Below are 72,089 nucleotides of genomic sequence, written 5' to 3' on the forward strand. Positions count from 1 at the left end.
TAGTGTATGTCTCCATTGTGTATACTCCAAAAACCACCCAACCTTTTGGATTAGTTAATTTTTTGCCTTCACTCAATATTTAAAATTTATTTAATCATGACATTTACATTATCCTCGATCTGCTTTTATAATTATCTAAATAAACCCATTCCAAGAAAGATAATAAGAATGATTGCAGGAGAAGATATTAATTTTATAATTGGTTTGTAAACATGTTGAAGTCCTCAATCAATTTGTCTTTGAAATCTTAAATAATTAAAGGTATTTGAATAATGAAAGCTAAGTAAGTGTGTTAATTTATTGGAACGGAGAAATATATTTGTTGGATTACAGTAGTCGCCAAACAGGTAGGGGTAAGAGAAAAGTATAAAATGGTTTGAGTTTTGGATTAGGTTTATATATATATATATATATATATTAATAAAAATAATTGCAAATATATGTAATGGGTTAATGTTGAATATAAAATAAATAAATTATGAAATTTTAATAGTAAGTTAAAAATATTAATTTATTTTGAGATTAAAAACATTAAATTATACTGATAAGATTTTAGTATAAATAATTATTTTAAAAATTGACAAAAATAAATAATAAAATTATTTTAAATGAAATTAAATATTTTAATTTTTAGATGAAGATTATATTATTTTCAAGACCATTTATTTGAATTTGGGTATTGAAAAATTATACTCACTACAATTTGAAATTAAGTTTACTACAATTACCAAATATATAATTTAGTGGTGAATTGACCAATGAAATAAGTTAAATGATCACAAATTGATATCATAGTTGAACATGCACATAGTTTGCAAAATTATTTTCATGAGAGATAAGATGGTTAATCTCAATTTTAAATTAGTGGGAAAATGTTATTGTGTGAAATTCTTAGAAATGTATTAACATAAAGGGAAAATGAGGATCGAGTGTTTATAGAGATACGTATATGTTGCTTAATAAATTAATTGCATTAACTACATGGTTGAGTTTAGACATTAGAAGAAGAAGTTGGAAAGAGCATTCAAATGGTATTTATACATGTTGCTTAATAAATTAATTACATTAACTACATGGTTGAGTTTAGACATTAGAAGAAGAAATCGGAAAGAGCATTCAAATGGTATTTATAGGGTGGAAGGCAATTAATAAGAATATGAATAAATTGCAATAATTTATATAACTATATATGTTTACATAGTTTCCTCTTTAATGTAGACTAGAAAGGATGCTAAACAATCTTTTTATAAGAGTAAATATTTGAATACAAGCTACCTCTCCCATCCAAAAAATGAATCTCCAAAATATCAAGTTTAAGTAATTAAAAGCTAAGCTTGAAGAGAGTCTCCAACTAGAATGGTGAGCACTAATTTTAGTTTGCATAATGAATCATGGAAGTGTGCATTCATCATGGATGGCCTAAACTCTCTCAATATGTACCCAATCTACTTCACCCACGTAAGTCCCTAAGATATCCAATCTATGAAATATAGTGGGATTTACAAAGAAGTCAAAGAGCTATAACTTAGATGGGATGCCTTGAAAATGAAGTTGGAAGTAGTTATTTTCTATGAAAACCAAAGAAGTCATCTCAACCAATTCAAGGAAGAGAAACAAAGAAATGGTCTCAACCAATTCCCCATTAAAGGAGAAATACAACCTCGACAATGTTAAAAAGCATAATGATAGTTTTACTAATCTTAAAAACCAATTAATAAAGATAAAAAAAAATGAGCCAAGGGATTACACTATGACTAAAGACATTGAAGAGGGAAAGCAATAAACCTACATCAACTTAAAACAAAAAGGTAATCAAATTAAGATGATGTAAAATTTTCGTGATAGCCAAATCAACTTAGAAAAAAAGATAGTCAAATTAAAATGATGTTAAAATCTTGATATTATCAATATTTCTCTTCTAAAAACTGAAAAATTATTAAGAAATTTTTCATTAAAAAATATAATAGAATACAAATTTTAAATAACTCCAAAATAACAATAAACATTAAATTATTTTCATATATATATTTTATTAATTTTTTAAAAACCTCTCGTCTTTATCTTTAAAATTATTCTTCTTTATATTTATAAATAAATATATACCATTTATAATATTAAAGTAAAATTCTTTTTTAAAATTATTCTTCTTTATATTTATAAATAAATATATACCATTTATAATATTAAAGTAAAATTCTTAAACTTAATTTTAAATTAGAATCCAAAAGCAAGTAAATCATTAAATTTATAAAAAAACCCTTTAATAAATTAAAAATATCCCCAAAACACATACATAATCATATTAACTTTAACCACATCCACAATTTGTTAATGAAATGAATGATGCGTTGCTCCTCGAATAAAGCGAAGCCACGGCCAAACACTTAATTGAAAATATACACAATTGAAGCAAAGCATATGCTAGGACAATGACCAATTGAGGAAATATTATATGGTGTGCACGTCAGAGGGGTCCATGGAAGCAAGAGAATCGTGAAGTATAATATATAAGGTACATGAATGGGAATAGGGACATGATGACAAATACATTATGACAAATTTAAGAAGCAGAACTCACCACCCACTTTGGTTACGTGTTTCATCCTTTCAAATTAGATTAGATGTGACACATTCTTTGCTATTGGACCATTGAGGTTCTCTTCCATTTCATTAAATCGAATTTACATCGTACTCCACCCATTGCAATATTTTATGTTGAGTATCATTGTATCTACCAAAGTGAACTGGATTGATAGATGGCTACAGAATTTGGGTAAGCCAGGCTGAGTATGATGGTCATAGCTATCATGAAGTTCATAGATAAATAGTGAAATTCTGTATATATAATTCCGGAGGAATTCATAAATTATTATGTTGGATATGCATTGTATTTTTTTAGGTAGATTTAATTTTTATTTTATGTTAAAGAAAATTTTATTGGTGGTGGTGATGATGATGATGTTTGAGTGGGATTGGGGTGGATCGTCCCTTGATCACGAGATGCAGTGGAGCAATGACTTTGGAGTGGAGTCTTCAATTTTTTTTTGGGTACATTGTGGGTCTACTTTGTGTTTTTCAATCAATAGTTTTTTTGACTCATTGTAAACTAATTTTAGATAAAAAATATATATGAGGCCTCCACTTAATGTTCATATGATATTAAAGAATACCTAGAGTTTCACTATATGTCCATAGATGCTCTCTAAACCTTTATGTTGTACCCCACTTCCAATATATCTTTCCAATAAAAAAATTCCATTTTTACTATATATTCCTTATTTTTACTAAATACCCTTTTTATACTTCCTAATACCTTTATACCCCTTAACCCCCCACCAAAAAACATAAAACATCCTATAATATATTAACTATTTTTCACAATTAAAAAAACCCCTTTATGAATGGATGCGATAAGATATTTGTTAACAAGGTGAAGCCCTAATCGAATTATAGTTGTAATTTCATCTAGGTTAACACATTTAGGTTTCAAGTATTGTATAATATTTGAAATATTATATTATGGATGGTGAAGTTATTAAAATGAGAGAGAGAGTTTTGTTTCTCATTTCGGGTGGTTTTCCTAATTAAGGATTTTTGGAGTAAATCATGTGTATAGTGTGTAAAAGTGTCATTGTTATTCTTGTGTTTAAATTATGTTAATATTATTTTTCTTGTATAAATTTATGAAATTATTCATATTATAATTGTTCTTTAAGTCCATATAAGAAGAGATATTATTTGAAATTATTGAGAGTCCATATCATGATGAAAGCCATTTTGAGAGTGAGAGGGATACATATCATTTATGAAAGCCATACAAGTACATATGTCGTAGTTGATATTTAACTTTTGAATGATTTTTTGTATGGTACCTATAGCAAATAATAGACAAAAAAAAAAGTATGTTGAGGGGAGGCTTGCATGAAAGACTAGCCAAAGGTATCATAGATATTGATGGTGCATGAGTTACAAGTACATGGGTCAATATTGCTAGAGAAAAGACATTTTCTTAGAAAATTTTCTAAAAAACTTTAGGAAAAGCTTTGTCTTCCTAACTTAAAAAACTCTTATTTCTTATATGTAGAAAGATGATGATAATTTCTTTAGATGATTGGATTAGTTAAAGACTTATATGTAACCAAGGAAATTTCTTATATATAGATTTTCAATTCTTATCATATGAACGATTCATAAAGAGCAATCATCAATCATCACAATAATGATACATGGAAAAATGATTAATGGAATAAAATTAAGGGCAACATCCCATAAAAGTTGAGTTATAATGGAAATAACCAAACAGAAAAAGGAGAATAGTGTACGCTGTAGTGAAGTTAATAAGAGTGATAGAGATAATACTACGGAGGAGAAGGATTAGATGTAGGAGAGGTAGTTAAATAAGGGTTAGAGAAGGTAAATGACATGCAAGCATCACTAATGGCAAGGGCATAAATTTGAAAACCATGAATATTGCATATTGAGGTTAAGCTGAATAAAACATAGTTAAGATGTAAATATAAAAATATAAAATCCTAAAATAAAAATACTTTATAATTCACCAAACAACTAAAAATACCATCCATATGGGAGTATCATATATCATAATCAACAAATTATTTGTAAATTCAAAATTGGTTTAAGTCAAATTTTTGAATACCAAATTATTTATTTCAATTTTTTTATTAAAAAAGCAAGTATGTGGGTGGAAACAACAATATGCAATATAAGCATTTGGAGAGAAAATTTATTGAAACACAAAACTAAATGTATCTAGAAATGTAAATGCTTTTTAACATATTTATTAAGCACAAAAAAGATTAAAAAAATAGATATAAGTATTTTGATGATTAAAAAAAATAAAATAAAATAAATTTATATTAATATGTGTTTATGTGTACACATATTAACCCATTCTTAATTAATAAAGAATTCATTATTGATATTGTAAATTGATTAGAAAATAACAGAAAATATATCAAACATATTTATGACCTTCATTAAAAATAAACATAAAAAATAATAATTAAAAATCATAACAAATCCAAAGAAAATCAAACTCAATGCCATGACCATGGAATAAAACTTTGTGAAACTTTGATGGAATAAATAAAGAATGTGTCCAACTTTGACATTTCTTAAACTGTTCCCTCTAATTGCTCCTTATTCTTTTTCCTTTTCTTGAAAATGGAAAGTTCTGTTTTTTCTTTAATCCGAGGATATCCTTTAGATAATCAAGCTTCCGTTGGCAGCGGCTTGTCCTTTGCAGTGGCCCGTGATTCTATTGAATGTGAGTTCCAATGCTTTCGCATGCGTTGGCTTCTAGCATTGATGTATATATGATATGTATTAGAGGAATTAATATATGATCTGTGTTACGGGAATTAATAATTAATAATTAGGTTGGTTTCTTATTTTTACACCGGTTATTTTAACAATTATTATTTTTAAGTGTTTTTATAATTTCAGAAATTTGATATTTGAATTTATTGATGTATTATTTTATAATTCGTATAATATTTGATATTACAAATCAATAATTAAATTATCTGAAAGCTAAACGTAAAATATATATCAAAATTTAAAAAACAACTTTTTATAAATAATGTTGTAACGTGCACGACAAGTAACCTGGGTATGGGAAACAAGCACATCATCCTCACCCAGGCATGACCCTCACTCATCACTATACAATTGATAAATCTTTGTCCACATGCATTGGAAGGCCCACTTTCCATCTAAACAAGGTGACAATATCCAACATCACGATGTTAACCTTGATGCTTTGCATGATGCTCTCTCTACTTTTTAAGATATAAGGGCCATCATAGTAGGAATTTCAAGTCAACTTTAATGGTTTCTACAATTTTAATATTAGTTTTTAATTATTTTAACACAAAATGTGGATGAACTAAGATATTTTTCATTGTATTTGATGGGCAAATAACTCTATCACAAATAATTTGACCATCATATTCCATACAAGTAGGGTTACCCAAGAACTCATTACTAAATACCTTGACTGTGATGAGGGGATGTTGTGATTGATAATTTACCATAAATATTCACCCATCATTAGTGGGTCTTGGCATTCATTGGTTCATTTCTTTTCTGCCATATTCATTTCCCTAAATGTGGATGTTGAAACATAAAAAGAGAAATAAGGAAATTGTGTTTTAGAGGCAGTGCTAGAGTTGGTGACACGAAGAGTCAGTGCGACAACAAGTGGGGAAAATTAATACAGCATGGTAATCATGAATTAAAGTAGTCTGGCGATGAGCATATGCATATGCCATTTTCTATCAAAGATAATAGTAGGTATTTTGATTTTTTTTTTTTTTTTAACTGTAACGGTTGTGATTTTTATTTATTGAAAAAGGATGGTGGGTCTTTGTCGAGGTGACCCCTATTACATGGATGATTTCCTTTTTTACAGCCTTTCAGCTATTACAATTTCACTCTTTTTGGAAGAGTCTTTCCCCATTTGCAGTTAAGCTCCCTTTCCTGAGAGTGCATCCAATGTTTGCCATCCGGTCCGCTTCGCTGTTGGAGTTTCTGAGTATGAGGTAGAGCTTGTATGAGTTGAAGTCTTGTAACACTCTCTTCAATCTATCCATAATTTTATTGAGGCCAACATTGTTGAAGAGTTCCCCTTTGATTAAGTTTTTAATTATGATTTCTGAGTCTCCGAATACTTGGAGATCTTTGATTCCTTTCTCCCTTGCTATTAGACAAGCGTTGAGTAGCCCAAGGATCTTAGCTTGATTATTGGTTTTCAGACCGAGTCCCCATGCAAATGAATCTCTTTCTGTCCCATCCGCTGAGTAGATGACCCCTCCAGCACCGGCTACTCCGGGGTTCCCTTTGGACGCCCCGTCAAAGAATATGGAAGTTAAATTTTGGGACCTCCACCATTTCTGGAAGATGTCATCTGGTTCTCTTATTTGCCAATCTGATTTAGCTTTCGGGGGATGCAGAAGATATTTTCGGGGGTGAGGTGCAAGAGCCAGCCACCTCTTTTCTTCCAGCGTGAGCAGAGGGTCATCTTTGTGGTAATGCTGTTGGGCCGTTTCCATGAGGAGAGACTTTTCTTTGGCTTCAACTTGAAGCGGGGATTGCTGTATGTCTTTGAATATCTGCTGGTTACGGGCCAGCCAAAGCTGCCAGCAAACGTATTTTGGTATCGCTATCCATACCTTGCGCCAGAAGGACTTGAGAGGGATGCGCTGAGGGTAGAAGGCATTCCATGTGGCAATGAAATCCGGGACAGAAATCTGAGGTGGTATGGAGATCTGGAAATCTTGCAGGATGAGTCCCCAAACCTCTTTGGCGAAGAGGCATTCCAGAAAAAGGTGCTGGGCAGTTTCACTGTTTCTTTTGCATAGATCACATCTATGAGGCCCTTCGATCTTCCTCTTTACGAGATTATCTCCAGTTAAAAGCTTGTTGTGCGCTAAAGTCCAGTAGAAAAAATTGATTTTTGGGAGTGCCAGCGGCTCCCAAACCTGTTTCCAAAAAGTGGGCGGATGCTTACTGTTCTTCGAACCTTGGAGCGCTCTATAGCCTTCAGCTGAAGTGTATTTGCCTGTCCGCCCCCATCCCCAACTGTCCCTCGTGGTTCTGTTGATCGGCGTAGCCTCTTCGAGGAGCTCCTCCAGAAGGTTTTGTTGGTCAATTAAATGCGCAGGTGCTCCGTGGAAGTTCCAGCCTGCCCATTCATCGCGTCTGTCCCAGTTTGACAAGTCGAAAACGTTGTTTATGTCTGCTCTTTCTAACCATGCCCTGAGCTCTGCGATTTCCTCATTCTCAGCTAAAGGTTCACGCCCCATTATGCGGTCTTTCCACAAGTGTGTGCGCTTGCCATTTCCGATGATTCTGTACAAGTGTTGCTTGAAAAAATTGCTGCTTTTGCAGCAGAGTCTCCAGACCTGTGTACATGGAATTGAGCTGTCAAGATGCATTATCCTGAGAGCGGCGTTGTCTGTGTATTTTGACCGCAAAGTGATGCTAACGGGGTGAGAAGGGTCGTGGATCAATTTCCACAGAATCTTGCCTCCCAGTGCTGTGTTGACGAGGGAGGGATCGCAGATTTGCAATCCGCCCTCAGTGATCGGTCTCTTGACCAGGTCCCAGTTTACAAGGTGATTTTTTTTTTCGTTTCCTTTCCCTCCTTGCCATAAAAAATCCCTGAGAAGTAAAGCGGTCTGTTCCATTACATGTTTAGGAGCCAAGAGGAAAGCTGCTTGGTAAATCGGAAGAGCAGACAGCTGGGATTTGATGAGAATGGTTTTTCCACCTTTTGTTAACCAGTATCCTCCCAAAGCTTTGATTTTGGATTTGATTTTGCTGATGATATCAGTCCAGAGAGACCTCTTGTTCATGCCTGAGATTATTGGAAGTCCAAGATACTTGAACCTGTCCCATTGTGCATGCCCTTTGAATCCTAAGATCTTCGCGATACTATTGATCTCCTGCTGATCTGTATTCCAACTGAAGATTTCACTTTTGTTCTCATTGACTAGAGCACCAGATACCCTGCAATAACTTCTCAGGACATTGTCAAAGGCTTTCGCTATAATGGAGGAGGCGCCTCCCAGGAATAGGGAGTCATCCGCAAAGAGAGCATGATTCAGGGGGGCTGATCCATGGGAAGGCTTGAGGCCGGGGAGGGAGCCAGCATTTCTTTCAGATGATAGTCTTCTGCTAAGAGAGTCCGCCATGAGGATGTACAGAAAGGGAGAGAGGGGGCATCCTTGCCGGATGCCTCTTCGAGCTTGGAAAAAATTGGTAGGGCGTCCGTTGATAAGGGGGGAAATCCATGGGGAATCAATACAAGCTTTTATGAGCTGAATAAATTGCTGCGAGAAGCCAAAAGACTGCAATACTTTGTAAAGGAACAAACGATTAACTCTATCAAATGCGTTTGCCATATCAAGTTTGATCAACATACCTTTCTCCCCACGCTGCTTGCTTGAGTGGATGGTCTCCTGTACCTGTATGACATTGTCCAAGATGTTTCTGCCTTCCACAAATCCTCCTTGAGAGCTGGAGATCAATCTTTTGAGCATAGGCTTGATTCGATTGGCTAAGATCTTGGTTATTATTTTATAAGAAGCATTGCACAGCGAAATAGGCCTAAATCTTGCAAAAGAGTCAGGGTTGGATTCTTTAGGAATTAGGGCTAAATAGGTGGAGTTGGTTCCTCCTCCTATCTTAGCTTTTTTCATGAAGCCTCTTATCATTTTAAGGAGATCCACTTTTATGACTTCCCAGCAAGCTTTATAAAAATGGATTGTGAATCCATCTGGCCCAGGGGCCTTGTCAGCTTCCATGGACCAGATAACCTTGATGATCTCCTCCTCTGAGATGGGTCTGCAGAGAGCTATGTTGTCTTCAGCGTTGACTAGGAGAGGAATTTTGGTGAGGAAGTCTGCAGTTTCCTCATCGCTGCCTTGGGTTCCATCATTGTATAAGTTCCTGAAGTGATTTTCGGCAGCGTCTTTGACCTGATTGAATCCTTTGCAAACTTGGCCCTCCGTAGTTTTGATTTCAGCTATATAGTTGCGGGACAGCCTAGCTCTGTATTGTCGATGGAAGAATGAGGTGTTACGGTCCCCCGCCTTCAACCAAAGACTTCTTGATTTTAGCCTCCAATGTTCTTCTTCAGCACGAAAGGATTGGTATGTGGAACGTTGTGCTTTTACTTCCTTGTCTAGTAGTTCTGCTGTAATGACAGTATTTTCCATATTTATCTGCAGAGAGTGCAGCGTCTGGACTGCCTCTTTTCTTTGATTGGTTGGAGTGGGGTCTGGCTTTTTGATCCACTCCTTCAATGCTAGTTTTGTGGCCTTCAGCTTTTGTTCCCATATATAGCTGGTGGATCCTGTAACAGGTTTAGCCCAGGCAGCTTTCACTGTATCCATGAATCCCTCTTTTTCGAACCAAAGCGGACTGAAACGGAAGGGGATGGGCCCCAGATCTTCTTCATCCTCCAGAAGAAGCTGAATTGGCTTGTGGTCTGAGGTTAGTTTAGGCAAAATTTTTGATATGATGATTTTTTTGTTCATCATGAGGGTGCTTTGGACTAGGAATCTGTCCAGGCGGGCAGCTATGTGTTCCGACCCAGTTCGATTATTTGACCAAGTGTATCTCCCGCGAATTGGGTTGAAGTCAAGAAGGTCCCAGTTCTGGAGGAGCTCCTCCACAAATGCCAGCATGGGATCTCTGCTGCCTGATCCGCCCCTTTTCTCTTTTGGATTCAGCACTATGTTAAGGTCTCCTGCTAAAATAATATTGCTTGGGGAATGTTGCTCTAGGAAAGTTGAAAGAGAGTTCCAGCAATCTCTTTTCTCAGAATAGTTAACAGGGACATACATATTGAAAAGAGAGATGTTCAACTTACTAGCTTTATGCTTGAGTTCTGTATAGATCCAGTGCTGAGTTTCTTTAGAGTTTTGTAGCTGGAAAACGCTGTCTGACCAAAGAGTAGCAAGGCCTCCAGAGGTACCCCTGGCACTGATTGCCTTGCCTGTATTTTTATTCCACTTTGACTTACTGATGCCTAGAAGGGCTTGCCCTTCAATCTTGGTCTCTTGGAGCATGAGGATTTCTGAGGGTTCTGTTTTGAGTAGATCCTTGACTGCTTCTAGTTTAGAGGGGTTCCCCAGTCCTCTGCAGTTCCAAGAGACTAACTTCATTATTTACTGAAAGGAGGATTGAGGCCTCCCTTGGAAGGCCTCGGTCTGGTATTTCGACCGATGGACATTTCTATTGTGGCTTGGCTTCCTTGGGTTTTGAGTCTCTCTGCCTCTTCTTCTCTCATTTCTTTTCGGGATTTCCTTCCAACTCTTTTGAAGGGGCGCTCGTAGGTTTCATCCTCCGATGAACCTGAGCTTTCTACAGCTTTTTTCTTTGCCACTTCTGCGTATGAAGGGTTGGATGGGCTGCCTTGGGTTACTTCGGCTTGAACTGCTTTTTCTCCTTCTTTGCTTGGAGGGGTACTTTCTTCCTGTGCTCGATTTTCCTGCTCTGGGGCAACAGGATCGATCTGAGTGCTTGTTGTCTCTTTTGTTTTTGCTTCGCCTTCCTGAATAGGCTTAGAGCTGCTTGGGATTCCTGATGTGTTTCCTTTGCCAGTGCCTTTTTTTGGTAGGGTTGTTTTCTGAACTAGAGTCCATTGTTCCCCATTTTGTTTGTCTGGTTGCTCTTCTGCCCTTTTCTTACAGTGCTTGGCGAAATGTCCATGCCCGTGGCAGTGTCTGCATTTGAAGGGTAACTGTTCGTAGTCCAGCTCCTGGATATGCGTCCATCCGGCGACAGTGAGCTTGATTGCTTCCGGTAACCCCTCCTCTAGATCGACTTCCACACAAATGCGGGCACAAGAGTACTGATCTTTTCTTGCGGCTTTGTCTATGTATTTACCCAGCGCGTTTCCGATGTTCTCTAGGGATTTTTGGTTCCAGCAGTGGAGCGGCAGGTGGGGAAGTCTCACCCAGACCGGGACAGCTGATGGGACGTCTTGGGAGGGGTCAAAATCTGGGGACCATTTGTTCAAATACAGTCCCTGCGGTCCCATAAAATATGGGCCATTTCTGAAAATTAAACTTCTATCTTCTATGCTTTCAAAAACAAAGACGAAGTATCCTTTACCTACAAAGTAGCTTTTGACGCCTTCTTTGATCAGGGGGTTCCAGTTTCTTTGAGTCCAGTCTTCTACTGATTTAGGAGAGGGCCAGAGACCCGTGAACTGCCCAATAAGGCCTCTCTCTGCCAGATTTAGAGCTGCCTTGCACGTCTCTTCTTCAGAAAGGGCCACTGAAGGGATTTTTTCCATTTTCTTGATGAACTTCTGTTGAGTCGCCGATGGCGCTCGTTTCGGGGCTGCTTCGATCATTGCTTTAAAGGCTATCACCTCTGGAGGTGGAGTGGAGAGGCCCCCTGAAGAATCCATGGAGAGAGCGCCTCAGTGCTGTGCGCAGGGGCGCAATAGCCATGAGGGCGCACAGAGGAACACCCAGTAGCCAAGAGATGCGCTGCCCTTCTGCATTGCCAAGAGTCTAGAGGTCTGGATCGATTTGCGGCTTCAGTGAAGGTGAACCAGAGGCGGCTGGGGCTCCCGCGGCGCAGCGATTTTTTAAATACTTCGCAAATACGAACGAGAACGATGGATTAGGTATTTTGATTTTTAGATAATGAGAGGTTCCTTGCATTGTTTGAAATATGTCCTAACTGTTAGCTTACTTGATCCAAACTTGTAATATTAGATTAAAATAATCCCTAATGGTTACCTCTATCAATTTTTTGTAGTAGCTATAACAACCCTCCAAATTTTTGACTCTCTCAATTTGGAGCCCCCTCATTTTGAAGTCCTAAGAAAATGCTTGATAATGGTTATCCTTAACCTATCTATCATTAGGACTCTCCTAAGTCTTCCTAATCTACTAAATTATACTCAAATTGCCCTACCACAAAATCCTACGGTCAAACGCATTGTTGATTCACAATGTAAGCTTAAAGGTCACAAAATCGCTCTTGCAAATAGCTACCACAGATAACAATGAAAACTCGTCTACCTCCTAAGAATGCAATCTATAGTTGAGGTGAAGATTCACCAAAAATAAACTTACAACACTGTGAAACTAAGTTGTATTTATGTGGCTAAAGGCTAAATTATGAGGTAACTAGGACCCACCACATCGCCTTACTTCACACCATGTTTTCTTCTATGGTCGCACATTTATTGTGGCTACCGTTGCATGTGTGGTCGAAACTTATATATAAGGGTTTCCCCTCCAATTCATTTTACACCACATTTCCACTTTATAAATGTGATCACTGAGTGCAAGGAGCCTCCTCATACTACAACTTGTTCGTGCAATCAACCATCGCGATTGGCCTTTGGATACAAGGTAGTACTGCAAATTTTCCTTGCAATTTCCAATTGTGTCTTCATTAGAAAAATTTTGAGGTATAAAATGGGTCTCCTAAGGAATATTATAAAATAATAGGGGAAATAATAAAATAAGATTAGATTACATCCTCAAATTTTAGAGGGAAAAAAGAAAAAATTATTTTTTTCAACTCATATTTTCAACTTATCTCCCTATAGTTTCACTCAAGTTTCAAGTGGGAGAACTCATTGGGTGCATAATTTAATTCCTCGTCCAAGGAGTACTCATGTTGCATACTTTCGATGAATCCTTCTACATGAAAAATGAGAAATAAATGAAAAAATGTGATTGCAATCACATTTTCATGTATTTCTGATTTTTCGTGTAGCAGGGTCCATTAAAAGTATGCAACATGGGTACTCCTTGGATGATGAATTAAATTCTTCATCCAACTAGTGCTCCCATTTGAAATTTGAGTTAAAACGTATGGAGATAAGTTGAAAATACGAGTTGAAAAAATAATTTTTTTTCCTTAATCTTTTTACTTTTTTACTCCAAAAATGGTGAAACAAATTCCATGGTTTACATCATCATATTAAATCCTATTGGTTCCTATAAAGTTTTTTTTGGTTGTACATTTTTTTTTGAGACACATTTTTGTCCTCAAAATTTCTCTAATGATCTTTTTTGTTGCTTGGTTACCCCTGACTGTTCACCTTCCTGGCGGTTCCCCTTCTTGATCCATCTCTATATAGACCCATTCACTCAACCATTTCCAACTATCCCTTTTCACACTGACGTCACTCTCTGTTAACTCCTATAGCCTCCCCTTGCCTCATAGCACTTGATCGAACTATTTAACCCATTTTAACATTCATGTTTCCCCCTTGCTTTCAGTGTTCACGATTATTTCTCAACTCATACCATACACCACACGTCACCATCATAGGAGGTAGTACCGCCCCTCTCCTCCCTGATCTAGGATTGATTTGGAAAACCGTGATGCCTATTCACCACAAATTTCCACTGCAAGGCACATCAGAAACCTATCTAAAAACTAACTCTACAACTTGTGGTCTTAATCCATCTGCTTCTCATGGTTAAGACCATAGCAACCTGCCTTCCCAATTTATGACTAAAGCAAATTGCACTCTAGCCTCATAGCCTGTGGTCCAGTCTTAATTAGTATTTTATATTGGGATTTGCCTAACATTTATTGTTCACATGAATAATTTTGAAATGTTAGGTACTATTAACCTTGATTGTTTCACCATTTCATTGTCTTCAAGTGACATGGATCCAAATACTAGAAAGAAGCATAGGAAGGAGATCCAAGAGAGTAGTATTGAGGGATTGGTTGATATCCCTCTCAAAAAGGTACCCATATACACAAATACTACCTGCTATATAGATAAGACAATGAAGATGACAGGGGCTGAGATATATCGATCATTTTTCAGAAAGGAAAACAATGTGCCATAGGATGGAGAAGATCGCTAAGTGTATATTAATGTTAAGAAATCATGGCTTCACAAGGTTGTAACTCATCCGACTATCTTCCCATGTGCAGAATTAATCGATTGTGTTTTTTAGCATATGGATGAAAATGATACAATAGTCAGAAGTGATTAGGGCAAACCAATGGCAACTTACATAGCATCTGATATATTTGAATACTGAAAATTACCCAAGCATCACGTAATACTCAATATAATATGGTTTGTTGGCTTCAATAAACCAGAAAAGGATATCTTGAAGTCTTGGTGGCAGGAACCAAGCAAATTCGGGCAAAATGGTGGTGCCTACAAGACTAAATCACTCAATAAAGCTAATCAAATGTTGGTAGCCATGTATTGCAGGATGTATGGTAAAGAAAATGCAAGGAAATCTAAATAAATCAAGATTCACATGATGTATGCATGTGCCACAGATGGGACTATATTCAACTCGGAAAATTACCTAGCATTATTTATTCTATCAAACATCAAAATGGAAAAGAAAACATCCAAAGGATAGAAATCACAATTCTACATTGCATTATACTTTCTCGATTGCTTGTGTGCCATATGTGAGTTCCAAGGAATGGGATGGTGTTAGTTTTTGTATCTTGGATAATTTTTCTAGTCTCTACTGGTGTTTATCAGGGTAAGGAACATAGGAGTATAATTACCTCCAAGACCCAAAAAAAGTTTCCAAGGAAAAATTCTTAATTAGATTAATTAGATAGTTTATAATTATTTGTGTAAGTCTAACTTAGGAAAAGTGGTTAATTAAATCAAAATAATTAAGACAAAATCATTTTTCTCTAATGACTTCTAGAAAAGTCATGAGAAGGGGTAAATATGACATTAACTATTGATTGGAGTTAGATCTTGGTCATTGATTCATGAATGAGAGATTATAAGAGAAAATTTATGGGGCACTTGAAGATCACATTCTAGATACAAAATTGCAATGGTAGCAAGGGTGTAGTGATAGCATAGAGGACATCAACGATGGGCTTTCAAAAGAGAAATTGAGGAGAGGATTTTTGGAGAAATTATTCACATAGATTCCAAAATTCCAAGAGAAGGAAGGAAGCTGAATTATTCTGCAAGAGGGAGGTCGATTCATCTAACTTGCAAATATCTAGTTTACCCAGTGTGAGTTGTTGAAGCTACAATTCAATTTCTAGTTGTAGGAGACAGTTTCTAGAGGAGGTGTAAGTGGATTTAGTGTGTTGCTAGAGGTAGTATATTTTCCAGAAAAAAAAGAGAAGAAAATTCTAGAGGATGAATGAACTCCTAAGAAGGAAGTACACATTTCTCTTATGTTAGTGCGAGTTCCTAAAGGAGGTGAAAATTACATAGAGTGGGCCAAGTTGTTTTCCAAAAGAAAATTTTGTATTTCTAGTTCCATTTTTCCAATAGCAGTGGAGAAAAATACTTGCCATAGCTTTTTCAGTGAGAGGCAAGAAATGATTATAATTCTCAATTTGTTGAATATTTATTAGTAATAAAACCCTTATCTGCAGAATTGTTTTTCCCCACACTGGGTATTTCTAGGATCTATTGTCCAAAAATATCAGTGCCAACATTTTTATGTGTGTGCATTATTTTCTCAGTTCTTGTTATTATTTGTGAAAATTGCAGTAGCGATTATATTCATTATTTTTAATAATTAATTTTTGAAGACAAATAATCTGCATAACGCAGAAGAATAATTTCCAATAACTACAATTATGGCAATTTCACGTGGTATTAAAGAATATCTAAAGCACAAAGGTTTGCAAGACTAAATCAACGCAGGGCACATGAAGCGAAAGGTAGGTTTTGTAAAACAAAGATTGAACCTCTCCATATTCAGTTGGTTCTTTTTGTCCAATTTTTGAAGAGTTTCAAAGATGGCCTAAGTAGGTTTGAGAGATCAGGATAGGTTAGATGGAGCCTCTAATTTTGGCATCTGGAAAGAAAAAATTCTCTTGTTGTTGGAGGAGAATGGTCCCAAGGAGTATGCAACCAGTGTGATAGTCCTACCAACAAATCCAATACAACTCTAATGTACAAGAAGGAATATCCCAAAGCTAGGAGGATTATCCTTGATGGAGTCAAGGACCATATAGTTCCTCATATCATAGAGTTAGACACAACAAAGAAGATGTGGGACACGATTATGAACCTGAACCAAAATGATACCACAAACAGGAAGTTAATTGATGAGCCTCATAAATGGGTAATTATATGGGCTCATTTAACCTCCTAACCCAATCAAATTAACCATTCTCTTAGCTTATTGTATGATTTTCTTATTATGTTTATGCTTATAGAGTGAGTTGAGTTAGTTATTGTGCCATGACGTCTAACATGTATTCAATGCAGATTATTGATGAGTTTCAAGGTCAAAGTCAAGGATCCAATGGAAAAATGGCAGTAATAACTCGAAGTGGAAAAAGGAGAGGACTTGTAGAAGGGAATCCCCCTCATTTATTACTCCTCACTTCGAATTCCCCTTCATTCAGCTCGGAGTACAAGTAGTCGAACCATGCACTAGAAGGCAGCCGAGCAAGTGGAGGATGACTGATGATTATCTTGAGTTTTGGGAGCCAAGCCTCCCTAATTTTAAGGAAGCTTTTGGTAGCTTCATTTGTATAAATAGAGGGGCATAGGGCCTCACTAGGGTCGGATTTTTGTTGGATTTTTTCTTATGTAAACTCTGCTCCAACTTCAAGCTTATTATTTTGTGACAGTTTCATATAATCTTTTTATTGTTTTGATAATAAAGATGGGATCCTTTTTGAGCTAGCACTAAGTTACCTCAGAGGGCTAAAGCTATTGGGTTAGGGCCCAATCCAAGCAGCCAAGTTCCTATATACTTCTATTTGTATGTTTTATTTCAATTTGTAGATTAGGTTGCTGTTAGATGTATTTATTTTACGGTTAAGAATAGGTTGCTTTTGATGATCTAGTAGTTTGCTTCCATTTGTGTTTTCTGTAGCAGGTTAAACAGTGATCAACAAAGACTCAAAAGGCTAGCAACAATGCCTTGGCCTCTCTTCTTCCCTTTGGGACCATGATTTGAGGCAAAGACCCTCTTTCTGCCCCAAAAACACAGATTTTCCTCCTTCATAGGACTTCTAGTGTTTGTAGCTTTTTAGTAGGTTAATAGTCTAGCTTTGATTTGCTTTAGATCTTCTTCATCATGCTAACTTCCTAATTTTCAATAGTCTTCTTTCATGCTTTCCTTTCTTGCAGCATTTCTCCGCATTTCCTTTCATAGGTCATAGTTTAGACCATTTTTATGCAAAACTCTGTTTTTCCTAAATGCATTCATTTCACTTGTTGCTTGATTTCCTTGGTTGACTGTCAGTTTATATGCAGTAGATCTCTTCCAACAATAGTCCAGCTTATCAAAAATCACCCCCTCCATCTGATCCATGCCCTATTGGTCTCCTAAACCTCACCTCAATTTTGCCTTAGTTTCCTGCATTTTTCCTAGAACTTCTTCCTCTCTCCTTGAGCAAACCCAATCATATTTCTCTCTCCTGGTGATTCATGGTAGATCCTAGGCACCCTAACACCTCATTCCAACCTTCATCCACCTTTTCCACCCACTCTCACACCCTCAAAACAGTGAAAAATTCTCTTGGCCTCCTCTTGTAGGCCTCCTGTAGATTCCCTATTTTCCTCCTGTAGATTTCTTGTGTCCTCCTGTAGATTTTCCTGTAGGATTTCTTTCGAAGGCCGAGTGTGGGAAAATCCTCCAGAAGGCCCCTTGAGACCTCCTAAGACCCATCCACACCATCCTACATCTTCTCAAGTCCCAAGACCGCCCTTCAATGCCACCTATTCACTACCACACTCACACACAATGAATTACATGCATGTCAAACTCACATAAAAGTACATAAAAATCCAAAAATATGTTCTTTTCTTATTTACTTCTAGAAATAGCATAGTTAGATGTTGTTTACTTCCTTGAGTAGGAAATGGAATTCCTTTCATGGTTTTCATAGTGCTTTCTGCAAAAGTAGAATTAGTTGGTTAATTAGGGTTTACTAGGTTTACTTTACATTTCATTCTTTCTCCTTTCTGCAGTTAGAATAGCATCTGTAGAGTATTCTTTTTTTCCTTTCATCACATATAGAGCTTCTTCTAGAATCCATAGAAGTTGGCTTGAGCTGCTAGTGATCTTGCACCGGCTGACCAAGTGACAACCTACAGTGAGAACTAGTACTTGTGCATACAACACCGATGCTTCCATGTTTGTTACGAACTACCAGGTTGATAAGAGTAAAGTAGGCAGCCCAGGAGTTGCAACATTATTGCTACAATACTGGTCCTCACCACTTTTTGGCGCCGTTGCCAGGGAAGCATCAGAGGATTCTGTGATTACTGCTTTCTTCTATTTCCTATTTCAACATTATGCTAATAGTTCATTTAAGCAAAAGTAGAATAGTCATTTCTTTTCCTTTCAAGTTCTGCATTTCCTTGCTTTCCTTTTCAATTCTGCAAATTTCCATTTCAGCAAGTTAATTTTAGCTAATTGTGATTTGTTTTGTTCAAATCACAATTTCAGTTCCTGCAGGTATTATTAGTGTGGGGAAAAGAAAAAAACCAACCAAATTTTTTTCCTTTCATGCCTTGTAGGAATAGAGATAACTCAGGAAAATTTTTACCCAACGCCTCCACTGCTTCACATAGCCAACCTTCTCTGTTCTTTGGTGGTTGCGATCAAGAAGAACCCTTAGGTGAACATCAAGACATATTTGAAGAACCTATAGGGGAAGAAGAAGAAGAAAACATTCCTTTGGAGCCAATGGTTGAAAACAAAAATGCTAGGGGGAATGGAGAGAGAATAGAGGGTACCTTTCCCATTCGGAAGACTAATGGGGACACCAAAATGAAGAGTATAAGCCCTTCTGCCCTACCTCATTTCCATGGTCTGACTACAGAAGATCCTGACACCTTCTTGTTCGAGTTTTTTGTCATCCGTAGAAATTATGACTATGCAGAAGATGAGAAAAAGTTGAAACTGTTTTCTTCTACTCTCAAGGATGCAGCACTGTGCTGGTTCATGGGATTACCTGGCAATAGTATCACAACTTGGGCTCAGATGCAGCAAGCCTTTAACAACAAGTATTGGGACTATTGTAGGTCAAAAGATACGAAAGAAGAAATCTTCTGAATGACCATAGGAAGTGATGAGTTCCTGGAAGACTATGAAGAGAGGTTCCAGCTCAGTTACAAAAGGGCCGGGTCTACACTTGACCCTGAGTCTCCGAAGTTGGTCCTGCCCAAGGGAATACGAGAAGATCTTCTAGACACCCTTCATCTGCTGGCTGGGGGAGACATCTACCAACTACCCTATGAGGACATAAAGACTGTTTTTAGAAACCATTCTAGGGCAGCCAGAAAGAAAGGTAGGTGGAGTCAACCCATAGCCAGTACCTCTTCCTCCAACTCACCCATTAAAGGAGAAATTGGAAACATGCTAGAGAAGACTTCAAGAGTGAGATGTTGCAAACTCTTGCCATGCAAATGAACACCTTACATATCAAAAGAAAACAAGAGGAAGCATAGAGGGCTTGTCACACGGAATCAGTCAAGAGTGCGGACACAACCGACCTTCCTAGAAGTCTAAGACATTCTAATGACAAACAAAACAAACTGGAGCTATCCTTCTCTAAACATGCATTATGATATGAGAAATCAAGTGTTTCGTTCTTACCTTTGTCCAAACGTTGTTGTAGAAGTCCAAGCTTTGTTGATCTGGATGAGCTCCTCCTTTTCTCCAAAACCTGCAATCACCAACAGTCAAACAATTAAATAGCACCTGATTATAACATAAAACAAAGCATATTCAACATATAGACCAAGGAGTACATGAAATAACCCATAAACAACAAGTTATTGAGAAGAATGGACCAATTTGCATTAAAGGTAATCAAAAGGAACCATTACAACCTGAGCCTTGGTGTTGTGCAAGCTCCTTCCAGGGTCCACAAGAGTCTTCCTCTACTTTGACAAAGCTCACCCACTTCCAAATAGAACAAGCAAAGATGGCAATCTCTCCTCACAAGCTTCTAAATGGGAGTCCTAATTCCTGCAACATTTACCCTTAGAAAATGTATAGCTTCAACCTCCCCTCCTTCTGGCCCAATGCCTGTATTTATAGTGCTCAAGAGGAGGTTAATCAGGTCCACCATCAATGGGATAATCCCCTCTTTGGGTGGGATAGCTCCCTTATTGATGGGATAAGTTCCTCTTTGATAGGAGTGCATGAACCATCTGGAGGCGCCCAATACACGTCGAACAACCTTCTAGAATGCTCTAGAAATGACCACAAGTAACTTTTTAAAGATGAAACTTGCGCATTCTAACCTTTACAGGGGGACGCACCTGTCCCTTTACATACAAAGCATCTTTGGACACAGTTTTTGTGAACGTTGGGAGCGTCCCCGCAAGTAAGGTTGAGAGAACCTGCGTCCCCAGAGATAAATACATTTATACAAGACTTTCTCTCTTTTTGGAGTTTGACATGGAGAGCAGAGGCATAAGACTTGCCTAAGAGGGTATCATGACTGTTGATTGAGCCATACTAACTGTAAATAGTCATGGTGACATTTTTTAGTGTAACAGATTGCCCCCTAAAGTGCGAAGCCTGGAATAGATTAGGGTTTGTAATATCTAGGAAGGGTGAAGCGCTTTATCATTTCAAGGATTATCCCGTGGAGAGCCTGGTCAGAACCTGCAATTTTCAACACAAAATACATGTATAAGATTATATCATCACTGAGGTAGGCATTCCCATACTCAGATTAAAACTTTAACTAACAGACTAACTACTCTGATACAGGAATGATTTTGCAGTACATCACAATCATAGACTTTTGTAGACACAGTATGGACGCAGCCATCTGTTTATGATTAGTCTACTTAGATAATGAATACAAAACTCCTCGCAGCCTGGATGGTGGAACCTAGATCCAGGGTCTTCATTTCTACTTCCCAAATTGGTACGATTCTAGCCATGCGAATAAATGAGTTGATGTCGAACATGGTAGAAACCACTTGATTACCAGTCAATGATGTAAACTGTTAACAAGCGTGAGAGAGACCACCAGTAATGTCAATGGTTCTCAAAGTACCCAGTACAATCCATGAGATGTGAATGAATGAGTTGATGTCGAACATTTCACGGAATCCTTCGATCGAAAGTCAATGATGTAAACTGACGTCAAAGGCGAGAAACCTGCCATTGATGCATGCAGAATTCAAGGTACTGACGATTTCTAAGTCATCTCTCTAGATAATGTGCTGATGTCGATAGAAAGTGACCCGTTGCAGGCAAGCCCGCAACACGAAATCATTGTTCAAGTTGAAGAAATGTTGCTGTAAGGACTGACTCAGGGATGGTCAAATGGATGACAAGTATTTTGCAGATGAAAGTTTTGCTTGCAGACCTCTTGAACACATAACGACACGACAGATGGCTTGGTGACGAATAACTCAAAGTTAATCCCCGGAACCCGGTTAAAGACTTTCAAAGTGGTTTGATCAACTGTGAGGTGAAGAATTTCCCAACCCAGGTGAATGAAAAGTGTCGTGTTCAAGAGTGGTAATAAAGTTTCTTCTGAGACAAAAGGTAACAAATAGGCTCATTCTTCTCTCTTTTCCCCCACCATTTCTGGCAAGTACCTCTTTATTTTTAACAAGCTTGAGGAGGATAACATATGCTTGATTATAAGCTCATCCTTCGGATGAGTCCAACCTAGTTTTGATTCGAACCCTAGGAAGGAGTGGTTCGTTCCTGTTTGTAATTGAACAGGTCCTTTACTGTGAAATGTTTAACGAGCCCAGTATAGGAGAAACTCGGTGTTTTTCAATTTTAGAGAGTCTGAAAAACTTAAGAAGACTCCAAGTTGAACTTTTTCGTAGATTTGTGTCCCTCAAGCCCGAAAAAGTATAAAATAATACCTGGGGGAACCGCTTGATCTTGCGACCAAGGAGTACTTTCATAATTAGTGCCACTGACCTGAAAAGTAAAAAGCGATCAAGGACACGTCGTTTTATTTCCGTATCGAGTTTGAAACGACAAAAACCCGGCAATCTTTTCCTGATTTTACGGTCAGAAAAGAGCTATAAGGGGACCGTCTTTTAATTCCGTTTTAACGAGTGTAAAAGAAACGCTCGGCAATCTTTTCATATTTTAGGAGTCAGAAAAGGGCTTAAAAGATGACTCTGATATTTTGGTTCGTGAAAAATGACAATTTTCCCTCTAAATCCCTTTGTCCTGCACAAAAGCGACACATTACTCATACCTGTTTAAGATAGGCAAAAATACATCGAAAAATATCTTTCCATGGTGAAAAATGAACAAATTCATCCAAAAAACCTATAAAAAGACTTTTTACCATGTCATTTTTACCGTTTGACTGTTGAGGTTGAAAAAGGAGCTTTTGACAAGAAACTTCCCGTGGTCGCTGCGGAAAATCCGACCGTCAGAATCGAACGCCGTCTCTTCCAGGTATTTTACAACATCCTACTCTTCATTTCTATCCGATTAAAATTGTTTTTTAGGTTTTAGTTTTGTTTTTTGGGAGGGTTTAGGTTTCAAAATGCGCTCCTCGGTGGACGCAGGTGCCCTTCGGGTGACCTGCGTCCCCCGACTTTTTCCTATACAGGAAAATGGTCGGGGGACGCAGCCCACCTTCAGGCCAGCTGCGTCCCGACGCCCTGTGTTCCAAACGCGGGGTGCGTCCTCCGTGGAACGCGGAAATTGAAACCCCAATCCTCACAAATAACCATTCAAAATTCCCCAAATTAATTCTAATCATCATTTCTTGGTGTGTAGGGCACTCACCATGTTGGATTGGAGAGAAAGAGAGCACGAAGAGGTTGATGAAGCTGCAATAGAACACCAACCTTCCCTGGATGCCCTAAAAGCATGTGGGTTATACAAATACTGGGCCATACCGGGCATGAGGGCTCAGGTAAGATTCTTAGAATGGCTGGTTGAGAGATGGAACGTTCAAGAGCAATGCTTTTACATAGGAGGGCACCAGCTCGAGATAGAGCCCTCGGATGTATACTTTCTCACTGGCTTGCCAAACAGAGGCGAGCAACTCAATCTAGCCGGGACTAGGCCGGGTGGCCAATCCCTTGTTAGTCTCCGGGAAGATTGGTGCACACCTGGGGCACACCATTCGAAAGGCGTGGAGATCAAACACATCTCTCTGCGTGAACTCAAAGTTATTGCTTTCACGGTTACCAGAATTTGCGGCGCGGCCGCTTTGCACATTGCTTCTGGGTCCCAAATGCGGATGGCAATTGACTGTTACCAAGGCACCATTTTCAACTGGTGTGATGCTGTGTCGGCTAATGTGAAGAGCCAACTGACTAAGGCAAAGAACGAACGACTGAAAACTTTTGGATATGGGCCTTTAGTCGTGAGCTTTGCCTTAGAGAGAGTTCCGATGCTGATCCCTCAGCAACTCACTGTTGATATCTTGGGTCCTCAGGAGCCAAAGCTGGTACGATGGGTTGCGGTGATGGCCCGGCATCCTGACGAGGGCGCGACAGTTGTTCGATTTTCTGATAGTTACTTTCACTGGTTGGAGGACCAGGTTTTCTGGATCCAGGACTTTCCGTACGCCGGAGTAGATTTTCGACATGATCCGGACATGGTTCTTCCACAGGGAGAACAATGGGATGACAGAGGTACTTTATTTTTCACAAGTTTTCAAATTATGTATTTTTTTTTTTGTTTTTTATATATATCGTCTCAAAACTGACAGTAAAAATTTTCAAAATGCAGATGTTGGTCCACAGCGTCCAGCCAACCTCCGGCCTTTTGAGAGGAGACACCCAGTTGCACCGGTACCGGCCCCACAGGACGCGGCTGCAGAAGTACTAGCTGAGTTGGAGCATGATCTAGAGCGTCTGACGGCAGATATGCCTGAGACTACTATGGATGATATTCCTATCAGGCTTCAGCGCTTTGTAGTCGCGGTCCCTGGACCGTTTAGGAGATTTTTGCGCAAGGTAGCCCGTGCAGTGGTGTCGTATAGGGAGCACCACCAGTGATTGACTAGTCACTTTTGTAGACACATGTGACATTTTTGACTTTTTGTACTTATCATTTTTGCCGATCATAAGGTGTTTTTCAACCTATGATCGAAGACGATGTATATTTTTTGACACACTCCTATCTATATATATATCACTATTACCGGCTTATCTTGTTTAACATGTATGATGAAATGTTTTTAAATTTACTTGCATGATTATCGTAAATGTCTGTCCAACACTCGAGAAGCAATTGCATCTGCTAATGTATTTAAAGACCTTGGAATATGCTGATATTCAATGTAATCAAATTCACGTTCCAAGAGACGCACTCTCAAAAACAACCTTAATAACACAGGATTTCTAATGGCATAAACTCTATTAAGCTGTAATACAACAAGTTCAGAATCTAACCTCACTATCAAACGTCGAATTCCAAATGAAATAGATTCGGATAATAATTCAACCACTGCACTGTATTCTGCAATGTTATTCGTTGTTTGACCGAGGCTTACCCCATGCATAGAAACTAACTCGTCAGAGGGTGAATAGATAACCCAAGCTGCGGAAGAGATATTCCGTGTACTACGACAAGCACCATCAGCAAATCCAATGTATGTTTGGAGAGGCGTCGACATCTGTAATATCAAGAGTAAAACCAAGATAAGCCAGAATAACGACGAAAAACACACTCACTAAGCTAAGCACACTGACTAACTAACAATCATACTAGCTAGAAAGAAAACCTAACCTAACTAAAAATTCTCCATACCCACCATTTAAGCATAATACCTCTTTAGGTAAAGTCCATTTCTGGGTTTACCCAAAGAGTCCCCATCAAAATCTACCAGCTCATAAGCCCCTTTTGCTAGCTTTCGCTTTACAATATAGGGTCCATGCCACATAGGAACGAATTTTCCAGCACCTAGCTTATCGTTAGCTTGATCATATAAAAGCACTAGGTCTCCCTCCGAAAAACTTCGAGGGGTCACATTTCTATCATACTGAGCTTTCATTCGCTTCGCGTGAGTCTCGATTGCCAATGCAGCGTCACGTCGAGTCTCATCTAATTTAGCTAAGTACAATAAACGTTTCTCCTCTTCGGAAGTAGCTGGGAGTAATTCGACAGCCATTTGAAGTGATGGGATTTCACATTCAATGGGTAACACTGCTTCCAAGCCATAAACTAGCTGGAAAGGAGTGAACCCTGTTGAGGTTTTCACTGAGGTTCGGTATGCCCATAGCGCCGAAAATAACATGTTGTGCCAATTCGACCGATGAATACCAATGGTTCGTCGGATCATGATAACCAGAACTTTGTTGATAGACTCAACCAAACCGTTGGCTTGCGGATAATAAGGAGTAGAGCTGTCGTGGCGCAAACCAAGCTGGCTTGTAAGTTCAGTCATCATGGTGTTTCGAAAATGGCTCCCATGGTCAGTAATGATTGCTTGTGGGACACCAAACCTAGTTATTATATGATTGAATATGAAAACTGCAGCTGTTTTGCCGCTTGCGTCGAATGTAGGCATCGCCTCGGCCCATTTAGTGAAATAATCAACCGCGAGGATGATATACGCATGCCCCCCGGCCGAGTGAGGGTTACAAGTAATAAAGTCGATACCCCATTTGGCGAATGGACCAACGGCAATTATAGGGTGGAGAGGAGCAGGTGGTGCGCGCATCTTTCGATCAAACACTTGGCAGTTGTGGCACTTCCGGACTGCAATGATACAATCTTTAAACATAGATGGCCAGAAGTAACCAGCGCGCAACACCTTCTGAGCTGTGGCATACCCAGACATATGACCGCCACATGCTCCAGAGTGACAATCATTCAAAACTCTCTCAGCCTCTTCGTGAGTTAAACAACGTCGAAAAACTAAGTCTGCCCCCCGGCGATAAAGTGTATCTCCAATAATTTTGTATGGCTGGGATTGAAACCGAATTTTTCGACGTTTCGCCTTTGAAGCTTCAGGCCGAAAGGTTTGGGTTTGGAGATAGATGATTATATCCCCGTACCACGGATCTACAGTACTGATAAGAAACAAAGATTCGTCCGCAATGGACTCTTCTGCCACAGTCTCTGTGTCAGTACTCGGGAAATCACACATCAATTCCGCAAAAACTAAGGATTTCTTAGACTTGGACTTCTCGAACTCCAAGTCGAACTCTTGCAGGATGACGATCCATTTAGAGTACTTGCCCCCTAGCAGTTGTTTTGTCAAAATATAAATCATAGGGTTGCAATCCGAAATAACTGTAGTTTTACGGAGAAGAATGTAGTGACGAAAACGCTGGACAGCTTGAACGGCTGCCAGGGCCAATTTCTCCACATGCGAATATTTTAACTCAGTGGGATTTAAGGTCCTACTAAGATAATATATCACATGCTCTGCTCCGAATTCATCTTCTTGAACTAACACCATTCCAATGGTGGAATGCGAAGCTGCGAGGTATAAGAAGTAGTCCTGGTTGTAGTTGGGAGGATGCAACAACGGTGCATGGGTCAACGCGTGTTTAAGTGCATCAAAAGATTGTTGGGCAATCTCGTCCCAAAAGAATTGTGCGTTCTGTTTCAACAACCGTGTAAAACCTTTAGTGACCTCGGCGTAGTTTGGGATGAATCGGCGTAAAAAGTTCGCTTTCCCTTGCAAACTTTGGAGTTGGCGCAAACTCGAAGGAGGAGGCAATTTGATGATAGCCTCGACTTTCGAGGGATCGACGCGAATGCCGGCTTTTGAAACAACAAATCCCAGCAATCGACCTGTTTCTATACAGAAAACACACTTGTGGGGATTCAAACGAATTCGATAATGCCTACACCTCATAAAGATTGCTCGTAGGTGGACAAGGTGATCAGCTCGATGTAAAGAATGAGCAGGCAAATCATCGAGATACGGTTGCACAATGTGCTTGATGTCATGAAATGCATAAGACATCGCCCGTTGAAAAGTGGCCCCGGCATTCTTAAGCCCAAAAGGTAATTTGCAATAAGCAAATGTCCCCCATGGACAAATGAATGCCGTTTTTGGTTGGTCGGCAGGTAGAATATTGATTTGATTATAGCCCGAAAAACCATCCATAAAGGAAAACATTTCACTTCCGGCACAATCATCAATAATTTGATCGATATAAGGCGTAGGATAGTTGTCTTTTGGACAAGCTCGATTTATATCCCTATAGTCGATACAGATTCTTATTGTTCCTTGTTTCTTGTTGACCGGAACAATATTCGATACCCAATCCGTTAACGGGATCGGATAAATGAAACCTGCTTTCAACAGCTTTTCGACTTCTGCTTTAATCGCAGCCGCTTTTCGAGGGTGAATCTGACGCAACCGTTGCCGGACGGGTTTAGCATCCGGGTAGGTCTTTATTTCATGAACAACAATGGCAGGATCGATTCCCGGCATTTCCTCGTAAGACCAGGCAAACACATCGCGGAATTCTTGGAATAGGGCCTTGTAAGTTTGGATTTCTTCTTCTGTACATGCGGCACCTATATGAATGTTCTCCTCAATTCCGGGCTTCACTGAAATATCAATGGGAATAGTACGAGAAATATTCCCTAAATTCAACTCTGAATCAGAATGTTTCGTTGGATCCTGAGCGTCTTTGACATATTCAGCGGTAAAGATAGATGAAAAATCATTTTCAAATGCATCATCCTTAGGTAAAAACGAAGATCTGTGATGGAGATCCTCCCATGGTAGATCGTCTACACTTAGGATTTCGCGAAGTTGTTCGTCAGATGACACGACTTCGGGAAACGCTATCCGTTCTAAGGGTGAGGTGAAAAGTGACTCTTCACTGACCACATTCATTTGGTCGACCTCGGTTGAATGAAAGTCGGTAAAAGACATGAGAGCTTCATAAGCAATTTCATATGGACTCAAGGGCATAGCATTACCGAATGAGTCTATCTCAGAGTCAGATGGGACAACCAAGGATCATCATAAATAATGTTTTCTGATGTAATCATATGAATTGTTGCAAACGAAGGTTCTACGCTGAGTGGAGGGAGAGGAAAAGTTCCCAGTAAACCGGAATCTTTAACTAAACCTACACCAACGTCCCTATAAGGGATTGTCGTCTTACCGACATGCTGGATACTCTCTGAAGAGGCTGGGTCGGATGAAAAGTATGTCAGCTGATCAATAGTCACGATCTTACCGTTATGTGGAAACTTAATTACTCTGAAGACCGATGAAACGACCGCTGTCATAGCATATGACCAACTTCGACCCAAAAGAAGGTTGTAGTCTAGAGGGGCATCAACCACTTCCACATCCAGACTAACGGTTTTACCTTCTACCCCTATAGGCAATTCCTGTAGAATACCAAACGGACGGAACCCACGGCCATCAAAGGCCTTAAGGATGGTGGGGGATTGGTTCAACGAAGGAGAACCAAAGGATCTCCAACATTGAATCGACATAATACACGTAGAAGCTCCCTCATCAATCACAGTCCTATGAATAGGCCTGTTTTTTACTATCACTGGAATTTGGAAAGCCATTTGATGGGGGAGACGCGGTGTACTATTTTCTAGATCGAAGATCATTAGATTCGGATCCTGAACATCAACAGCTCCTATAGCCGACAAAAGCAATTTTCGTTGTGCTGGACATGATTGCAGCACTTCTAACGCCGACATTGCTGAGGGTGAAACAGCTAAGTCCTCAACAATGTTGTAATTCTGGGCTGCTCTCGCATGTGGATTGAAAGCAGACCTTCGAAGTACACCCTTGGCGGGCGGTTTAATTACTAAGTCTGGGTTAGGTTTTTCGATCTGTAGTGGATCGGAACCAGGAGCTGAGGTTGATGGATTAGAATGAGAAGATTCTGCTTCCTTACCATCAACAGGATTCTTACTACCATAATCTTGCGATCGAGTCGCAATCCTCACATGAGACATCATCAAAATGGGTTCTTCACTGGCATTCGAAGAAGAACCTATCATCTTATTCTCCTGCTCCGGAAATGGATTTTTTAACACAGCAGGAGTGGGAGAACCTTTGACTATTTTCACAACCTCGGCCCGATGAGGGCAATCTCTCGTAAAATGATCCTCTTCACAAATAAGACAAGGATATCGAGGTTTGCGCTTTTCGTCATTGGTTTCCGACTTTTCAGTTTTCTCCTTTGGAGCCTTGTCTGCTTTAGCCTTCTTCTTTCCTTTCTTCTTTCCACCGTTTTTTGATTTGGCCGTAGATGACTCTACAGCGTGAATATCGGCGGTAAGTTCAGGAGAAGACTCTCCTGTCGGAGAATCAGGCAAAGTGATAATTGGAGTAGTTGAAGCCTTGGAAGACTTCTTCTTGCTCTTTGTATTCACGATACCAATCATACCATCAGCGGCATGAGATCCCGAAGGAGCAGCAGCGATTTGATTCGACTTTGGAAGATCCGAAATCTTCTCGTGTAACGTACCCGACTGAGTGTAAACTAAGTCAAGGTATTGTGCCTGAGCAATGACTTGCTCCTCAGTAACTACTCCGGCCTTAGCTACATCTTCAGTAATCTTCGGTAATAATGATTTGACAAACCATTCAGCTAAGATTTGGTCCGGGATAAAAACTTTCACTAGCCTTCTTCGACGTCTCCACTCATGAATGTGATCAGAAATATACGTGGACGTCGATTGTTTTAGTGAAGTTAATAACTCCGTGCCGTTATCGTATCTGACCAGCAACTGAAAGTGAGTTAAGAACGAGGTAGCTAACTGGCTAAAATTGTAAAAAGAGGCCCGTGGTAACTCAATGTACCACTTGGCCGCGAGACCAATGAGTGTACGCTGGAAAAGACGTAAGCGGATCGAATCATCCGAGATAGAATTTGAAGCACACCAGAGGTGGTAAGTCATCACGTGATTGGACGGATCCTCTCCAGACTTACCTTCGAACTTGGGTATATCACTGGGCAACTTATTTGGCATTGGCGGCCAGAACTGAAAATATTGAATTGGATCGTTCGTTAGGCGCGTCAAGTCTGGTAAATCCAAAGTTGCGATAAACGGTAACTGCCGGTTAGGATCTCTAAAACTCTGGGTCACAATACCAGCCCCAGGAGGAGGATATCCAGGATAACTAGGAACAAGAGTCGCATTTGGGATATTATATCCTCCTGGAAAACCAGGATTAACCGGACCGTACTGGGGTTGTTGAGGTTGTTGATAAGTGTACCCAGGATACGGTTGATACTGGTAAACCGGTTGTTGGACAGCTTGCCCATGTTGGTACTGTCCCTGGTACGGAGGTTGAACAAATTGAGGTTGAGTAGTGACAACCGTACTTATACCAGGCTGACCTACAGGCATCTGGACCGTGGTTTGAATCGTAGATCCAGACAACGGTAAAGATGTCTGAGGAGTGGTTACAGAGACAGTAGAAACCGGAGCCGTCGATACTCCAGAAGTAAGTATGGTAGATGAGGCGGTAGTTGCAGCAGCCGTTTGAGATGGAGTACTAGGTGCAATTGGCGGCTGAGTAACTACCGAAGTTACAGAAGTTTGAACATTTGACTGGACAGGTTGCGGTTGCTGGGTTGGACCAGAAACTACGGGTTGTCCAGCTTGAGGAACCATCTGTATACTTGGCTGCAACACCTGTTGACCCTGTGATGGATCCCACACTAACATTCCAGGGTATTGACCCGTAACAGGTTGAGGATACTGAGATCCATAACCGGATTGAGGATAGGATTGATAATTGTAAGGTGCAGTTCCCATACTTGGAACATATGACTGACCTTGAGGTGGTTGATAACCTTGACTCGAGTATTGACCTTGAGGTTGATAACCTTGAGGTAAATACTGATACTGGGGTTGACCTTGACCTTGAGGTTGATAACCTTGGGGTTGATACCCTTGAGGTTGCCATCCTTGAGGTTGATATTGATACTGAGGTTGACCCTGGGGTACATATTGAGGCTGGGGTTGACCTTGAGGCACGTATTGCACCATAGGTACATACTGACTTTGAGGTTGCCCCCCAGACACGATTTGTGTACCTTGAGGTTGCCCCCCAGGCGTTAACTGCGGTTGCCCCCCAGGCATTAACTGCGGTTGCCCCCCAGGCGGTAATTGGCCACCTTGAGGTTGAGAAACGGGAACTGAACCTGACATCATGTAAATGTCTCCTACACCCAATGGTACATTACCACTGTTTCCAATTAATAACCCATGATCAACGGGTTGAGGAGATGCTCCCGCAAAGGTACCAGAAAGAGATTGATACCCAGTAGGAACAGAAGGACCGCCATGTAAAAAAGATTCAGGACTTTGTGTAAACACGGACGACTGACCAGACATATTTACAGGAGTATGAATACCTCCAGGTGGAAAAGGAGTACGAGGTGTAGAAAAACCTAGCCCAAAGTTGTCTAAATAATTGGTTAACGAAAGGTACCAAGTAGTACTTCTAGGAGGACTGTAAAAGATAGATTCACGCTCCCTTAGATCAAGGGTAATTTGATCTTCAGGATCAGAGACGCCTATTTCTTCCTCTGGAACAAGTTCTTCAATAGCAATCAAACCAACAGGAAGATTTTCGGTGATAATTCTTTCTATTCTCGGTGAATCAGGAACACTAGGAGTCGGAGTAACAGGTTCGGATATTTCTAGTTCTTCGCCTGTATCACTAGCAGACGAAAAACTACCAACAAGCTCAGAAACTGTAACAGCTTCGGGATTATAACCTGTCTCTAAACTTTGGTAATCTGGATGGACCACCAAGGAAGATTCTCTTTCTTCAGGTGAACCTACTCTACTGCCACTAGGAGGAGTTACAAGGACCTTTAAACCTTCTAAATGACTGGACTCGTCTTGAGGAGGCTCACCCCTAAGTCTACGGGATCTTCTCAACAATTCGGCCACAGAAACAACTTCAGGAGACTGGCCCCGAAGTCTACGGGACTGTCTTGGTAATTCCGCCACAGCTAAAAACTTTTAACTACTACACACGAAAACAAAATAAAATCTCAAATCAAACCACCTAAAGTCTCTAAAGAACCAAACAAATTTGAATCACACGCCTAAAGAATCTAGGGCGTCAAACCAAACAAAAACAGTAGTCTTCCGGACCAAAAGCGCTAGTTGGTGATGAAGCCCAACCTCGCTGGATTCAGTACAGAAATGGCGGGTGGAACAGTTACCCCGGCAACCTGCTTAATGAATAGACTGGACCAAGTTCCTCCACTTTAACCGTCTCGAGTGAAGTGAACCCCCCAGAAAATCCAAGTGAGTATAACCGACGTCTGCTCCAGGTACAGTGGGACCTTCCCTCCACCGTCACCTCGGTAGAATCCTAAAGATAATGGTCACTAAGGTTACCAACCGCAACAAATGCACCTGGGGGAACAGTCTAAACTCCGACAGCACGCAAGGGCAGAGTAGCAAGCTCAATCCCCTTGTCGGCTCCTTGACAATAATCCAAGGTTTACCGACAAGTGACCCCTGGCTCCTCGACAATGGTTAATCCGAGGTTTACCGTTTGTAATACGTGCGTGTCTGGCGTCGTTCCCAACGAGGGGGGAATGATCCCCTCACTGGTTCGGACACGAGCTCGTGCTTCTCCTTTAAGAGGAGCTTTCCCAGAGTACAAGTGAGACAATTGGATTTATTCTATCACAAGATAAGCTACTTGTTTGGTTTTGTTGTCTTGGAGAGTTAATTACTCACCTACTCCAAGACACTAGCCTGATCTAAATTGGTGCTTCAGAGCCCTAGTAAATAAAAATTACTATTTCAATTTTACTTTAAGCGTTACTTTTATGGTTGTTCTTTAAAGTCAAAAGGTAGTGGAAGTGAAACCAATGGTGTGTAGACTCGACTCCAACCACTACAAAGATGCACCTAAGATGATTTACGCTACTTTCCTTTTTCAATGAAATTCTTAACTAAGAGAGTTGAGAGAATGCAAATTTTAGAGAAAACAACTTTCTTAGAAAAGACAATCAAAGAAACAATTCTCTTTTTCTTTTCAAGCACACACACATGACCACTCTTTACTTGCACGAAAAACTCTTTTTCTTTCAAAACTTTCAAAGCTACTTGAAACAAGACTTTTAAAGAAGATGTTTTTGTATTTTTCTTTTAATAAAGCAAATAAATCTAATTTAACAAAAATCAATCTTAACAACTATTAAAATCTACGAAAATTCATTCACAAGCAAACTAAAAGGTAAATTTACTCTAAGCAAACTTAACGAGGCCAAAACCTACAAGGATGTTTCTAGGTTGTTTTACTTGACCAAAATCAAATCAAGGACCAGCTATTGCAGAATCAAGAGCTGATCAAAACAAAACTCAAATCTTTTTGTTCTTTTTGTAAAATGGAATTCAAGACTTGATCAACAAGCACTTTGAAATTTGACCAAAGAGACAACCCAACAGGTTGGTTGCTCACACGGGTAGACTTACGACAGATCCGACTCTCAAGAAGGTTGACCAAACCAGAGAGATCTAAGGCTTGACAACTTCCACCATTAAAGTCACTATAGGATCTACTCAAAAATCAAACCCTAGGCTTAAATTTCAATGAAATCCACTAAAACACTTAATGCTAGGAAAACAAGTTCAGGTGAAGATTCTTGGCAAGGGACTAATGAATCTGGGCAGAAAAAATTAAGAAAAAACAAAATCTAAGAGCAAAAATGCAAAAAATGGAATTTTCTCAAATTTTGGTAGGGGACGCAGGCAACCCGTTAGCACAGGTGCGGGCCCGCTCTGTGCACACAGCAAAAGTGCGTCCAGGGATGCACTGTGCAGCACTCAGAGGGTGCATCCTACTGAAAAACTCAAGAAAAAGCAAAATAAAACTAATCCTAAGCTAACCCACCCAGAGACAGAATCACAGAGCCAAAACCAGAAAAATAAATCAATTTTCTCAAAGCAAAGTTCACACAAAAGAAAAGACTCTTCTCATCAATGGATTCCCCAGCGGAGTCGCCAATTTGTCACACGGAATCAGTCAAGAGTGCGAACACAACCGACCTTCCTAGAAGTCTAAGACATTCTAATGACAAACAAAACAAACTGGAGCTATCCTTCTCTAAACATGCATTATGATATGAGAAATCAAGTGTTTCGTTCTTACCTTTGTCCAAACGCTGTTGTAGAAGTCCAAGCTTTGTTGATCTGGATGAGCTCCTCCTTTTCTCCAAAACCTGCAATCACCAACAGTCAAACAATTAAATAGCACCTGATTATAACATAAAACAAAGCATATTCAACATACAGACCAAGGAGTACATGAAATAACCCATAAACAACAAGTTATTGAGAAGAATGGACCAATTTGCATTAAAGGTAATCAAAAGGAACCATTACAACCTGAGCCTTGGTGTTGTGCAAGCTCCTTCCAGGGTCCACAAGAGTCTTCCTCTACTTTGACAAAGCTCACCCACTTCCAAATAGAACAAGCAAAGATGGCAATCTCTCCTCACAAGCTTCTAAATGGGAGTCCTAATTCCTGCAGCATTTACCCTTAGAAAATGTATAGCTTCAACCTCCCCTCCTTCTGGCCCAATGCCTGTATTTATAGTGCTCAAGAGGAGGTTAATCAGGTCCACCATCAATGGGATAATCCCCTCTTTGGGTGGGATAGCTCCCTTATTGATGGGATAAGTTCCTCTTTGATAGGAGTGCATGAACCATCTGGAGGCGCCCAATACACGTCGAACAACCTTCTAGAATGCTCTAGAAATGACCACAAGTAACTTTTTAAAGATGAAACTTGCGCATTCTAACCTTTACAGGGGGACACACCTGTCCCTTTACATACAGAGCGTCTTTGGACGCAGTTTTTGTGAACGTTGGGAGCGTCCCCGCAGGTAAGGTTGAGAGAACCTGCGTCCCCAGAGATAAATACATTTATACAAGACTTTCTCTCTTTTTGGAGTTTGACATGGAGAGCAGAGGCATAAGACTTGCCTAAGAGGGTAGCATGACTGTTGATTGAGCCATACTAACTGTAAATAGTCATGGTGACATTTTTTAGTGTAACAGGGCTTTGGCCATTTTTTTCCTTAGATGCACTAGGAGGCATCCTAGGAATGAATTCCCATTGAACTCTATAGAGGTTTGTTCAGTCTGTGAAGAAAATCATTCTATAGATAAGTGCCCTTCCTTGCCTGGACTTAAAGTTGTACATCAAGGGGCTGAGGGAGTCATTGAACAACTCTTTTACATAAACCAAAGAAGGCTGCATGGACCTAGACCATACTAGGAAGGGATGCAAGGGACATCTCAGGCATACTACAACGCAAACCAAGTGCCCTCCATACCTTCTTGGGGCCCCCTTGCTCATCCTTCCTGGTCCACACCACCTCATTGGTCCTTCACATCTCGCCCAACCAGCCACCCATTCATTTCAATCCTATGCTCAGCCGCAACCTCAGTGGAATGCATCTCATGAGGGGTGGAGGCCCAAATACAACTCTCTTCTCGCTCTTATGCCTCCACCACTTGCCCAACCACAACCGTTACCTTCTGCTCCACCAAGGCAACCCCAAATGCCTACCCAGCCAAATCTGAACCCGAAAAATAGACAGGGTCAACAAGTGTATAGTGGTGAACCATCATGCCCAACTTATGCTATGGAGATTCAAGAAATCAACTTGTGATCTGGGAAAGTTCTCCTAGATAGCCAACCTCCACCCAGGGAGGTTGAGGAAGAGAAAAAGGAAAGCAAACCTAAAGAAATTCGACCATTTCTTGAGAGACTATCTGTAACAGTCCAGCCTATCCCAGAAGAGGTTGAACTCCTGGGAGAATTGAGACATTTATGTGTAAATATACCACTTCTCCAAGCCTTAAAATATGTGCCTATATATAATAGGTCGATCAAAGAGAAGTGCTTTAGGCATCCAGGAAGACACAAGAGAGATGCCTCAACCATCAATTTCATAGGATAACTGTTCGACCTAATGTTGGGGTAGGTAATTTGTCCAAAATATTTGGACCCTGGAAACCCAGTAGTTGATGTCCACATCAATGGCACAATGATCCTGCATACCTTGATTGATCTGGGAGCTGCCATTAATGTGATGACAAAGGACACAATGCTCAAACTCAACCTCCAGGGTTCCTTGAGGAAGATCACGACAGTGCTACAGCTAGCAGACTGCTCCATAGTGACCCTGAGGGGATTGTGGAAGATGTGATGGTCTCCATTGATTCTTGGGAGTACCTTGCTGATTTCTTAGTTCTCTAGCTAAAGGTAAAGCTCACTGGGTATCCTCTCATTCTGCAAAGAGCCTAGTTGGTTATAACCGATGCCTACATCAGTTGTCGAGCTGGGAACATGACCATAAAGAATGGGCACATGTCCAAGAAGTTAATCCTATATCCTCCTGCCCAACCCTTGCTAGAACATGATCTACCTCTCTGGTTGGAGGAGGAAGATGAGGATGAAGTTTATTCCGCACCACTTTGTACATTAGAAACTGCCATGGGGGGAAAACCGCAAGATGAGGATGATATGATCGAAAAATTGATTTAGAATCCACCTCCCAGTGTATCACCATTAGAAGACATAGTAAGAGAAACCCAAAACAACCCCTCAACTGATCTCTGTGTGGCTGATCCTGCTTCTCCTCGTGTCAAAAATATAGAGTTTGGCCCAGAAAGAACTTTGAAAATCAATTCATCCCTCTCTACCTCCCAGGAGAAGGAGCTATGCAGCCTTTTGAGAGAACATCTAGATGCCTTCGCCTGGAGTTATAAGGAAATGAAGGGAGTGCACTCTTCAGTATGTACTCATCATATATACATCAAGGAAGACTGCAAGCCAGTCAGGCAACCTCAAAGGAGGATTTCCAACACTTAAAGATATTGTTAAGGAAGAACTACAAATATTGCTTGAGGTAGGATTCATCTATCCCATCTTTGATAGTGAATGGGCCTCTCCTTTAGTGCTAGTGCCAAAGAAAAATGGTAAGTGGAGAATCTGTGTCGACTATCAAGAATTGAACAAAGCCACCAAAAAGGACCATTTTCCTTTACCTTTCATAAATCAAGTGTTAGATGGCCTGGCAGGGAAAAAGTTTTTCTCTTTCCTAGATGGGTTTAGCGGGTACAATAAGATTCAAATTAGCCCGGAAGACCAAGATAAGACCACTTTCACTTGTCCTTGGGGTACCTTTGCATACCGAGTCCTTCCTTTGGTTTGTGCAATGCTCCAGCCACGTTCCAGAGAGCAGTATTAAGTATATTTTCTGAATTGGTTCATGATGAAGTAGAAATATACATGGATGATTTTACTCCTTATGGCTCTGACTTTTAGGAAGCTTTATCTAACCTAGGAAAATTTCTAGACAACTGTATTGAGATGAACATATCCCTCGGTCCGGAAAAATGTGAATTTTTGATTATTGAAGGGACTGTGTTAGGTCATGCAATATCTCAGCAAGGACTGCAGGTGGACCCCAACAAAATCGACATAAACCAAAGGGTCCCACCTCCTCAAAAGGTGAGAGATGTCAGAAGTTTCCTAGGCTTAGCTGGGTATTACAAGAGATTCATTAAATATTTCAGCAAGCTAGCCTCTCCTTTGTTTGGCCTCCTAGGCAAAGATGTTGAGTTCATATGGTCAAAAAATTTTCAAGAAGCCCTAGATACCTTGAAGAGCAAGTTAGTGACTGCCCCAATTCTCAAAGGTCAGAACTGGGCCCTACCTTTCCACATTCACACAGATGCCTCGAACAAAGCAATAGGAGCAGCCTTGGGACAAATTGATGAAAAGTTACGTTATGCCATATAATTTATAAGCAAGAACTTGTCAAAGGTAGAGTTAAACTATATAGTGACAGAGAAGGAACTCCTATTCACTACCACACTCACACCACCTATTCAAGACCGCCCTTCAACACCACCTATTCACTACCACACTCATACCACCTATTCAAGACCGCCCTTCAACACCACCTATTCACTACCACACTCACACACAATGAATTACATGCATGTCAAACTCACATAAAAGTACATAAAAATCCAAAAATATGTTCTTTTCTTATTTTCTTCTAGAAATAACATAGTTAGATGTTGTTTACTTCCTTGAGTAGGTAATGACATTCCTTTCATGGTTTTCATAGTGCTTTATGCAAAAGTAGAATTAGTTGGTTAATTAGGGTTTACTAGGTTTACTTTACATTTAAGTCTTTCTCCTTTCTGCAGTTAGAATAACATCTGTAGAGTAATATTTTTTTCCTTTCATCACATATAGAGCTTCTTCTAGAATCCATAGAAGCTGGCTTGAGCTACTAGTGATCTTGCGCCGGCTGACCAAGTGAAAACCTACAGTGAGAACTAGTACTTGTGCATACAGCACCGACTCTTCCAAGTTTGTTACGAACTACCAGGTTGATAAGAGTAAAGTAGGCAGCCCAGGAGTTGCAACATTATTTCTGCAATATTTGTCCTCACCACTTTTTGGTGCCGTTTCCAGGGAAGCGTCAGAGTATTCTGTGATTACTGCTTTCTTCTATTTCCTATTGCAACATTATGCTAATAGTTCATTTAAGAAAAAGTAGACTAGTCATTTCTTTTCCTTTCAAGTTCTGCATTTCCTTTCTTTCCTTTTCAATTCTGCAAATTTCCATTTCAACAAGTTCATTTCAGCTAGTTTTAATTTGTTTTGTTCAAATCACAATTTCAGTTTCTGCAGGTACTATTAGTGTGGGGAAAAGAAAAAAACCAACCAAAAAGATTTCCTTTCATGCCTCATAGGAATAGAGATAACTCAGGAAAATTTTTGTCCAACACCCCCACTGCTTCACATAGCCAACCTTATCTGTTCTTCGGTGGTTGTGATCAAGAAGAACCCTTAGGTGAACATCAAGACATATTTGAAGAACCCATAGGGGAAGAAGAAGAAGAAAACATTCCTTTGGAGCCAATGGTTGAAAACAAAAATGCTAGGGGGAATGGAGAGAGAATAGAGGGTACCTTTCCCATTCGAGACACCAATGGGGACACCAAAATGAAAAATATAAGCCCTTCTACCCTACCTCATTTCCATGGTCTGACTACAGAAGATCCTGACACCTTCTTGTTTGAGTTTGTTGTCATCTGTCGAAATTATGACTATTCAAAAGATGAGTAAAAGTTGAAACTATTTTCTTCTACTCTCAAGGATGCAGCATTGTGCTGGTTCATGGGATTACGTGGTGATAGCATCACAACATGGGCTCAGATGCAGCAAGCCTTTAACAACAAGTATCGAGACTATTGTAGGTCAAAAGATAGGAAAGAAGAAATCTTCCGAATGACCATAGGAAGTGATGAGTCCCTGGAAGACTATGAAGAGAGGTTCCAGCTCAGTTACAAAAGGGTCGGGTGTACACTTAACCCTGAGTCTCTGAAGTTGGTCTTGCTCAAGGGAATCCAGGAAGATCTTCTAGACACCCTCCATCTGCTGGCTGGGGGAGACATCTACCAACTACCCTATGAGGACATAAAGACTGTTTTTAGAAACCATTCTAGGGCAGCCAGAAAGAAAGGTAGGGGGAGTCAACCCATAGCCAGTACCTCTTCCTCCAACTCATCCATTAAAGGAGAAATTGGAAACATGCTAGAAGACTTCAAGAGTGAGATGTTGCAGACTCTTGCCATGCAAATGGACACCTTACATATCAAAAGAAAACAAGAGGAAGCAGATAGGGCTTTGGCCATTTTTTTCCCTAGATGCACTAGGAGGCATCCTAGGAATGAATGCCCATTGAACTCTATAGAGGTTTGTTCATTCTGTGATGAAAATCATTCTATAGATAAGTGCCCTTCCTTGTCTGGACTTAAAGTTGTATATCAAGGGGCTGAGGGAGTCACTGAACAAATCTATTACATAAACCAAAGAAGGCTGCATGGACCTAGACCATACCAGGAAGGGATGCAAGGGACATCTCAAGCATACTACAACGCAAACCAAGTGCCATCCATACCTTCTTGGGGCCCCCTGCTCATCCTTCCTGGTCCACACCAAATCCTTGGTGTTATAGACATTTTTGTGCCTTACAGCATGAAGCATGAAATGTCAATAATCTGAGGGATCCAAAGTCCCTAAACATGTTGTTCCTACCCCTAGAGGAACAAGGTCAGCAAACCACAGCACTGAAAATCAGTTCTCCACCTGAAAACACTCAAAAACAAGCTGTTTCTGGATCATGTCAACTGCTCCACTGAGCATCTGCGCTGAATGTCAACTGCTCCACTCTGTACCTGCGCTGAATGTCAAATCTAATGAAGGCTACCTGCGCTGGGCAAGATTGGCCAAGTGGCACAGTCATTCTGCAAGGTGTCAATTTCCCAGGAAGCTTCCAAACTGACACTTGGGTCAAGGAATTCGCCTTGTGATGAGTAAGAGGGTCTTGATCTCCAAGTGGAAGCAAGAATCTCCAAGTGGACTCAAGAACTGAAGTTTAACTAAAGTGGGAGAGGACACTAGTCAGCTTCATGTCAGTCTCAAGCTGACTCATCCTTTCTCCAAATCTCCTATATATAGAGCTCTCTCATGAGGTCTGAGGAGGCTGGAATTTTGTGCAAGTAAGGAAGTGCTGTTGGTTTGTGTATAGAACTATTGGGTGATTGCTTTGAAGGAGGTGAAGAGGAGATTTCTTTCTGCTGGGAGGTGTTGCTGGATTGGGCCTAAAAGGTGGATCACTCGACCAGAACAAACACTTTAGCGAAAACAAAATACAACAAAAGCATGCAGGTTACTATTTAAGCATAGTAACGCTTGAGGTACAACCCGTTGCGGGGCTGCGCCAGTGGAATTCCATCGTAATCCATTAACTCGTAGGCTCCTTTTGCTAACACCCTTTTAACAATATAGGGGCCCATCCATAAGGACTTGAATTTACCTGCTCCCAATTTATCGGATTCTTGGTCATAAAGCAAGACAAATCACCTTCTAAGAAGACACGGGGTTTGACATTTTTGTCAAACTGAGCCTTGACTCGTTTCTTATGAGCTTCGTTAGCCAAAGCGGCGTCACGACGGGTTTCATCCAACTGGATTAATTCCAAGAAACGAGCCTCTTCTTCTGAGGTTCCGGGGAGAAGATCAATTGCGAGTTTAAGCGACGAAATTTCGCACTGGATCGGTAAGACTGCTTCCAGTCCATACACCAATTGAAAAGGTGTGAACCCGGTTGCGTTCTTTACCGACGTTCGGTAGGCCCACAAGGCTGAGTACAGGATTAGGTGCCACCTTCTTTTGTGAACCCCGATCATCCTTTGCAACATACGCTTCAGGACCTTGTTGATTGCCTCAACTTGTCCGTTGGCTTGCGGATAATATGGGGTAGAGCTGTCGTGAGATAGCCCTAGCTTGGCAGCTAATTCGACCATCATGTGATTGCGAAAATGCGACCCATGATCTGTAACTATAGCCTGTGGTACGCCGAACCTGGCGACTACATGATTAAAAAAGAAAAGGGCGACTGTTTCACCAGTGTTATCCAATGTAGGCATCGCCTCGGCCCATTTGGTAAAACAGTCAACAGCGACTATAATATACCCATGCCCCCCGGTCGAGGTGGGGTTACATTGCATGAAATCGATGCCCCACTTGGCGAAGGGCCCAACAGCAACTATCAGCTGTAAAGGTGCAGGTGGTCGTCTGGTTTTGCTATCAAAGATTTGACAAGCATGGCAACTTCTGACTGCGGTTATGCAATCTTTGAACATGGTTGGCCAGAAGTATCCTGCTCGTAAGATTCTTTGTGTTGTTGCATATCCAGACTGATGCCCCCCACACGCGCCTGAATGACAATCATTCAGGGATTTTTCGGCCTCCTCATGGGTAAGGCACCTCCTTAGAACTGTATCGACACCACGACGGTAAAGTGTATCACCGACGATCATGTAGTCTTTTGCTTGGTATCGTATACGTTTTTGTTCGGAGTGAGAGGTGTTAGGCCTGAACTTTTGGGTATGGGGATATCATAGTTTATCTCCAAACCCAAAAGTTCAGGCCTAACACCTCTCACTCCGAACAAAAATGTATACGATACCAAGCAAAAGACTACATGATCGTCGGTGATACACTTTACCGTCGTGGTGTCGATACAGTTCTGAGGAGGTGCCTTACCCATGAGGAGGCCGAAAAAGCCCTGAATGATTGTCATTCAGGCGCGTGTGGGGGGCATCAGTCTGGATATGCAACAGCACAAAGAATCTTACGAGCAGGATACTTCTGGCCAACCATGTTCAAAGATTGCATAACCGCAGTCAGAAGTTGCCATGCTTGTCAAATCTTTGATAGCAAAACCAGACGACCACCTGCACCTTTACAGCCGATAGTTGCTGTTGGGCCCTTCGCCAAGTGGGGCATCGATTTCATGCAATGTAACCCCACCTCGACCGGGGGGCATGGGTATATTATAGTCGCTGTTGACTATTTTACCAAATGGGTCGAGGCGATGCCTACATTGGATAACACTGGTGAAAGCCCTTTTCTTTTTTAATCATGTAGTCGCCAGGTTCGGCGTACCACAGGCTATAGTTACAGATCATGGGTCGCATTTTCGCAATCACATGATGGTCGAATTAGCTGCCAAGCTAGGGCTATCTCACGACAGCTCTACCCCATATTATCCGCAAGCCAACGGACAAGTTGAGGCAATCAACAAGGTCCTGAAGCGTATGTTGCAAAGGATGATCGGGGTTCACAAAAGAAGGTGGCACCTAATCCTGTACTCAGCCTTGTGGGCCTACCGAACGTCGGTAAAGAATGCAACCGGGTTCACACCTTTTCAATTGGTGTATGGATTGGAAGCAGTCTTACCGATCCAGTGCGAAATTTCGTCGCTTAAACTCGCAATTGATCTTCTCCCCGGAACCTCAGAAGAAGAGGCTCGTTTCTTGGAATTAATCCAGTTGGATGAAACCCGTCGTGACGCCGCTTTGGCTAACGAAGCTCATAAGAAACGAGTCAAGGCTCAGTTTGACAAAAATGTCAAACCCCGTGTCTTCTCAGAAGGTGATTTGGTCTTGCTTTATGACCCAGAATCCGATAAATTGGGAGCAGGTAAATTCAAGTCCTTATGGATGGGCCCCTATACTGTTAAAAGGGTGTTAGCAAAAGGAGCCTACGAGTTAATGGATTACGATGTAATTCCACTGGCGCAGCCCCGCAACGGGTTGTACCTCAAGCGTTACTATGCTTAAATAGTAACCTGCATGCTTTTGTTGTATTTTGTTTTCGCTAAAGTGTTTGTTCTGGTCGAGTGATCCACCTTTTTTCCGTTGCAGATGTCGAACCTTCTGGAGACATGTGTTGGATATGCCGACGGAGCGAGTCGTAGTTCGCGGAACCTGTCCTTCGCAGCCTGGGCCATTTTTGATCCAAGCGGCGAGTTAGTAAGTTTCAGAGGTGTATGTATTGGGCAATCAACGAATAACATCGCTGAGTATAGCGCATTGATAGAACTACTCTCTGATGCCATCACACGTGGCATACGCCGACTAATTGTCAGGCTAGACTCACAGCTCGTAATACTGCAACTCAATGGTATATATTTTGTTCGCAATCCAGCTATTTATCGCATGTTCCTAAGGGTTAAGATCTTGGAAAGACGATTTGATTCAATTCAATATCAACATATTTCAAGAAACTTAAACACATTAACTGACTCATTAGCAAACTATGTGTTAGATAGACATTTGCAACATCTATAAAAAGGACACGTCATCAAAAAATTGTACATATGGATCACGTAAATCAACCAGAATAAAACACGAAAATCAAAATATATAAGCTGTTTATATAAGTTCATACATAATGTTCTGTAACCAAGACAAAATTGGTCATATGACCTAAGAACTCAAAAAGATGCTAGGGGGCACCCTAGCCTAGTGGTGCTCATGATAGTACGTCACGGCCTGTGCAATCATGCGCAAGAGATGAGTCCATCGTCTAGGCACACCAATGGTATGCCGCTGCATCTGTAAAGGTAACTCGTCAATCTGTACATCCGGAAGGCCACGAGTAAGGCTCTCAACCTGCTCCTGCACAGCTGTAAGGGTCTCGGTGTCGTCAAGATCGCGAATAACAACTCTCCTAGCAGGCTCCCCTGCCGGGGCAGCAGCTAGCGATATCGGACGAACTGCTGGACGAACATGACCAATATCTGCATGCACTCAAGAGTACAATTAAAAGTCTTGATAGAATAAAGCACAACAACATTATGAGTAAGAACAATAAACAGTAATATGGTCAAAGAGTTTACCAATGGCACCCCACTGCTCGCCATCCGGTAGCACTAAATCCGGATCACCTCGGAAATCCATACCGACATATGGATACTCAGAAAACGCCATCTCCTGACGCTCGAACCACCTAAAGAAGGCCTAAGTAAAAGTAATCTGAGGTTGACCTGCATGCCTAGACATGTGGTCAACCCACCTTTGCATGCGTGGCTCGGTCGGAGAAGGCAAGTCAAGTATGATGTACTGAGGCTGCATCAGTGGGATTTTCTCCAAGGCGAAGGCAGTCAGAATAGAACCAAATCCAAAGTTCTTCAGCTTCCCGTCCTTTACCTTGGTCAATTGAATTTTCATCTGAACAAGTACCGCATCACACCAGTTGAATACTTTCGGTTGGAGACACTCGAAGGAGTACTGCATATAAGACCTGTTGGCAACATGTAAAGCTGCGCTGCCGGCCATCCTACCAATAGTGAACAGAATGGACCTGAGAGCCCGATCAGTAATCTCACGGATAACAATCTTGCCGTCTCTGCTCGGCTGAGAACCTTCCCTGCAATACTGGCAGACATAATCTCTGGTGGAATCAGTCCCCCGGGCCGTACCTGATAAGGAAATGGGGGCACCTCGTCTTGACAGTCCAGTCAAGAAGTACATGTCCTCTATGGTCAAGGGGATGGTCTTCCCCCTAATCTGGAACACTTGGTTAACAGGATCCCAAGCATCAAGCATATACTGCAGTAAAGAAATCTGTGCTCTCATGCTAGAGATACGGAAGAACTTCAGCAGGCCACAGTTCCGCAGCGCGTTCACCGTGACCGGGTCATGGAGGGAAATCATGTCCTCCTCTTCATGTTCTCGCTCTCGCCATGTAAGGGACATTTTGTTCAAGGTTCCCTGCAAAGCAAACAAGAGATAGAGTGAATTCCTGATTTGATGAAAAATTGGCAAAAAAATCATAAAAAATAACCTTAAAACTCAGTCTTTTCGAGCCCAGCGCAGGCAGGAAGTCTCCCACTTGCGCTGAGGGTCAGGCTGCCTTAAGGCAGCTTGACCTTCAGCGCAGGTTTCGAAAGGGAAACCTGCGCTGATCCTAGGGCGCCCTGGCAAAACCCCAGGGGCTCAGAAAGACCGGAAAACAGGCAAAAAACAGGAAAAGGAAACCGTGAAAAGAAAGAGCTAGGGTTTAGCTCCTACCTGGTCCAGACGGCACCGAAAATCGTCCGCAGAATCTCCCGGAATCAGCTGGTGAAAATCAAGGGGGAAGAGGCACCTCCAGAGCTCCAACCAACCAAATGCAAATGAAATGGTAAATGAGAGGTAAAAACACCTTTTAATGGCTTTTTACACAGTTTAAAGTGAAATATTAGGGTTATAATCTCATTTTCATGCAAATATTATTCATTTCTAACAAAGTTTGTTGCAGCAATTGAAAATGCAGTACTATATTTGAAAAAGAGAAAAGCTAGTAATGGTAAAAATCAAAATTTGACCATATAATCGAGCAGTTTTACCGCGGAATTTATGCTCGTTAAAAAATAGAAAAGCGAGATCCGAGCAGTTTTAGCGTCATAGTTCATGCTCGTTAAAAAATAAACATAAGATTTTGAGCAGTGTTTTGGCGCATTCAAGCTCTTTAAAAAATGAACCCAGCACCGGTAAATAACCATTGTGATTGTAAATTTATTAGCCATAAAAAGCCTTGGTCGTGTTTTGCACCTGCCACCTCCATTTCATTTGGCCAATCGTTCACCTCCATATGATTGTTTACCCATTTTGAGGAACAGCTGCGAAGAGTGATTTCACTTAGCCATCCTTGTGACACTGCCGTGATTGGAAAATTCCAACCTGTACCTGGAATCCGCTGCTATCCCTGTTTATCACTCGTTCCTCAAAAGACGAGTCTTCTTTGAGCTCTTTTCTCCTGACTCGTAAAATATGAAAAGTTTGCCGAGTTTTGGCCTTCCAGCTCGTTAAAATGACCGGAAGAGCTATCCCTCCTCTAGATTTCAATCTTTTTGGACCCGAGGGATTATTACACAAAAAGGTCGAGCTCTTGTTTTATTCGGCTCGTTAAAGTAATCGAAAACTCATCCCTTCTGTATTGTTTTATACTTTTTCGGACTTAAGGGATTAGATGACGAAAAAGGAATTTTGGAGTTAACTTTCTGTACCTTTTCAGACTCTCTAAAAATGAAAAGGACCGAGTTTTCCTTGTCGTTAGACTCGTTAAAATGATTAAATAGCGACAAACTTGTCTTTAGACGAGAACGAGTTTCCCTATCGCTAGGCTCGTTAAAACATAGCGATGGGCTTGCCCGAAGGGCAGGTTATAGAACAAGCATATGTTATCCTCCTCAAGCTTGACAAAAATAAAGAGGTACTGGTCAGAAATGACTAGGGAAAAATTGGGAGAACCTCAAAGCTTTAATGGTAGCAAGTCACTCTTGAACATGACACTTTGTCTTCCGTATCACATCGGGTTGGGTTGTTTCATTCACCGGTCTCATCACCATGGTCCTCGCCAAACCATCCACATTTGGGGTAATGCTACCGATCCATCACATCAGTGTCGTTGTATGTTCAAGAGATGTTGTTCAGAAAGAGTCAACCGTGTCCCATCCACTGCCATACATTATCCTTCATCCACCCATGATCGCCACCCTGAATCATATTTCACAGATTGTTTTCACCTCCACTAAAATCATTAGCTCGGTTCCGTGTCATTGATGTGGGATTCATTAAGGCCCTCCTTTGACGGATCGCTTCTTGTCGACTTCAGCTCATTATCCAAGAAGTTGATCTAGGAACAAACCCCCCAGTACTTTGAAGCTTGCATGCCTCAATGGCAAGTTTCTCACTTCCGGCGACAGGTATACATCAATGACCTTCGACCAGAAGATTTTGCGTGGTGTTCGACGCCAAGTCCTTTATTCACACCACGTGAATTGTACTGCAGTACCTTGAGGGTCATTGTCATTATTGGTGATTCCTCTCGCGCTTGTTAACGGTTTACATTATTGACCGGTAATCAAGCGATGTCTTTCCATGTTCGACTTCAGCGCAATTCTCACATGGATCGACTTGTACTTAGAGTGAAGATCGAACGAGTTTGAAGACCCCGGATCTAGTTTCATCCATCCGGGCTGCGATATATATATTCAGGATATAAAGACATTTGTTATGTACATCATTGCAACAGATGATCATCCTACTCAAAGGATGATAATTTCAGCAGAGAATTATCAGTCTACCATCAGACGATCGTCTGTTCTATGTACCAAAATGAATTTATAAAGCTGAGCATGGGAATGCCCGCCTCAGCTAGATCATGAAAGCAGAATGAAAAATAATGTATTGTATTGTATCTTATTACAGGGCACCTCTCAACGATTGAATGAACTTCGGATCCTCCTGATAAAGCATTTCACCTGATAAACGACCTCATACTTTAGGGGGCAACTGTTATAGACATTTTTGTGCCTTACAGCATGAAGCATGAAATGTCAATAATCTGAGGGATCCAAAGTCCCTAAACATGTTGTTCCTACCCCTAGAGGAACAAGGTCAGCAAACCACAGCACTGAAAATCAGTTCTCCACCTGAAAACACTCAAAAACAAGCTGTTTCTGGATCATGTCAACTGCTCCACTGAGCATCTGCGCTGAATGTCAACTGCTCCACTCTGTACCTGCGCTGAATGTCAAATCTAATGAAGGCTACCTGTGCTGGGCGAGATTGGCCAAGTGGCACAGTCATTCTGCAAGGTGTCAATTGCCCAGGAAGCTTCCAAACTGACACTTGGGTCAAGGAATTCGCCTTGTGATGAGTAAGAGGGTCTTGATCTCCAAGTGGAAGCAAGAATCTCCAAGTGGACTCAAGAACTGAAGTTTAACTAAAGTGGGAGAGGACACTAGTCAGCTTCATGTCAGTCTCAAGCTGACTCATCCTTTCTCCAAATCTCCTATATATAGAGCTCTCTCATGAGGTCTGAGGAGGCTGGAATTTTGTGCAAGTAAGGAAGTGTTGTTGGTTTGTGTATAGAACTATTGGGTGATTGCTTTGAAGGAGGTGAAGAGGAGATTTCTTTCTGCTGGGAGGTGTTGCTGGATTGGGCCTATTATGGTTGTAACACTCTCAGAACTTTACTTCTTCCATTAATAAAGTATTTGAGGTTCTTCTATATGCATGTGTCTCTATGGTGAATTGATGCTTGTATATTTGATTTATTCTAATCCTTGAATCAGTTATGGATGTATGCTTCTTGTAGTTTCCTTTCTTTGTGCTTTTACAGGATCTTTGTGTAGCTGGGCCGGTGAAAGAGCAAGGAGCTAGGAGCAAGCAGCAAGAGGGAAGATTGGATCAACCATTAGCGGAAGATAACGGTTAGTGGATCCCTTTTCTCTTCTCTCTCTCATCTCATAAAGAAGTAATCTTGAATAGCTTTGTATTCAGTTGTTGCTGAGGTACTATCACCCTTAGAGTGGGATAGGGTCATTCCGTATTGGATACTTTTCCCAACAACACTTGGTCCTTCACATCTCAATATCATGCCCAACCAGCCACCCATTCATTTCAATCCTATGCTCAACCACAACCTCAGTGGAATGCATATCATTAGGGGTGGAGGCCCAAATACAACTCTCTTCCCGCTATTATGCCTCCACCACCTGCCCAACCACAAACGTTACCTTCTGCTCCACCAAGGCAACCCCAAATGCCTGCATAGCCAAATCTGAACTCAAACAACAGACAGAGTCAGCAAGTGTATAGTGGAAAACCATCATGCCCAACTTATGCTATGGAGATTCAAGAAATCAACTTGCAATCTGGGAAAGTTCTTCTAGATAACCAGCCTCCACCCAGGGAGGTTGAGGAAGAGAAAAAGGAAAGCGAACCTAAAGCAATTCCACCCTTTCTTAAGAGACTATCTGTAACAGTCCAACCTACCCCAGAAGAGGTTGAACTCCTGGGAGAATTGAAACATTTATGTGTAAAGATACCACTTCTCCAAGCCATAAAATATGTGCCTATCTACAATAGGTTGATCAAAGAGAAGTGCTTTAGGCATCTAGGAAGACACAAGAGAGATGCCTCAACCATCAATGTCATAGGACAACTTTCCAACCTGATGTTGGGGCAGGGAATCTATCCAAAATATTTGGACCCTGGAAGCCCAATAGTTGATGTCCACATCAATGGCACAATGATCTTGCATACCTTGATTGATCTGGGAGCTACCATTAATGTGATGACAAAGGACACAATTCTTAAACTCAACCTCTAGGGTTCCTTGAGGAAGACCATGACAGTGCTACAACTAGCACACTGCTCCACAGTGACCCTGAGGGGATTGTGGAAGATGTGATGGTTTCCATTGATTCTTGGGAGTACCCTACTGATTTCTTAGTTCTCTAGCCAAAGGCAAAGCTCACTGGGTATCCTCTCATTCTGGGAAGACCCTGGTTGGCTACAACCGATGCCTACATCAGCTGTCAAGCTGGGAACATGACCATAAAGAATGGGCACATGTCCAAGCAGTTAATCCTATATCCTCTTGCCCAACCCTTACTCCTTATGGCTCTGACTTTCAGGAAGCTTTATCTAACCTAGGAAAAGTTCTAGACAAGTGTATTGAGATGAACCTATCCCTCAGTCCGAAAAAATGTGAATTTTTGATTACTGAAGGGACCGTGTTAGGTCATGCAATATCTCAGCAAGGACTGCAGGTGGACCCCAACAAAATTGCCATCAACCAAAGGGTCCCACCTCCTCAAAAGGTGAGAGATGTCAGAAATTTCCTATGCTTAGCTGGGTATTATAGGAGATTCATTAAAGATTTCAACAAGCTAGCCTCTCCTTTGTTTTGCCTCTTAGGCAATGATGTTGAGTTCATATGGTCAAAAAATTGTCAAGAAGCCCTAGATACCTTGAAGAGCAAGTTAGTGACTGCCCCAATTCTCAGAGGTCCAAACTGGGCCCTACCTTTCCACATTCACACAAATGCCTCGAACAAAGCAATAGGAGCAACCTTGGGACAAATTGATGAAAAGTTACCTTATGCCATATACTTTATAAGCAAGAACTTGTCAAAGGCAGAGTTAAACTATACAGTGACGGAGAAGGAATTCCTAGCTGTCGTGCATTCCTTAAACAAATTCTGACATTATATCATAGGCTATAAAACCTTTGTGCACATTGATCATGCTGCAATTAGATATTTAATGAACAACCAGATGTAAATGCTCGCATTATTAGATGGTTGCTTTTACTGCAGCAGTTTGATTTAACTATTATCGATAAGCCTGGTAAAGAAAATGTTGTTGTTGACTTTTTGTCTAGAGTAAATTTGCCTGCAGGTGAAGAAGGAATGGTGGATGACAAAATGCCAGACGAACATCTGTTTGCTATCTCAGTACTCTCTCCATGGTTTGCTGATATAACAAACTACTTGGTTTCAGCACAGTTCCAACCACACCTGCCCTCAAACGAGAAGAGCAAGATAATAAGGAAAAGCACCCCTTTCACCTGGATTGGGGGCAACCTCTTCAAACTTGGCCCAGATCAGATCTTGAGAAGATGTGTCAGGGAGGAGGAAGTCTTTGACATCCTCCTGACCTGTCATGGTGGGATTTGCGGAGGTCATTTTGCAGCAAAAAGAACTGCCTTCAAGATACTGCAAGTAGGCTACTACTGGCCCACTCTTCATCAAGATGTGAGGAGATATACAAGCTAGTGTGATCGGTGTCAGAGGATGGGGAAACCTACTCCAAATAATGAGATGCCCATGCAACCTCAAGTGACATTTGAGCCATTTGAGAAGTGGGGCATGGACTTTGTGGGTCCTATCAGCCCTCCTTTAAAGCAGAAAAATACATCATTGTGTGCACCGATTACCTGACAAAGTGGGTAGAGACAAAAGAAATCAAAGCAGCGACAGAGGAAAAAGTAGCTGAGGTTTTGAGAGAAAACACATTCTACAAGTTCGGGTATCCAAGAGAGTTGGTCACAGATCAAGGCAGTCAGTTCACTTCCAATTTGAATGAAGACTTGCTCACACATCATAAAATCAAGCACATGACTTCCACCCCTTACCATCCACAAGCCAATGGGCAGGTGGAGGTCACTAATAGAGCATTGGAAGGGATCCTGACCAAGGTAGTAAGAAGCAGTAGAAAAGACTGGGTAGACAGATTAGTTGAGGCCACTTGGGTCTACAACATAACATGGAAGACCACCACGGGGTTCACACCCTATGAACTGGTCCATGGGAAGAAGGCTTTGCTGTCAATAGAATTTGAGTTCAATACACTAAGGATGGCAGCTCAGTTGGACCTAGACCTCATCCATGCATAGAAGGAGAGATTACTTTAGCTCAATGGATTGGATGCATATAGATTGCAAGCCCTTCTCCATACAGAGGTAGTTCAACTTCAGAGAAAGATATGACGTGACAAAAATATCAAGGAGAAGCAATTCCAAGAGGGATATTGGGCACTACTCTATGATTCAAGATACAAAGATTTCAAAGGCAAGTTGAGGACAAGATGGTTGGGACCCTACACTGTGGATAAATGCAATGACAATGGTTCAGTTCTGATCAAAACCATTGATGATGAAGCCATCCCCATACTTGTCAATGGACATCGGTTGAAAGTTTACAAGAAACCCCTCTCCAAGTGAGAATTTATTGAAGATTTGAATAAAACAGTGATGGTAGTGGAGCATGTATCAGCTTCCACTTCATCCACTCACTGAAGAAAAGAAATAAAAAAAATAATAAGGACTCAAGTGAAAACCTCCATGAGGTGCTTGAATCCCATCATTGGGTTGAAAACCTCTTCTGAGGCGGCCCAGTGATGACAAAAAAGAAAAAAAAGAGAAAAATAATATCCTTGGGTGAAAACCTCCCTTGGAGGTGCCTAGGGCAGGCAATTAGGGTGAAAACCTCTCTGAGGCGCCCTAGTTGTTTTCAAAAAAAAAAAAAAAGAGAAAAAAGAGAAAAAGGAGAAAGAAAATGATTTTTTTGTTGCATTGCAGGTTTGCAGGAGGACTACAGGGAGCCGAAGAAGGTGCCAAAGGGACCCTGACATTCATACCAGCACCCATCTCATCTTCTCCACACTTTTCTCCATCATTTTTGGCATTTCTTTCACCCCATTGTGCTTCTTTTTCAAAAACTGTGTTTTCTACAGGAGGCTCCCGTAAAAATTACAGAGGGCCAGAAATGGATACAAAAGGTAGTTTGAGAGACAGAGAAGCTTCATGAAGAACCTATAAACCCTCCTACAGTCTTCAAACCCCCTTTCCATCATTTCCAAACTTGCATCACACCCCAAGCATCATTGTGTGCACTGATTACCTGACAAAGTGGGCAGAGACAAAAGAAATCAAAGCAGTGACAGAGGAAAAGGTAGCTGAGTTTTTGAAGAAAACATATTCTACAAGTTCAGGTATCCAAGAGAGTTGGTCACATATCAAGGCAGTCAGTTCACTTCCAATTTAATTGAAGGCCTTCTCACACATCATAAAATCAAGCACAGGAGTTCCACCCCTTACCATCCACAAGCCAATGGGCAGGTGGAGGTCACTAACAGAGCATTGGAAGGGATCCTGACCAAGGTAGTAAGCAGTAGCAGAAAAGACTGGGCAGATAGATTAGTTGAGGCCACTTGGGCCTACAACACAACATGGAAGACCACCACGGGGTTCACACCCTATGAACTGGTCTATGGGAAGAAGGCTTTGCTGTCAATAGAATTTGAGTTCAATACATTAAGGATGGTAGCTCAGCTGGACCTAGACCTCAGCCATGCACAACATGAGAGATTATAGAAGGAGGCGCCCAAGGCGGGAAATTAGGGTGAAAACCTCTCTGAGGCGCCCTAGTTGTTTAAAAAAAAAAAAAGAGAAAAAGGAGAAAGATTTTTTTTTTTGGTTGCATTGCAGATTTGTAGGAGGACTACAAGGAGTCGAAGAAGGTGCCAAAGGGACCCTAACATTCATACCAACACCCATATCATCTTCTCCACACTTTTCTCCATCATTTTTGGCATTTCTTTCACCCCACTGTGCTTCTTTTTCAAAAACCTCCTAGGCCCTAGGCTCCCTAACATCTCATTCCAACCTTCATCCACCTTTTCCACCTACTCTCACACCCTCAAAACAGTGAAAACTGCTCTCAGCTTCCTCCTGTAGGCCTCTTGTAGATTCCCTGTTTTCCTCCTGTAGATTTGCTGTGTCCTCCTATAGATTTTCCTGTAGGCTTTCTTTTGAAGGAAAAGTGTCGGAAAAACCTCCAGAAGGCCACCTGAGACCTCTTAGGACCATCCACACTATCCTACATCTTCTCAATTCCCAAGACCACCCTTCAATGCCACCTATTCACTGCCACACTCATACACAATAAATTACATGCATGTCAAACTCACATAAAAGTACATAAAAATCCAAAAATATTTTCTTTGCTTATTTACTTCTAGAAACAACATAGTTAGATGTTGTTTACTTCCTTGAGTAGGCAATGGCATTCCTTTCATGGTTTTCATAGCGCTTTCCGCGAAAGTAGAATTAGTTGGTTAATTAGTGTTTACTAGGTTTGCTTTACATTTCAGTCTTTCTCCTTTCTGTAGTTAGAATAGAATCTGTAGAGTAATCTTTCTTTCCTTTCATCACATATATAGCTTCTTCTGGAATCCATAGAAGTTGGCTTGAGATCCTAGTGATCTTGCACCGGCTGACCAAGTGACAACCTACAGTGAGAACTAGTACTTGTGCATACAACACCGATGCTTCCAAGTTTGTTACAAACTACCGAGTTGATAAGAGTAAAGTAGGCAGCCCAGGAGTTATAGCATTATTGCTCATCAGGAGTTGCAGCATTATTTCCCAAGCATCATTTTTCTTCTTGTCTAAGAAAAACACAGAAAAAAACAGTTTTTCAGTAAAAGAAAAAAAAAAAAGAAATAAGAGAGGACAACACCCTCCACCTCACCTGAAGCCTACCTACTACCTCTCCATCTTTATCTATACCTATGGCATCATCCTCAAGCTCCAAGCATAGGAATAAGCCGAAGTTTCAAGGGGAGAAGTAGCTACAGGAGTTCCTGTAGGAATTCCTGTAGCAGCTAATCCCATCAAAACCTAGCACCAACAACAAGAGAATGCACACATGTAGGTTGAGAAGGCACCTAAAGCTCAGACCCAGCTAGAGAATAACCTGCACAAGACAAAGCCACACATCAAAAAGCAGACAACATGCATAAAAAGAAATAAAGGCATGCAGCAGAGAGAGAGCCACAACACCTCACAACAAATACATTCGGATCACAAGTAAGTAACTAAATCGCTCCTCTGTTTGCATTTGTGTAATTAGAAGTCATGAAAAAGCAACGAGATGGTTGAGGTTGAAAAAAGGAAAGGTGGCCAGTTAACTTGGCCACCTTCATCTAGTTGAGTCCACTCATCCAAGATGTCACCGACACATGTGCATAGTCAACTCCAGCACAAGATGCCAAGGACAGGTAGTGGAGGAAGTGTGAACTTCGATGCAATGATGGGAGATGATTACGAGGAGAAGTCATGATGACCAAGTAGGTGGGGACCAATGGTCCAAATATGGCGAATGTATACCTTTCCAGCTCACCCCTCATCACTAGAAATATCCATAAAGTGTAATAAGTACTCCTCCCCAAGCATTCTCACCACCTTTTCGTTCATTCTCTTGTTGTAACTCAGCTACAGCAGTCTCCTTGTGCCCCCACAACCTCGTAACCATCGTCCTCCATCGATCTCTCCCATATTCTTGCTCTTGGCATTTTCTATAGGAGCACCTATAGGTTCTACAAGAACACCTACAAGAATTCTACAAGAGGGACAATAGGCTTCTACAGGAGGGGCAGTGAGTTGTTTTGAAGGGAAAAAACACGAGTTTTAGCACGATTTTCAGTCTAAAGAGGTAGGGTTCATGCATGCCCCCTATTGAATATCAATATATGCAAGAAGTGGTTTCAATTTGAGGAGGAAATAAAGTCTTTAGGAGAGGAAAAAATACAAAAATTTTCTGTTTATTAAAAAAAAAACAGTCTCCTCTGTTTCTCTGTTTTTCTCAAAATTTGTTGTCTCCATCTCCACATTTGGTTTCCCAAAAGAGTCTAAACAAAATACAGGAGGGTTTATGAGAAAGGATCCCACTAACTCCACTAGGCTGCACGCACATCCACAAGTGGTGGACATCTTCACAAGGGCAAATTGGATGAATTTATTTGAGAAATTCCAAGGGTTTGATGAGGAAATTTCCCAAGAGTTTGCTCTTTCTATGGTACCCCACACAAGAACTCATGCCACTATCACCTTTAGAGGTCTTTCCATGGAGATAACCCCTAAATTTATCAGTAGGGTCACTACCCTTCCTCTTGGGCTGCCTTGGAGTAAGGATGAGAAACCAATTGGCTAGGCTGCCAAGAAAAACTTTTTCCAAAACAATGAAACCCCTGTAGAGGATAAAAATGGCATTAGAAGGGCTAGCATACCATATCCTTGGGATGAGGTTAGCTATCAAATAATCAAATACATTTCCTATGAGGGGAGGTACAACATTGTCTATGGTTATCACTTTAGAATCCTCCATGAATTAAGGTATGGCATGGACACTCCAGCACCTTAGAATCTCAGTATTCCCTACTTCCTCCTACAGTCCCTCATTGACACCGGCACCAAGGTTCAAGCAGGAAATTTAGAGCAGCTAGCTCACCATGGGTTAATCAAAATCCTAGTGGAGGAAGCCCTCCATACATTTACACTCCCTATAGCATGGGAAGTTTTCCGAAACATGACAGTTGAGGATGACATAAAGGCCTTAACCTATGATGTCAGTCCTACTGGTAGTGAGGAGGAAGAGTAGCAAGGGGGAGAAGGTGAAGCCACTGGTGACTTAGCAAAACAAGAAAGGAAGGAGGAAGAAACTGAAATAGAGGAGGAGAGAGCTGAAGAAACAGAGCAGGAAGAGACAGAAAAAGAGACAGAAGGAGGAGAAAAAGAGAAGGCAGAACATGGAGAGTAGTCCCTTGAGACTTTGGAAAGGGAGGCAACATCTGCCCTCACTGCCCCTAGTACACCAATCAAGCCAAAGCAAAAGAGGAAAAGATAGGCCTCCATGTATTTCAGGGCTAGGAAGAGCACAAGGATCAAAATAGGCAAACCTCAGCCCTCTTCAAAAGTGCCAATTACAATTGAAGATTCACCCTCTGCCAAGGGGAAAGAATCCCCTTCTAAGACACCTATCACATATGAAATGGGGACTCCTAGATCATCCACATGGAAGGAAACGATAGTACTACAAGACCCAAAAACAGTCTTACAGGAGGCTCAAACAGTTCTACAAGAGACACTGTCAAAACTACAAGAGACCCAAAAGCTTGAGAAAAGGATGGAAGGATAACCATAGTAAATGAGGAAGCAATAGAGCTACAAGAACCTAGTCCCCAGCCTAGTCTTGCCTCCTATTACAATCTACTTGAGGGAGGAAGGATAATCCCACAAAAATTTGCAATTCCACTATTCTTTGAATTAGAGAAAGAAAGAAGAGGAACACATAGGTGGATGCAAATAGCCAAATTCAAAGGAGTTGAGGATGTTGGCCATATGGAAAACAAACTCAGAGAAATGGGTAGAGAGTTGAGTGCTCTTAGAGACAGGGAAGCAATTACAAGAAGCCACCTTGAAACTGAAAATGAATTGTTAAGGAGGTAGCTGCAAGAGAAAGAGACTCAGCTGGCATGCATGGCCAGCTTATCCATGGAGGCATTGCAATGTAGAACACCAGAAAAATCCTATGGCCTCTATCTCAAGGACCAATGGTTACAATTCCAGATAAATACTTTGGCACAAAGAGGCACAATGCCTTTCCAAGATTACAGGCAGTTTATGGATCTATGTGACCAAAGCACATCAAAGGATAAGGAAAAGATGGCATAATTCTACCTACATAACATGGCCCTCATAGACATGAATGTGTGGGACCCCAATGCCAAGCTAGGGGACCTACAATTAATGGCCATGGCCTCATGGATGAACCATGAAGAATTGAGGGCAGCAGAAGTGAAAAGATTGATGGTAAAGGAGCAGAATGAGCCACTAATGATTAGAGCTGAGCCATCAGATCCTATGGCACTCATCAACACACACAACCTACTTTCTAATGACCCTTAGATTGCCCCTAGATATCTCACCAATCAGGCACAAGCCATTGCACACTTTGAGGATATGCAAAGGCTACTTGGGGATGATTGTGTGCATGCATGCATGAGGAGATGGAACACCTTACCACACAGTTTGCAGATCAGGGAATATCATTCCCCCATGAGGCTGAAGGAGGCATTGAAAAGAGTGCCAATGTACAAGCACTCCATGCACAGGCTGAAGGTCAACTGGATTGGCCTCAAACTGAGTCCCCCACTGCTGTTAGGGATGCTGGAAGGCAGAAGAGAAGACGAAGAGGAGGAGTAATGGAAGGAGATAAACAGGAAGGCAGGATTCTATGACAAAGAAGAGCAGACCACATTAGAAGCCTGACATGCTAGGAGGCCACCAGGGCCATAAAAGATGAGGAGATTGACTAAGTTGCTCAGAGGATGAGCAACACTTTCAGTAGGGGGGTGATGATGAGCCTCATAAATGGTTAATTATATGGGCTCATTTTACCTCCTAACCTAGTCAAATAAACCATTCTCTTAGCTTATTGTATGATTTTTTGATAATGTTTATGTTTATAGAGTGAGTTGAGTTAGTTATTGTGCCATGTGGTCTGACATGTATTTAATGCAGATTACTGATGAGTTTCGAGGTCAAAGTCAAGGATCTAATGGAAAAATGGTAGCAATAACTCGAAGTGGACAAAGGGGAGGACTTATAGGAGGGAATCCCCCTCATTTATTACTCCTCACTTTGAATTCCCCTTCATTCAGCTCGGAGTACAAGCAGCCGAACCATGCACTAGAAGGCAGCCGAGCAAGTGGAGGATGGCTGATGATTATCTCAAGTTTTGGGAGCCAAGCCTCCCTGATTTTAAGGAAGCTGTTGGTAGATTCATTTGTATAAGTAGAGGGGCCTAGGGCCTCACTAGGGTCGGATTTTTGTTGGATTTTTGCTTATGTAAACTCTGCTCCAACTTCGAGCTTATTATTTTGTGACAGTTTCATGTAATCTTTTTATTGTTTTGATAATAAAGATGGGATCCTTTTTGAGCTAGAAATGAGTTACCTCAGAGGGTTGAATCTCTTAGGTTAGGGCCCAATCCAAGCAGCCAATTTCCTCTTTACTTGTATTTGTATGTTTTATTTCAGTTTGTAGATTAGGTCGTTGTTAGATGTATTTCTTTTATGATTAAGAATAGGTTGCTTTTGATGATCTAGTAGTTTTCTTCCATTTGTGCTTTCTGTAGCAGGTTAAACGGTGATCAACAAAGACTCAAAAGGCTAGCAATAGTTCCTTAGCATCTCTTCCTCCCTTTGGGACCATGATTTGAGGCAAAGACCCTCTTTCTGCCCCAAAAACACAGATTTTCCTCCTTCATAGGACTTCTAGTGTTTGCAGCTTTTTAGTAGGTTAATAGTCCAACTTTGATTTTCTTTAGATCTTCTTCATCATGCTCACTTATTGATTTGTAATAGTATTCTTTCATGCCTTCCTTGCTTGCAGCATTTCTCAGCATTTCCTTTCATAGATCATAGTTTAGACCATTTTTATACAAAACTCTGTTTTTCCTAAATGCATTCATTTCACTAGTTGCTTGATTTCCTTGGTTGGCTGTTATTTTCTATGTAGTAGATCTCTTCCATCAGTAGTCCAACTTATCAGCAATCACCCCCTCCATCTGATACATGCCCTATTGGTCTCCCAAACCTCACCTCAATTCTGCCTTAGTTTCCTACATTTTTCCTAGAACTTCTTCCTCTCTCCATGAGCAAACCCAATCATCTTTCTCTCTCCTAGTGATTCATGGTAGACCCTAGGCACCCTAACACCTCATTACAACCTTCATACACCTTTTCCACCCACTCTCACACCCTCAAAATAGTGAAAACTGCTCTCGGCCTCCTCCTGTAGGCCTCCTGTAGATTCCCTGTTTTCCTCTTGTAGATTTCTTGTGTCCTCATGTAGATTTTCTTGTAGGCTTTCTTTTGAAGGCCAAGTGTGGGAAAATCCTACAAAAGGCCACCTAAGACCTCCTAGGACCCATCCACACCATCCGACATCTTCTCAAGTCCCAAGACCGCCCTTCAACACCACCTATTCACTGCCACACTCACACACAATGAATTACATGCATGTCAAACTCACATAAAAGTACATAAAAATACAAAAATATGTTCTTTGATTATTTACTTCTAGAAATAGCATAGTTAGATGTTTTTTACTTCCTTGAGTAGGTAATGGCATTCCTTTCATGGTTTTCATAGTGATTTATGCAAAAGTAGAATTAGTTGGTTAATTAGGGTTTACTAGGTTTGCTTTACATTTCAGTCTTTCTCCTTTCTGCAGTTAGAATAGCATCTGTAGAGTAATATTTCTTTCCTTTCATCACATATATAGCTTCTTCTGGAATCCATAGAAGTTGGCTTGAGCTCCTAGTGATCTTTCGTCGGCTGACCAAGTGACAACCTGCAGCGAGAACTAGTACTTGTGCATACAACACTGACACTTCCAAGTTTGTTACGAACTATTGGGTTGATAAGAGTAAAGTAGGAAGCCCAGGAGTTGCAGCATTATTGCTGCAATACTAATGCTCACCACTAATCCTTTGATAAAAGTTGAGAAACATGAAGATGAAAAAAGGGGAAAGTGTTGTGAGTTATCTCACTAGAGTCATAGCAGTGAGATATGAGTTAGCAATTGTTAATAATAAACCATATGATGATGAGCTTGTGAAGATTTCATCAAATGTGTTCTCAAAGAAATGGGACATGTTCATTCATGTTATTAATGGACATGATACACTACTGACTTGGGATAGCCTATGGAGAAATTCCAATCGAGAGGATCTTAGGTTGAGCCTTGTCAGTGGTAAAAATAAAAAGCATGAAGATGATGTGAACATGGCCCAAGTAGGAAAAGGAAAAGTCATGAAGGGATTGAATAAAGGTTCCAAGGAAGAGAAGAAGAAAAATGACTTGAGTAAAATCAAGTGCTTTGGTTGTGGTAAGCAAATTAACTATGTCAGCCAATGTCCAAAACTAGAAGAAGGGAGAAATGAAGAAGGGGAAGAAATATATAGCAACTTTAGAAGACATTGAGGATTTGTCTTCAATGATAAAGGATTAATTCACTCTCATAGCTTGCCTGTATAGCCATACATCTATAGGTGTCTAATATATTGAAAATGGACCATCATGTCACATGATGGGAGTTATAAAATTCTTTTCCATTTATTAGGAAGAGGAGATGGGCTTCTATATTCAAATGGGGAACAAGTCCAAGTGTACTCCAGTTGGGAGATGTACTATCAACATTCATAGGGAGTCGGGCAAGAGTAATAATGTTACAGATATGTTGCACATCTCAGGTTTAGGAATGAACTTGATTTGAGTTTCTGCACTTCAGTACAAAGGATATGATGTTTCCTTTGTAAGACAAAAGGTGTACAATAAACACCAGAGTTGAAAGAAGGTGAAATAAATTGGGGTAAGGAGAAACAAGCTATACAAGTTGCAATTCGACTCCCCAAAGGCATTGATTAGCAACAACAATAGAAAGGACATGGGACAATTATAGCATAGGAAGATGGGATGTTATCACCCCAAAAAATGGTCTCCTAGCCAATTTCTACTAGGTTGATCAAAATACACCATGTAGCATAGGTTTTTACACAATAAACCCACTTTCACCTTAGGAAATAATTTAGCGAACCATTTTCCCAAATTATTCCTCATTAAAATCTAAAAAATCCATGAGAATAATTAATAAATCATTATTTATTTATTATTCCATATTTATCACTCATTTCTTTCATGAGATAATTACTAAATCATTATTTAATAATATTTGTATTTTATTTTGAATTTATCCCCTCAAAATAGTTAATAAATCATTTTTATGTATTAATTACTTTAACCATTTTCCTTAATTAACTCAATAAATCATTATTTTTTGAGTAACTTAGTTTTCTAAATAAAGATATTTGACCATTTCAAATAATCTTTCCCTCTCTAAAATATAATAAAATATTCCTAATAGCAAGATCTTGATTTTGTTTAACAATATTTTATTAATTTTCTAGATCTAGATCTATCCTAATATTTTGTTATAAATAGAGAGGTTTTTTTCTCATTCTATATATGACCACTTCATCATCCTCATTATCATCGTCTGACATTTGAGCTCCCACTTTTGATTTCAATCTATCACCATTTCCTTTTCTGTTGATTGCATCCATTAAGAGAGAGAGTTGAAGTTGAAGTGCAAGGTAGCAAAGGACCCATACCACAGAGGGGGATTTTGTAGATCTCAGTCTGCATGTTCTCCTCACTAGGTGTAATATACTCTATTTTTTAATAATAAAATCATTTTATGTCCATTGGGTTTAAATTGTGTTATTTGTTGTTATTTACTTTTCTATTTTGCATAATTGTTGTTTGCAGGTTTTTCTAACAAATGTTTATTCAAAGAATGTTACCAACTTCTCCATTTATGTTTGTTGTTGTTAGGGTTATTTGTCGCCATTAACTAAAGTGGAGATTTTTAGTACACTTCTCCAAAAACTTCATACTAATATGGGACACATGCACCATGAACCGATTAGGTTTCTCAAGGAGATGGGAGTTATATAAATCAGCATAGAACATGATGATGTCTAAAGAGCATGCATGCTTGGGAAATATGTGAAAGCAACATTCCCAAGGAGTGACAATAGAGCCAAGGGTGTGCTTGATTTGATACATTTTTATATGTGTGGCCCATTGCCTACAAAATCTCTCAGGGGTTATGAATATTTCATAACCTTCATCGTTGAATTCTCCAAGAAAACCTAGATCTATTTCTTGAAGAAAAAGGATGAAGTCTTTAGTTGCTTCCAAGGGTTTGAGGCTTTTATGGAGAACATTAAAAGTAGAAAGATCAAGGTTTTTCATACTGATAAAGGAGGTGAGTACACATATAAGGCCTTGATGGGAATCTAAGCGAAGGAGATCATCAGGAGAGAATGGATAACCCCATATAACACACATTAGAATCGGGTCACAGAGCAAAAGAACACATCGATAGTTGAGGGGATGAGGGCGGTGTTATATGACCAAGACATGCCTAGATTTCTTTGGGAAGAGGCATGTAGTAAAACAATGTATATTTAGAACAAATTTCCTCACAAGGTGTTCGGAAAAATGACAGCCGAGGAGGCTTTTAGAAGAAAAAATTTAGAGGTTGGACACTTCAAAATATTTGGCAGCATAGCTTATTGTCACACACTACATGACAAACACAATAAGTTGGATCAGACTGCAAAAAAGGGATATTTCACTGGATATAGAAAAACACCCATGGAATACAAGATCTAATTCATAATAGGAAGAAGATCATCTTGAGATGGGATGTGAAATTTTAGGAGAAGAAAACCTTAAAAAGATCTTACAAGTTTCCAATAGATGATTAGAGTCGGCCAGTAGAAGCTCCAAGTGTTAAACATGGATCTCAGTATTAGGGAACTAGTATGAGTATAGTAACCAGTACAAGTGCATGTATAGGTGTAGAGGGGAGTTCACAATAGATGGAGAAGTAGGGGCAGGATGAGGAGCTTGAAGCTCCACCCACTAATAGTGGTATAAGAAATAGGGATGTTCTTTAAACATTGAGAAATGCATAGGATTTCGTCGGGGCTCCTAAAGCAACCATTAGAGAGCACTGAAATCTAGAAAGGTATAAGGCATTGGTGACATAATTCATTGATAGAGAGCCTTCCAGCTATCATGAATTTGCATAACATCAGGTGTGGCAAGATGCAATGGTGGAGGAGTATAACTGAATTATGCTAAATGATGTATGGGAGGTCGTGCTTAGAACAGTGGATAAGGAAGTAGTTGGCTCTTGATGGATCTTTAAGATCAAATATGCTGCAGATGGAAGTGTGGAAAAATATAAGGCTAGGTTTGTCGCCAAGGGTTCAGTGCAAAAGTGTCAGAATTATAGTTTTCATAATTATAACTAGCTTGTGTTGGAATTAATGTCAGCCTTATAATAGTATACATGATCATTGATGTCAACCATGTGATGCTCTAGATGATGCATTGATGCCACACTTATGATGGTATTGATGTGGTTTGATACAAAGATGTTTATCCATGAGATATGCTTCTCCATGGGATGAGTTTGGTAGACTAGGTCTCATGTTACATAGAGGTTTGTCCTAGTTGATTAGTTGATGTCCAAGCCTATTTTATTTGCTTGTATAGGTGCTAAATTTTTGTACAAAGATGTTGCAAGTTGTGCAAGTGAGTAGATGACTTGTTGACACTCATGTCAATCCTTGTCTTGTTGGCTTCTAGGTCAACTTGGTGGTGGCACTTGGTTGTGATGTTTAACCTATTTTTAGAGGTGTCACAAAGCTTGGTAGAGATTTGGAAGCATGTACACATGATGGAGAAAATGTGCTAGTAGCTAGAGGAGGTTTTCCCTTGTTTTATCTTATTCTCCGCCACAATTGAGATTTACTATGTCATGGGTTTGTCTGTAAGCCTTCAACCGAGATTTTACAGTGTTGTGGGTGTGTCTAGCCGAGATCTTCTAGTGTTTCCCCTGCAGCTGAGGCACTCCATGATTTTTTTCTAGGCTTCTGCACATCAAGAGGAATTCAACTTGGTAATTCCTATAAGCTTTGACATTAACTGGATAAGTTTGCAAATGGTTGAAAAATTCCTCCAATGGGTGTTAATGCCATAAATGCACATGTAGTGACAGTTATGGATGGATTTCGTCAAATTTGTGCATCTTTAATTGCAGTCCAATAGTGGAACTCGCCCATTACATTATATATACTTCATTTTAGATTTGAGAAATGGTTTGTTGGTGTGACTGAGAGTGAGACAGGGTTGCAAAGAGGAAGAATGCTTTAGACATTGTTGCGAATAGAGATAAATAGTGTAGGTGTGCAAATGGCAATTGTGTGAGTAGATAGAAGGCCTGTAGTAGAAAATTGAAGTAGAATATTAGTTTATAGAGAAAAATTGACTATGTTGTAGCATAGATTACTTTTCAGTACATGGAGCAAAGTTTTAAGGCAGAGACAGATCATAGAGTGCCTTATATTTATGTGACTAATCGATTTGTTTTGCAGGGTTTTTAGTCCATATGGAAGAATTCCATATTGTTTTTATGTTGCATATATATTGAGTGTTTGATGTATTAACCAAATTGTATTGATGGAGATGTGTGCAACCTTAAGTGGCGTGTTTGATGAGTATGATGGCTGAGAGTTTTGTTGTTGGTTGTATGTATTGATTAGCTGATTTCTTAATGAGTTTTTGAGACTCTTGCTACTAGGGTTTGATAGTAGAGTTGAATATTATTGAGCATAGTGTCTTGGTCATCTAGTTTGAAAATGAATGAAATCAAGGTCCTTATAGAGTTATGGAGCAGTGGCCTCTTGAATGTTGGTGCTTTCTAATTTGGAGTAGTGATTATGTGCTAGTGGGTGCTAGTAGCAGTGTTGTGTAAGTGGTAGATTCTTCCTGTTGGCATTATGAGATAAGTGTTGTCCTTGATGGCAAACCTCACTAATGACAAATCATAGTACAGAAGGTCAGCAGCAAGGAATTGATGATCAGACTATAAGAAGAAGAGAAAGTTCATACACGCAGGTTCGTTAAGCCCAAGTCGCGTGTACACGCTGGTTGGCTTCAGCAAAAGCGCGTGTATGTGGAAAAGTACCTTTGGTCCATGGTGGTTAGTCCTTGGAAGTTGTGCCTATGGTTTCGGACCATTGTGTCTCGACGGGCGTGTCGATCCCTAGTTTTGAAGTTGATGGTATTGTGTTACTATGGTTTTGGCTCTTGGTATTGAGCTAGGCCTAAGGCTATATAAGGAGAAGGAAATCATTAGGCAAGTGTATCTGAAATGTCTTGAATATCTGATGAAGCATTAGATCCAGTATGCAGGGTTATGGGTTGATGATGCATTGCTTGATCTGAGCTAAGGAGAGATCTCATCGGTTGATGGAGAGCAAGATCTAAGGAGAGATCGGGATCAAATGGTTTGAAATGAACTATCTTTATGATGCTTATTCTGGATCTACATACTGACACATGTATTGTTCTATAAGTGTTATGAGTATGTCTGATGTCTGGTACAGCTGCAAGTTAAGAGAAATTATTTTTAGATCTGTACGCGGGTTGTCTTTGGCAAAAGCGCGTATACACGCGGGTTCGAGTCATCGAAGTAGCGTATACATTGTAAATCTTAATATTTGAAGTTGCAGATGGATCTGATGGTTATTACAGAGTTCTGTGTCTGCTCTGTGTTCTGGTGACTGTTGTTAACAGGGTTTCAGTGATTCAGAGTTTGATGATTGTTTTGAGCTTCAATGATAGTTATGGGTCCAGTATGAAAATTGGATGAAACGTGGCCTTTCAGATTATGTGTTGTGCTTCAGTGTATCCAGTCTGAAAATTGATGAAACGTGGTACCTGGAGGTGAGAAGATTGTAGGCAAGCACCTACGTACTAGTATCTAAGCTAGTACAAAAGCTAAAGGAGATCTTTGGAGCATTGTAGCAGGTAGCAGCCTGCGTACTAGTAAATGGATCGGCTAGTACAAGAGCAAAGGGGGTTGTAGCTCCCGTACTGGTATAAGACTGCACCAGTACAAATATTGTAAAAGGATTTTCTTATTAAGAAGAAGATTGAGATGACTTGCAGCAGGTGGTTTTCACCCACATTGGGTTTCCACCTTATATCTTTGTGTTCATGTGTGTGGCTCTTGTGTGATGTTCTGTTCTGTTATTCTGCACCTGTTTACTGTTAATATGCTTAATAATGATCTGATGCATTTACTGAAGATTAAGCTAACTGAATTATAAGATCTCTGGATATACGCGAGTTTCATTAGACACAGTAGCGTGTACACGCGGGTTCACTTAATTGAAGTAGCGTATATGTTTCTGAGTATGAAATTGAAAAGTTTGATTGATCTGATAATACTGATTCACCCCCCCTCTCAGTATTATTTCCAACAATTGGTATCAGAGCAGGTCCTTTGGTAGAAGCTTGATCGCTTGAAGGAGATCCGTGGAAAATGGGAAAGAAGCTTAAGAAGAAAGCTCATAAGAAGAAGAAGACATCTCAGAAGGACTATGACAGTGGGAGAGTCGATTGGGGATTAGGTATAAGAAGCTCTTCAGATTCAGAATCAGATTCAGAATCATTATCAGGTATGAATGTGTTATCCTCTGATGTTCCTGCTATATTTCCTTGTGAAAGTGATGGAAGTGATAGTGAAACTACTGAACATGCTTTTATGGGTGAGCAAGAAAAGTGTCAAATAGAGGCAATGTTTAGAAGGCTTGCAGACAAAGTTAAAGATCAACAAGATCTATTGAACAAAAGGGAATGTGCTTTCAAAGAAGAAGTTACCAAACTAAAGGCCCAACTAGAAGAAGGAAACAAGGTGAGAAAGCTTCTCAAGGACAAGGAAGACCAATGTCAAAAATTGCAGCATGAAGTGACATCATTAAGAAAAGAAGTCAACGAAAGAAGCTCAACCATCAAGAAACTCAAAGATAGATCCAGCTACTATGAAAATCTTGAAGCCACAATCCCCTCACTAAAAGGAGATCTTGAAGAATCAAAGAAGCAGAATACAGATCTACTCCAAGCTATTGCAAAACAAGAAACCGAAGTCACCAGCTTAAAATCTCAACTAGAATGTGCCTTCCGAGTTCGTCAAATGCAGCAGGATTTGAATGAAGAACAAGAAAAGGAGATTCTCAAACTAAGGCATCAGTTGGAAGAAGGAAGGAAAAATGGAGAAGACATGAAGAAGCAATGTCTAGAAAAGGAGGAACAACTTCAAGTTGAGGTAAATATCTTGAAAGGTAAAATAGAAGAAAAGGATAAGCTTTTACGATTTCAAGATAGTTCTAAAGTCTTGGATGATATTCTTAGTAGTCAAAGGTCCCCTGCTATAAAGACTGGTCTTGGTTTCCATGAATCTGTTGAAGGTGAATCTAGTTCACAAGGTGAGGCAAGGAACTCTAAAGAGAAATCCAAAATGATCAACAAGGAGATGAAAGGTCAATCTCATCATCAACCAAGGAAAGAAAGTCTTCAAAGAAAATCTTTTACTCCTCCTATGAATAATATTGAATGTTATAATCTTGGACATGTTGCAGCTAGAAGTAGAAGAAGAAGAGTTCAAGACTATTATGCGGACAGGTCATCTCAATCAAGGTACTTTAATGGATATTGCTTTGCTTGCAATATGTATGGTCACAAAGCTGCTGATTGCTACAGGAGGAATATGAAACATGTAAGATGTTATACATGTAACAAGCTTGGACATATAGCAAAGGAATGCAGGAACAAAGGATGGACATCACACCGAAAGGAGAAAACCTCATCACACTTGAAGATATGGAGGAAGAAGGAAGTACAGTCAGCACAATGTACTGAGACACAGCACAGCACAGACATATCAGACTTAGGGGGAGCTGAAAGTGTAAACCTTCAGTGTCCTGAATCTCATACGCAAGTTCCTTAAAGGGAAGTCGCGTATATACGCGAGTTAGACACTGTAAAGTCGCGTATATGTCAGTATGAGGAAAAGCAGTGGGGACAGGCTCAGAAAAGGGATCTGATATGATTCAGTCCATTATTTGCTCTATTGGTTAATAGTACAATCGGCTGAGGATGTGTGAAAAATGTTTTGATACTTGTAAGATGTCTAGAAGTGCTTTGATCCTAACTTGATGATGATGATGATGATGATGTCTTGATGCTTACTGCTGATATATGCATGATCAGATCTAACAGATGGCACAGGATGAGGGGGAGCATATGCCTTTAAATCATTGTTGGCATTATGGTTAATAGTCCTTGGTGATGATTCTTATATGGCTAAATGATATATCTTGCTATGATGTGGTTGTGAGTTGTCTATGATAAAATCACATATGATTCTTGGGGTTACATAGTTGATGATCAGATCAGATTTATGGTTGATTCCTTGATGATGCATATATGGTGCTTACATGGTGATCTTCATAAGGACAAGGAGAAGTACAAAGCTTGAATACACATCTTCCTCACTTGATGATGAGTCACTTATATACTGCTGTTGTCATATGCATAAAGATCATACAGTTATGATGCAGGCACTCATGTGGATAAAGATTGTTGCTGATGATGATATCAAGAAGCTTTGTCAAAAGAGTTTGAGCTCAAGATACATAGTGTTGATTCATGTCACATGATCTATATGATGATAGGTTTATACTTACATATGTTAATTGATGCAGATGCTCCCAAGTAATGATACTTGGATCATGTAGAGCTTGATGAAATGGCTATGGTGGTTTCACACATGATACAATGTGAATGACTCTGAATTCTGTTCAAAGGGATGAATTGATGCAGACATACCTTGTTATAGGTTGATGACCTATTCTCTACAGGACATTTACAGGTTGCTGATATGGAAATTTGTGTACGCGTTTTGTTTGAAGGATATCCGCGTGCATACGCCGTTTTACAAGGGGATAGTCGCGTATATGGTGTACGCGTGTTGCGTAAGGGATATCTGCGTATATACGCCTGTTTATGTGTATACAGACGCGTATATGGATATTTGAAGAAAATCAGCAGGAACAGATGTTGGTTGCAGAAAGTCTGATATAGGTCTGACAGAGATCATCTGGCACAGGTTCAGGGGGAGCAGATAATCTTCCAATGATGCATTGTTGGCATTATCTTAAAGCTTTTGGTTCTAGTTCACATTTGGTGTTGATTTCAGGAGGAACAAAGGCGAAAGGAGAACAGAAGGATCTCTTGGTTGCTGATCTGAATGGTGATTATCAGATGCTGCTGGTGACTTTCATAAGTCTTGGTCTAGTCATTTCGTCTCTATGTCATATATCTCTTTTGTGGTATCTCTTTCATGGTGTCAAGGTCATGTAACGGCCTATTTTGGTTTCCCCACTATGCCTGGGATGATTGATGCAATGTGTTTGGTTGTCATATGTAAATTTTTGATGTATCCCCACTTGGTTGGGTGGATGAGTCATTTTCTTGTTTATCCTCACTTAGTTGAGAGATGGATGTATGTATGAGTCCTAAGTGATAGGAAGGTCTTTTATGATGTATAGAGTCATGTTCTTCTTGAAGAACATCTTTTGTAGACCTTGCTTACAGTCAAGGAGAGCATGATCAACACACTTCAGCAAGAACAGAGATTCAGCATGTACTCAGAGGGAGCATTGATAGATTGGTACACCTTGGCATATACAAAGGGGGAGATTATTCAGAGATTTCAGCAGGTACTCAGGGGGAGTATGGACAGTGGAATGATTCAGCAAAGGAAGAGAATATCTTGGTCCACCCTTTGCCCTTGATGTCAAAGGGGGAGAGTGATTTGGTGTTGTTGCCATCAAGTCCAAAGGGGGAGATTGTTGGCATTATGATGCATGTGTTGTACTTGATGGCAACCCTCTCATAGAAGAATATCTCACTTATGTATAACTGGATGAATCTTCAGACGAGATATCAGATGTGACTGATGGAAGAATATCTCACTTATGTATAACTGGATGAATCTTCAGACGAGATATCAGATGTGACTGATGGAGGATAGCTCAAAGGAATCAGATGATGAATCTTCAGAAGAGATATCAGATGTGACTGATGGAGGACAGCTCAAAGGAATCAGATGATAGTTCTAAGTGTGACAGGTTAGCTTTGCCATCAAGTCCAAAGGGGGAGATTGTTGGCATTATGAGATAAGTGTTGTCCTTGATGGCAAACCTCACTGATGACAAATCATAGTACAGAAGGTCAGCAGCAAGGAATTGATGATCAGACTATAAGAAGAAGAGAAAGTTCATACACGCAGGTTCGTTAAGCCCAAGTCGCGTGTACACGCTGGTTGGCTTCAGCAAAAGCGCGTGTATGTGGAAAAGTACCTTTGGTCCATGGTGGTTAGTCCTTGGAAGTTGTGCCTATGGTTTCGGACCATTGTGTCTCGACGGGCGTGTCGATCCCTAGTTTTGAAGTTGATGGTATTGTGTTACTATGGTTTTGGCTCTTGGTATTGAGCTAGGCCTAAGGCTATATAAGGAGAAGGAAATCATTAGGCAAGTGTATCTGAAATGTCTTGAATATCTGATGAAGCATTAGATCCAGTATGCAGGGTTATGGGTTGATGATGCATTGCTTGATCTGAGCTAAGGAGAGATCTCATCGGTTGATGGAGAGCAAGATCTAAGGAGAGATCGGGATCAAATGGTTTGAAATGAACTATCTTTATGATGCTTATTCTGGATCTACATACTGACGCATGTATTGTTCTATAAGTGTTATGAGTATGTCTGATGTCTGGTACAGCTGCAAGTTAAGAGAAATTATTTTTAGATCTGTACGCGGGTTGTCTTTGGCAAAAGCGCGTATACACGCGGGTTCGAGTCATCGAAGTAGCGTATACATTCTAAATCTTAATATTTGAAGTTGCAGATGGATCTGATGGTTATTACAGAGTTCTGTGTCTGCTCTGTGTTCTGGTGACTGTTGTTAACAGGGTTTCAGTGATTCAGAGTTTGATGATTGTTTTGAGCTTCAATGATAGTTATGGGTCCAGTATGAAAATTGGATGAAACGTGGCCTTTCAGATTATGTGTTGTGCTTCAGTGTATCCAGTCTGAAAATTGATGAAACGTGGTACCTGGAGGTGAGAAGATTGTAGGCAAGCACCTACGTACTAGTATCTAAGCTAGTACAAAAGCTAAAGGAGATCTTTGGAGCATTGTAGCAGGTAGCAGCCTGCGTACTAGTAAATGGATCGGCTAGTACAAGAGCAAAGGGGGTTGTAGCTCCCGTACTGGTATAAGACTGCACCAGTACAAATATTGTAAAAGGATTTTCTTATTAAGAAGAAGATTGAGATGACTTGCAGCAGGTGGTTTTCACCCACATTGGGTTTCCACCTTATATCTTTGTGTTCATGTGTGTGGCTCTTGTGTGATGTTTTGTTCTGTTATTCTGCACCTGTTTACTGTTAATATGCTTAATAATGATCTGATGCATTTACTGAAGATTAAGCTAACTGAATTATAAGATCTCTGGATATACGCGAGTTTCATTAGACACAGTAGCGTGTACACGCGGGTTCACTTAATTGAAGTAGCGTATATGTTTCTGAGTATGAAATTGAAAAGTTTGATTGATCTGATAATACTGATTCACCCCCCCTCTCAGTA

This window comes from Pinus tabuliformis, chromosome 6 (genome assembly GCF_031772625.1).
Source record: "Pinus tabuliformis cultivar Carrire ecotype Pingquan chromosome 6, CPIR1, whole genome shotgun sequence".
NCBI classification, from domain to species: domain Eukaryota; kingdom Viridiplantae; phylum Streptophyta; class Pinopsida; order Pinales; family Pinaceae; genus Pinus; species Pinus tabuliformis.